Source organism: Haemorhous mexicanus, chromosome 23 (assembly GCF_027477595.1).
Source record: "Haemorhous mexicanus isolate bHaeMex1 chromosome 23, bHaeMex1.pri, whole genome shotgun sequence".
Classification (NCBI taxonomy): domain Eukaryota; kingdom Metazoa; phylum Chordata; class Aves; order Passeriformes; family Fringillidae; genus Haemorhous; species Haemorhous mexicanus.
The window spans coordinates 3,320,710-3,389,648 of record NC_082363.1 but is presented as its reverse complement, the minus strand read 5'-3'; the positions used below and the strand labels follow the sequence as shown (position 1 = coordinate 3,389,648).

At 45.8% G+C, this 68,939-nt stretch overlaps 6 protein-coding genes across 6 annotated transcripts in view; 5 read left to right on the top strand and 1 right to left on the bottom strand.

Annotated features, from left to right (window-relative positions):
* Positions 1 to 5,118, bottom strand: part of PLOD1 (procollagen-lysine,2-oxoglutarate 5-dioxygenase 1) — an 18,997-nt gene extending 13,879 nt beyond the window's left edge. The window contains exons 1-2 of the mRNA XM_059866634.1: positions 4,938 to 5,118; positions 1,107 to 1,198 (exon numbers count right to left, since the gene is read on the bottom strand). Of these exons, the coding sequence (XP_059722617.1) occupies positions 1,107 to 1,198; positions 4,938 to 5,019 (174 nt within the window). The 5' untranslated portion in view covers positions 5,020 to 5,118. The remainder of the gene's footprint in view (positions 1 to 1,106; positions 1,199 to 4,937) is intronic.
* Positions 5,119 to 9,464: 4,346 nt separating this feature from the next.
* Positions 9,465 to 14,621, top strand: KIAA2013 (KIAA2013 ortholog). The gene is made up of 3 exons (XM_059866954.1): positions 9,465 to 10,548; positions 11,248 to 12,101; positions 13,619 to 14,621. Exons 1-3 carry the CDS (start codon positions 9,576 to 9,578, stop codon positions 13,643 to 13,645), a joined length of 1,854 nt encoding a protein of 617 aa, XP_059722937.1. The 5' UTR covers positions 9,465 to 9,575; the 3' UTR covers positions 13,646 to 14,621.
* Positions 14,622 to 17,289: 2,668 nt separating this feature from the next.
* LOC132337852 (chymotrypsin-like elastase family member 2A) lies at positions 17,290 to 23,081 on the top strand. The gene is made up of 8 exons (XM_059866801.1): positions 17,290 to 17,419; positions 17,639 to 17,727; positions 18,461 to 18,558; positions 19,463 to 19,591; positions 20,731 to 20,867; positions 21,551 to 21,696; positions 22,246 to 22,398; positions 22,901 to 23,081. The coding sequence occupies exons 1-8, from the start codon at positions 17,341 to 17,343 to the stop codon at positions 22,916 to 22,918; spliced, it is 849 nt and encodes a 282-aa protein (XP_059722784.1). The 5' UTR covers positions 17,290 to 17,340; the 3' UTR covers positions 22,919 to 23,081.
* Positions 23,082 to 27,990: 4,909 nt separating this feature from the next.
* LOC132337655 (atrial natriuretic peptide receptor 2-like) lies at positions 27,991 to 34,779 on the top strand. Its single transcript, XM_059866415.1, has 6 exons — positions 27,991 to 28,210; positions 29,972 to 30,106; positions 31,125 to 31,299; positions 32,211 to 32,309; positions 33,987 to 34,078; positions 34,600 to 34,779. Exons 1-6 carry the CDS (start codon positions 28,031 to 28,033, stop codon positions 34,747 to 34,749), a joined length of 831 nt encoding a protein of 276 aa, XP_059722398.1. The 5' UTR covers positions 27,991 to 28,030; the 3' UTR covers positions 34,750 to 34,779.
* Positions 34,780 to 53,022: 18,243 nt separating this feature from the next.
* LOC132337817 (C-type natriuretic peptide prohormone-like) lies at positions 53,023 to 54,544 on the top strand. Its single transcript, XM_059866723.1, has 2 exons — positions 53,023 to 53,230; positions 54,115 to 54,544. Exons 1-2 carry the CDS (start codon positions 53,066 to 53,068, stop codon positions 54,427 to 54,429), a joined length of 480 nt encoding a protein of 159 aa, XP_059722706.1. The 5' UTR covers positions 53,023 to 53,065; the 3' UTR covers positions 54,430 to 54,544.
* Positions 54,545 to 64,154: 9,610 nt separating this feature from the next.
* Positions 64,155 to 66,654, top strand: LOC132337829 (natriuretic peptides A). Its single transcript, XM_059866763.1, has 3 exons — positions 64,155 to 64,540; positions 66,033 to 66,318; positions 66,548 to 66,654. The coding sequence occupies exons 1-3, from the start codon at positions 64,421 to 64,423 to the stop codon at positions 66,562 to 66,564; spliced, it is 423 nt and encodes a 140-aa protein (XP_059722746.1). The 5' UTR covers positions 64,155 to 64,420; the 3' UTR covers positions 66,565 to 66,654.
* The last annotated feature ends 2,285 nt before the right edge of the window (positions 66,655 to 68,939 follow it).

Sequence of the window (68,939 nt, the reverse complement as noted above, 5' to 3'; positions counted from 1 at the left end):
GCCCCTGACTGGCCAAAGAGTGAAAACAACTCCCAGCAGAATGCAATGGAACAATCACCTGTGGGTAAACAATCTCCAAACACATTCCAAAATAGCAAAACACAGGAGAAGCAAATGAGACAACAATTCTTTTCTTTTTCTCTGAGGCTTCTCAGCTTCCCAGGAGAAAAATCCTGGGAGAAGGGATTTTTCTAGAAAATGTGAATGCCACACAGGGTCACCTCAACAGGGCACTTTCCCAGCAAGGCTCACAGGAAAGAACCAGAACCCCCAAACTCAGTGGTCCTGATAACTCCCAGTGCAAATCACAGCAAAAATAACAGCCCCAGGACAAATGGAATAGGCAGTCTTTGATCCAGCCTCTGGGCTGGACAATCAGTGTCACAATGGGGACAAAGCACTCCTGGCCACAGGGACAGGAGCACACTCTGTACTGTGTGTCTTGGCAGTGCAATAGAAAAGTGCCATGAGGTTCCCTTGAGCAGGAGTTATGGATCCCATCCCAAGCCAACACTCAGGGTACTGCAGAAATGACCCAGCCACAGCACTTTTCAGCCACTTGAGCAGATGTGTCCTCTCTTGAGCTTTTATTTAATCACTGTGGGGCCAAGTCTGATCCATTCCACAATTTGAAATTCCCTTGGACCAACTGTCACCACATTTCTCTTCACAGAGAAAAGCAAGGCACAATTCTTCCCAAGAATATTTTTGGGTTTCACATTCTCTGAACCTCAGAGAAAGGAAAAACAATTCTTATGATTTGCTGTGCCTGTGTTGTGCCAAAGTATGAATGCAATGTGGAGATTGTTTACCCACAGTGATGGGGTTTGGTTTCCTTGGCTATCAGGGCCAGGTGTGTGTGTGTGTGTGTCAGGACAGTCACTGACAGTCATGAGATTCTGTGCAGTTGTGTGCAGAGTTAAGTGCTTGGCAGATTCAGTTTAGATGTAATGTAATAAAATGTAATATAATATAGAATAATATTGTCTAATAAAGTAATTAATTAGCCTTCTGATAAGATGGAGTCAGATGCATCATTCCTTCCTTCGTCAGGGATTTCCCTGAAAATTCAATAACCAACCCCCATGGAAGGTGCCAGACATCACCTGGACTTTGTAGTTGAAGAATTGGGCTGATCTTCTGAAGCGCTGGAATCCCTCAGTCTGCTTGGTGGCAACAGTCAGAACCAGAAGTTTTTCTGCACAAAGGGGAAAGCACAAGAGATACTCAGCTTGTGTGGTTTCCACAACCTGCTGTTCCACACCTAACTTGATTGTGGGTGTAAAATGAGAGATTATGTAAAGATACAGTTTCATTTCCTGAATTCCGAGCTAAAAAAAAAGAAAATAAAATGTATTTTGTGGGTTTTTTGCCCTGCTAGTGAAACCTACAATTCTCTTCTCTCACACAGAGTACAGAAGAAATTAAACTCGAAGATAAAAAATAGAACTACTACACAATGCCCATTTGAAAGTCATTAATTTAATGCAGCTTTGACTTTGTGTTCCCCACAGAGCTGCTGTTTTGTCACTCAGCATTGACTGAATGTAGGGAAAAACAAAATTAGACTAAATGTTATTTTTCCCTCTCCATGGCTGCTTCAATTTTCTACTCCATTCCTGAGGCATTTTCCAGTTTTTCATACATATTCAATGAATTTAATTGTGCTATAATTTTAATTTACATTCTCCTCCCAAACTTGCTTTTCATTTCCAGTCCCTTAAAAAGGATAAAACTTAATCCTGAAGTTCTCTTTCAGAAGTTTCTCTGTGGTACCCTAGAATATGATTTTTATGTGGAAGTTCTGCTTTCCTCATTGCAATGATGAAATGTTATACTTCACCTTAACAGTTTTGCTGAAGTAGGAATTTGTATAGGCTCTGGCAACAGTGCTTAAATGAAAATCATGGCCACCCGTTTTAAACATCAGAAAATACCAGGAAAAACTGAAAGCACATTTTCTTGGCCTCAGCAGGCTTTTTTTGGAACAATGATTTTTTTCAATGGATGTACCAGATATATCTCTCATGTGTACCCAAACTGATATGCTGTCTAGTCTTAGAGAGGAAGGATCTAGAAGCTGGAGTTTTAGATGGACCTCACAAAGGCAGCAAAAGTGAAAAATAACTGTGAGACTCCAAGTCAGGAAGAAAGAAGATATTACCAAAGAAATTCCTCAAATCCTTTACCTGCATCAGAATAAAAAAGAGAAGAGAGATTGAGACCAATCAATAGGTCAGGTCTAATTGTATTTATTAGACATATGCACAAGGTGATAAATAAAAGAATATGAATCCCATCTAGGTGCAGTTTTTAAGGGCAGATTTTTAGACATATGAAGTGCATTCCTAATCTAGCACCTCCAGCACACTCCAGTGCCTTGTGTCCAGCCCAGCCAGAGGGAACAAATGAGTAAAACACATATACCCTCAGGGAATATGTTAAAGCCATTGAAGTTTCTAGCCATATGATGGCACACAGAAAGCCATGGCAGCTTTTTGAGAGATCTCTGAGCTCATGGGTCCTGAGAAGGTGAGGATCATACTGCCAAGGAAGAGGGGGACAAGCATGGGTTTGTCAGAGAGGAATGCAGACAGCCCTCAATTTTAGTACATGAGGGGAGAAAGCATATGATAATGAAAAGAGAAGGAAAGAAAGAAAGGATCCTGACTGCTATGTAATTATTGCAGCCCAAAATCTCAGGCATCTCACATCAAATAAATCACTAATTCATTTTCATGCTGCCATCCCAAAGAAGCCACACACTGTTTATGACTTGACTGCCAAAAGTTTGCTGGAAAGGATGAGTGCTAAAGGCTCACACAGAACAGGAAGTGGTGTCCTATTTCTATGACAGAAAAGTTCTCCCCATGCAGTTTGTGAACTCAGAGGAGCATGAAAAACCAGCACAAAGACCACTCTCATCCCCAGCAGAATTCCAAGCTACAGCTTCCCTCTGGGGCAGGACACTGAGAGACATTAAGCTCCATTTCTGTTCTAAGAACTCTGCAGTAGCCATAGCTTTCCATCCCAAGAGACATTCCTTCTGCCCAGCACTGGAAGTTTGTGCTGAGCTATGTTGCCTCCAACTCCTTCTGCTTTAACTCTTTCCTCTCTTTCCCAAAGATTTTGCTGAGCACTCATGCAGCTGATAGCTACCTTCAAGGACAAAGCAGTAAACCCTCTTACTTTCAATATCACATGCAAACTTTTCATAACACCCCAAAGAGATTGATGCATCCCTGTTTCCCATATCACAGTCAATTTCCACATGTAGAAATGCAGCTTGTTCTGCTGAGCCAGGCCTCCTGGGCCCAGAGGCTCCCTGGGCCACACTAACAACTAGGAATTGTAGAAATACATTTAATAATGGCATGGCTGCAAAGAACAAAGCAAGCACTGGGCTCAGAACCAGGGGAGCTGGACTGTATTGCTGGTTCTGCTATGCAACAAGGAGCTAATCCTGCTATCCCTGTTTTTCCATCTGTAGAATGACAGAAGAGGACATTTACCTCTTTTGTGAAGGTTTTAGAGCTCTGTAGATGAAAAGGATTCTGTAAGAACAAAGCACTGGATCAGGAATCTTGATACCAAGATCACGATGAAATGATTCATTAAACATCTGAGTTTTTATAAAGAATCAGAGTCCAGATGAGTTCAGAAACAAAAAAAATGAAAGATATTTACTTCTGCCCTAAGTCTACAGGGAAAGCACAGCTGCAGCTGCATTTTAGGACAAGGAATGAATTTATCCTTAGGCTGTGATTTGGGAAATCTTACTGTGTCACTTCCTGTTAAGATAGTGTCTAAGAAAATACCATTAATATGGGGATCAAATAGAAAAAAAAACCAAAAAACAGTGCACATTTTAACAGTGGATAATATACAGAAGAATTTTTTAAAATTCTATCAACTACAAATAACTATGTTGAGAGCTTTTGCACAGATATAAAAGAACATCCAAGAGAGAAGACAGGTATCATTACTCTCACACATTACTCTGGGGAAGCTGAGGCACAGGAAAGATGAGGCATTTTCTCTTTGAGCCATGCCAAAAGCGATAGTTCAGAGAACAGCTAATTCCAAATTCCTCTTCCTAACCAATTTACCTCATGCTCTTTCCCAGCCCTCAGTTTTATATCTCTAGTGCATTCTAAAACCTTCTAAAGCCATGGAAGATTTGGGATATGCAAGGAAGGCAGGATAGCACAGAGATTCCTTGTTTTAATTATGCCACTATAGCCAAGGAACTCCCAACACCCCCAAAGATGGACATTAACTCTATTAAATAATGTACATAAAGATAGTTATACCAGAATCACACTGTGAAGGGAAATATCACATGCAATAAGATGAAATCTCCTCCTAATTGCCACTTCTCTAATGAAGACAGAGATAATTATCCCAACTTCTTGGCAGAGTGACAGAGTATGAACCACTTTGTCAGTGCAGCTGACATTCTGAAGCCCTCCTAATCCTCTGCTGTTCTACCAGCCACTCTAGAGCTTCTACCGACTGTTTACGGGGGGGAGACTGATGCTATTTTAGGAGCATCCCTGATCTTGAGTCACAGCGTGCCCAGTCTGGAATCAAACGCTCTCCATCTGAACCGCCTAAGTTCAAAACCAGGGAGGGGCTGACCCAGGTGGGATGCAACCCACGGGACCAAGAGTCCACCACCGGCCTGAAATGATGCTGTCGCACCAAACTGCGAGCTGCCCGAGCCTCCAGGTGCCGCCCAGGGGCTCCCACTGCCGCAGGCTCGGCTCGGGCAGCGCTGGGCGCCCAGAGCAGGAGCCGGAGGCCAGCAGCGGCACCCGGGGCGGCTGTGCCCGTCCATCAGCCGCACCGTGCTGCCCGTGCTGCCGGTGCCCATCGTGCTGCCAATCCCTCCCCAGTGCTCCCAATCCCCCCGTGCTCCGAGCAGCCCCCCTCACCTTCCTGCTGCGAGGCACGGCCGGCCCCGGCCCCGAGCAGCGCCAGCACCGCCCAGGGCAGCAGCAGCGCCGGAGGCACCATGGAGGCGGCTTCCCCTCCGGACACCGAGCGGGAGCGGTGCCTGCGGGACGGAGCGGGGCTGCCGGAGCTGTGCCACGCACCAGACCCGCCCTGGAGGAAGCGGGGAGGCGGTGTGGCTCCTCCTCCCGGGCAGCCCCCGCAGGAGGCGGGAGGGCAGCCGGGGCAGGGCCGGGAGCCGCGCTGGGAGCCGCGGGATGAGCTCGTGGGATTGAGCTCGGAGCTGCAGCGGGTTTGCCCGGGGTGGGGGTCCGGAGCAGAGGGGCACACAGGCATTGAGCTGTGGAAACCCAGGGCACAGGAATATTTCTGTGTCTGCTCTGGGGTGCCCTGACCCCCAGGGCAGCGCTGACTCTGACCCTCATCCATGGAGAAAGTTTTCCAAACTTCAAGAGAGACTGGAACCCACAAAAGTGTGAAATAGATTATAGAGAGCAGTGCAGATGGATCACTTGCTGAGAAATTGAGGGTTTGGGATTTTTAGGATGTTGTGGATGGCAGCAAGGTGGAGGCCACAGGGTGCTGTCCTGGGTTTCTTCTTCATGCTTCTTCTTCCTCCTTCTCCATGGGTTTGGATGGCATTTTGTAATTGGGCAGAAAAGTCTGCACTGCAGCTCTGTGGGATCAGTTCTTGGGTTAAAAGGGAAAATAATCCAGGTGTCAGCTCTTAATTGGACAGTTTAGCTTAAAAGCCCTTGTACCAAGAGATTGTTGGGCATTTTGTGCCTTGTAATGAAAAGCTGCTGAACTCCCAGCAGTGAGACTGTTTGACTGATAAGAAATAATAAACACCTGAGTCTGAACATGAGCTACTGTCACAGTGCCTTCAGTCCAGACGCAGAGACACCAACAGCTGGGAGCACCACGATGAGCACAAGCTGGTATAGAAGGAGAGGAGTCGCCCTCTGGCCAGCTTCAGCTACTGCTGGCCTGCAGCTGGCTGACACTTATGGGATATTTATGTATAAAAAGCAAACCAGAAATGGATTAAATTGTTATGCACAGCTCTAGAAACTGGAAGCCTTATTAAATACCTTCTTCATACCTTCTTCCTACCTGTCACCTCCCATATTTCCTAGGTGAACACAAAATCTGCAGTGGTTTTGTTCCCTGGAGTAGCTGGTTTTCTCTGGCCTTGTACACACCTTTAAGTCTTACATTAATCTCTGTGGCCTTGAGCTGGGTTTTCTTGCTGTAGCCCTGGTCACTTAGCAATGCATCTTTTTCTATTTCATTCTGCCCCTTGAGAATAAGCAAAATAATCCTGTCTTAGAAAGTTAAACATCTTAAAATTAACATTTGCTTTATGGTCACTTCTACACTGCAGTGAACGTAAGGTTTAGATGTAGGGAAACCCTTTTGAGCCTGCAGGACACCAGATGAGTTACCACTGACACAGCTCCTCTGTGAGGCCTGTCAGTAAATCATCTCTTCAAATTATCAGAAATCACAGATATAACAGGGTTCAGGTTAAAAACAAACAAACACAAAACAAGAAGGCATGATGAGAAAAAAAAAATCAAGCAGATTAGAAGGGTTACACTGTAGCTAACAGATATTCTCCATGATCCATAACAACATCATCCCAAAGAACTCCCATTACTGTTTGTTTGTTCACTGAGAATATTCTTGAGTGTGTTCAAAGCACTGTTCCTTCCATTCCTTCTCCCCAGTGCAGGAATTCCCTCATAATTGCCAGGCAAACAGAACAGTTGTCATGCTGAAGCCATGAGCATTCCAGGCAACAACCCTAGTTCTCTCTAAAATGATGATTTCAGAAAGCTTCCTTTTGCAAAGCTGTCAGTTCCCCTAAATCAAAAAAAAAAAAAAAAAGAAAAAGAAAAGAAAAAAAGAAAAAGAACATACTTTCACTTTAGATTTCTTCAGTACTTTGCAGGCTCAGACAAAGCCCATGATAAATCTATAGCAGCTTCAACAGTTTAAGGCAGGAGCCACAGCATAGATGTTCCCTCCGTCAGACCTCAGACTGAGATCTGCAACTCAATATGGATTTTTAAATTTGCGAGTTTCTCATTTTAATGAAGTTAAATCTCTCCAGTCTAAAACGAAAGCGGTTTTGCACACTCCAGATCATGAATGCCTCATTGTTTATGCTGCTGTACCCAGGCTGTCTCTGTTTGACAGCTTTGTATTCTGCAGCTATGCCAACCCAGCAAGCACATTTCCCCCCTCTTTGTGTGTTTGTGCTGCTGTGTGAAAAATGCCAATCACTTGTTTCTTAAAATTTTAAAAGTTTGATAGTAATAAAATAGTTATAAAAGTAATAGTTATAAAAGTAATAAATTAGAGTAATAATAATTTGGACAATTGGGATTAGGACAATATGAGACAATAAAAACAAAGAGTTAGGGACAGTCTGGGTACCTCTTTCTGGGCAGAATAAGCCCAAAAAAGGACCCACCTTAACAGAAGATTAACCCTTCAAAGCAACAGCCTGTTGCATATTCACACACCTCATCCATGGTGCATCAATTCCATTCACACACAGGATTCTGTCTGGGCAGTGTCAGCTTCTGCCTCTGAATCCTGACGGCGTCTGCAGGGCTGAGTGAGGCAGGAAGAAGTTCGTTTCTTCTGATAAGGGAGCAATAAATTCTCTTTCTCTGAAAGATTTCAGTGTCCTGTGGCTGCTAGCTCAGTGCAAGTCCTCTCTTTAGAAAAAAAAGTATCCTACATAGTTTCTATTTTAACATTATGTTATAACCTAAACTATATTTAGCACACTATTTAAGAAAATTAACACAGCATAACTTTATAACATAACACATATAATATTCCTTTTAATATTTGCAAAAAGCCAATCGCAAAATCCGCATTTTTCACATCTGTGTGCTGGCTGCAGCCAGCTGCCTGTCTTTTTAAGCAGAGCCAGCTGCCAATGCAGATGTTCCAGTGAGTACGTGCAACACGTGCTCCAGGCATAGCAGCAGCTTCCTGAAAACTGGAAGAGCCAGAGCTCTGCTCTTACAGCAGCCTCAAAGCTGACACCAGCAGCCTGTTGTTTGGTTTTTTTAAGGTCTTTTAAGCCTTCTGATCTTTATATTTTATATATTTGTGGCTTTATATTTTTATATATTTATAATTTTATATATTATATATTTATATATTTCTGTAAATGCTTATGGTTTTTCATTCTTTTCTGGAGGAAGAGATGTGATGAACAGTTGGTTTGTCCAGTGTCATTGGAGAGGTGGCACTGTCACCCTCCAATCCACTGTCACTTTTGAAAATCTATAAATGTTAGTCGGAAATTAAGCACGCTTCTTTTTACCTCGGAGATTCCAGTGTCCACGCTGTTTTATTTCGAGTCCTATAGCGACCCCAGCCCATTGAAGCCCGCAGTGAATGGGGTCTCACAATGGGGTCTCACCCACCGTTCTGGGATCCCAGTACTGTCCCCACCCCACCCCAGTCAAACAGCTCATTTGCACGGAGAAATTAAGAACGTGTCTCCTCTGTTTCCCTTTTTTGAGCCGGTTCATTGCCTCAACCTGGTCAAGAATTTCACATTTCACCTTAACTCAGTGTTTCTGCCTGACTTGCTAGAAACCGTGTTTCTCGTTTTGTCTTTCGAGCGCTGCTCTGGATACAAAGCTTTCCTGTGCTCATCTAAGACTCGTGAGAAAGTTTCTTCCTCTATTTACGACACAGCGGAACACAGTTTGATAGAAAAAAACTTCCTTTCCCGCACAGTCTGTGGTGGTAAGGCAATAAACTGCCACGGGAATTAGGGAAAACCCATCCAGGCCTTTTCGATCGGTGCAGTGACCCGGGGAGGAGACGCAGAAGCTCAGCCCTGGGGCACCCGCGGGTACCGCAGAGGGAGCAGCGCAGGGTGCGGCGGGCCCGGAGCCGGCGGGCTGGAACCCGGGGGTCCCGGAGCCGTCGGAAGCCGGGGATCCCGGTGCCGGGGGGTCCGGAGCTGAGCGGGCTCGGAGCCGAGAGGGGCCCGGTAACGGGAGGGGCCAGGAGCCGGCGGGGCCCCGAGCAAGGGGGGACCTGGAGCCGGCGGTTTGCAAGCCGGGACTTTGGCAGCCGGGGCTCCCGGCGGTTCCGGAGGTTTGAAAGCCGGGGCGGTTGGAAGCCGGGGCTCCCGGCGGTTCCGGGGCTGTGACAGCCGGGGTTCCCGGCGGTTCTGTGGCGGTTGGAAGCCGGGGGGCGTTGGAAGCCGGGGCTTTGGCAGCCGGGGTTCCCGGCGGTTCCGAGGCTGTGACAGCCGCGGTTCCCGGCGGTTCCGGGGCTGTGACAGCCGCGGTTCCCGGCGGTTCCGGGGCCGTTCGCAGCCGCGGTTCCCGGCGGTTCCGGGGCCGTTCGCAGCCGCCGTTCCCGGCGGTTCCGGGGCGGTCCGAGCGGGCCGGGCGGTGTCCCCGGCCAAGCCCTCCCTGAGGGCCGGAGAGCGCGGCTGTCGCAAAGCGCCGCAAAGCGCCGCCAGTCGCGGCGGAGCTGCCTGGGGCGCGGCGGCGATGGCGGCCTAGGGCTGGCGCGGCGGGGCCGGGGCCGGGAAGGGCTGGGCCGGGGCTCCTCCGCCGCCGCCGCCCATGTGGCTGCAGCAGCGGCTGAAGGGGCTGCCGGGGCTGCTGTCCAGCAGCTGGGCGCGGCGCCTGCTGCTGCTGCTGGTGCTGTTGCTCGTCGCCTACTGGTACCTGGGCGCGGCGCGGGCGCGGGGTGCGGGGCGCGGGGCCGAGCCCTGGGGACCCGCCGCCCTCTGTGTGCAGGCGGCTTCGGGCGCCTGGCGGGAGCAGACCCAGCGCGGCGATGCGCTGCCGCTGCCTGAGGAGGCGGCCGGGGCCAGCGGGCCCCCGGGGCTGGCGGTGGCGGGCAACGGGTTCCTGCTGCTGGACGTGTCGGCCGGGCGGCTCTGGGTGCGGCCCGCGGGGCCCGCAGCGGGCCCGGCGCTCGCCACCGAGTACCCGGCGCTGGTGCGGCTGAGGGCGCTGGGCGGGCGCGGCGAGGCGCGGGCGGCGCTGGCGGCGCTGCGGGACGGGGCCGTGCGGAGGTTGCGGTGCGTCCAGACGGGGCCCGGGGCCGGCGCCGGGGACTGCGTGACGGTGCGGGAGGAGGTGGTGGCCCACCGGAGCCGGCCGCATCTCTACCTGCAGCGCATCCGCATCTCCAACCCCACCGTGCGGGTGGCCGCCTTCGAGGCCTCGGCTCCCGCTGCCGCGTCCGCGCTGGGCGGGCGCTTCACCACCAGCCTGGAGAAGGTGGAGGAGCGGCAGTTCCTGCTCTCCTCCGGCCGCCTGCTGCTGGCCGGCAGCCCCAAGGTGGTGCTGGTGGTGGTAGCTGCCAAGAAACTCGTGAGCCGGGTGCAGGTCGCGCCCGAGTCGCACTTTGACGAGACCGTGCTGTCCGTGGTGTACACCTCGGAGCCCATCGAGGTGTCCAAGCTGGAGGAGACATTCAGCAAGCTGAGGGAGGCAGCCAAGAAAGAGATGCTGGAGGTGATGCAGATGGGGGTGGAAGATCTTTTCCAGGAGCACCAGCAGACCTGGTCTGACTTGTTTATTTCAGGTAAGGAAAGTGATGCTCAGCTTCCATGGAGTTGCTTCAGAGGATGTCTGAAAGCTCAGTGTCCTGGTTGCTGTAAGGTTTCCAGAGGCTCTGGTTTTCCTGATGGGTTGTGGGATAGTAAAACAGTGTTTCTGGTTTGGAACCCAGCTTATCTTACCAAGTGGAGTACACCTGACTATGTATAGAAAGTGATAAAGGAACATTTATAATCATTATTCTGTGTGTGCTGCTTTTCGTGGCTTCAGGAACTTCACTGATTTGCCCTGCATGCCAGTTGGAAATGAAGCTGACCTTTAGTGATGGCATAAAAGACAGACTCTGCCTGGAGATTAAGGGCTGTTCTACAAAGATGCTTTTTCTTAAGATTTTAATGTCTTACATAAAAGAGTAGCTGACCAAATAATGTAGAAATTGTTACTTTATAAAAAGATTATTTTGACAGATCATTCTTGCAGAGTCATGACGACAGGCCTGTAAGACATCTGTGTATTAAATTAGCTTTGTCTATAATGGGAGCTTGGCTTTCAAACTCCTAAGTACCAGAGAGTATCTTCTTAGACAAACACAAGGAAACATTTCACTTTGGTGTTTTATGGACACAGATTTCTTAAATGTTGTAAAGAACACCATATTGAACATCAGTGTGCGTGTTTTCCTCCTAGTTAATTTCTGACTATTGGTTGTTTTCTTTTGCTACAGGGATTGAAATGAGAAAGATCACAGATGCACATACCCCTTCCAGTGAGACTGTCAACATGACCCTCTACTACGTGCTGTCAACTGTGCCAGCACCCCTGCTAGACCCTCTCCTTGCTGGTGAGGACAGGGAGAAGATTGAAGCCAGCCTGAACTATGCTGACCACTGCTTCAGCGGCCACGCCACCATGCACGCCGAGAACCTGTGGCCCCCCAGGCTGACCAGTGTCACCCAGATCCTGCAGCTCTCAGACCTGTGGAAGCTGACTCTCCAAAAACGGGGGTGCAAGGGCCTTGTGACTGCTGGAGTCCACGGACTGATGCAGGGAATGGTGCTTAGTTTTGGGGGTCTGCAGTTCACAGAAAACCATCTTCAGTTTCAGGCTGACCCTGACGTACTCCATAACAGCTACTCCTTACGTGGGATCCATTACAATAAGGACTTGATCAATTTAGCTGTTCTCCTGGATGCTGAAGGAAAGCCCTTCTTGCATGTGTCTGTGAAGTTCCAGGACAAGCCTGTCAGACTGTATGCCTGTGAGGCAGGCTGTATGAACGAGCCTGTGGAGCTCACCTCAGAGGCACGAGGTCACACCTTCCCTGTCATGGTGACTCAACCCATCACACCACTGCTTTATATATCAACAGATTTGGTCCACTTGCAGGACCTAAGACACACACTCCACCTAAAAGCTATTCTGGCTCACGAGGAACACATGGCCAAGCAATACCCAGGCTTACCCTTCCTGTTCTGGTTCAGTGTGGCCTCCTTAATTACTTTGTTTCATTTGTTTCTGTTCAAACTCATCTACAACGAGTATTGTGGGCCGGGAGCCAAGCCCCTCTTCAGGAGTAAGGTATAAAACTGCTGCTTCTGGCTGCTGTCCACTGAGTGTTGTCAGCCTGATGTTGTGTCAGCTGTGCCTGGGCAGGCTCTCTCTTGGACTGTGAGGATTTTCAGTCTCTCTTGAAACAAGCAATCTGTGACCTCTTCTTGCAAGGAGGATTAGGGCAGGGATTGGAGCAGTAGGGCTCACAATTGTTAGAAAAGATAAACTCATCATCTTTCCTTAGACATTTGTGAGGCTGCAGGTGGAGGCAGACACAGCTCTCTGTCCTTTTCCCACACACCAGTGTAGGACATTGCTTGTTTCTAGTCCAGCAGTTGCAGTTGTCATGAGATGATGCTTCTTGTTATTCAGTACCAGGAAGCATGTGAGAGAGCTGCTGTACTTGTCTGCACTGCTGTGTGGAGACCTGCACACCTGCCTGCCTGCTCTGAACGTGTGAGGTGTCACACAGCAGCACCCAAAGGCAGGCTGGTGTTGGAGGTGGAGCTGCTGACTTGCTGGGACTTGTGGTGGGTGTTCATATTATAGACACTGTGCAGCCCTCCATCAAACCACACTTGCCACCATCATTTTGGGAGGATGCTGAACTGGTGTTTCTCCCAGTCAGACAAAATACAAAGCTGTGTTAAGAAAAGTACTGAGTGCTTTTTACTGTGAGTTGAAGGTTCTGGCTTCAAGCTCTGGAGCCAGAGTTCCAAGCTCCTCTTACCTGGGTGTAAAGAATTTCAAGTTGTTCTGAGTTGCCTTGGAAAACTTATTTGCTGTAAAAACCTAGCACAGAATAGACAGTAGATGGTGAGTTTTGCTCTTAGTACTGGGACTTTCTGATTGTGTGTTGATATGAGGTGGAAATGCAAGACCAGACTGGATTTGCTGTGTGAGCTAGTTGTGCTGTTCAGAGGCTGTGTGAGCTAGTTGTGCTGTTCAGAGGCTTCCCTCCTGAGGGCTGAAGTGAGTTAAATGTAGGTTTCATTTAGGAAAAAAGGAGATGATCAGTAAACAGCTGTCAGAGGAAAAGTTCTAGCTATAGATTGTACTGTTATTCCAAATTATAAAATCAAATTCGATTTTGGATAGCTAAGGCTGAACAGAAGGTATTGAACTAAACTTGACAGCTGGTATGTAAGGGGTCTCTAAAGTGAGCTGGAAGTTTCCCTGTCAGCTCACTGGTTTTGTCATTTTGAGCACTGCAGATCAGGCCTGATCCCAAGCAGGTCTGAATACCTGTGATCCAATAGAAGATTGAGTGGGAGATGCTTGTAGCCAGACAAACTGACCTAGGAAGAGGGAGGATAGAAATGTGTGTCAGACAACTGCAGTTCCGAGCCTCTGATCATGAGCAGAACCTCAGTGCAAAGGGAGGAAGGGCTTAGGAGGTGATGTCAGTTATTGTGTAACACACCTGAAATGTGTCCTTGGAATGATGTAGTTGTGTCCTTTCACTGTTGTCTAGCCAGTTGCCTTTGTCATCTCCAAGACTTGCCTTCTGCCTTTACCAAGTGACTTGTTAACCCTTGCTGCAGGTGGCTGTCCCCGACTCTGCCCGCTGAAGTGCCCGGAGGCTGCACAGCCACAGCAAGGGCTGACCTGGCACCTCATCCTCCTGGGCACTGCAGAGCACACAGCTCTGCTGCCTCTTCTCAGCTGGACCTACTTCAAATGAAGGTGATGCAGAACTTGATTCCAGAAACAGGGAGGAAGTGGAAGGCAGCTGAAGCTCAGAATCTGTAGCAGTAAGCAAGATAGATGGTCTTGAAATACCACCCTGTTCCATTCTTTGAATGGGAACATCCCCTTGTCCAAGTGAACCTAGTCCTGCTTTCAGCCTCCATTTGCACAAGACACCTGGCAATATTGCAGCTGAGAACAAGGACCATTTGAAAGCAACAATCCTTTTGTGCCTTGCTATTACAGGAATCTGAGACTTGGAAGGTGTGCTGATTCAGTTGTTTATCCCAGGAGCTTGTGTAACAGATGTGTCCTTTCCCTGTAAGCTGTTCAGTTCCCTAGGAGTAATCTATTTGGTGAAAATACTTGAAGATATACTAAGACCTTTGATATTTTGATCTGTTTTGTTTTTTTTTTTTTTAATTCTACAGAAAAATAAAAGGATAATGATTCCCTTCTGAGAGTTAACTAGAAAACTTTAGTGTAACTTCCTTTCTGGTATACAGTTTGTAATTTATTGCTTGGGGGGAGGGGGAGTATGTTAATTTTTCCTCCACTTCAGTAACAGTCAATTGAACTGTCAATATCTAACAGTCTTAACTGTCAGTAAGTCCTTGTAACAGGTTTTTCAGCCTTTATGACTGTAGAGTGCAAAATCAATTTAATGAAATTGTTTTCTGGATATGCACTTGGAAATGCTGATCTACACGTTTCCTGTTCTAAGCCTATTGGGACTTTGTGCATTGATCTGTTTTGGCTATGGGGGAAGACACCCTACTTTCTAGTGACTTACAGGTTGTTTGGTTTTAAAATACCAAAGCTGTTGTTTCTAAATAAATATCTTTCAGTCTAATCTGATTGCTGAAGTGTGGTTGGGGTTTTTGTTGGGTTGTGTCTGTTCTCTCCTGCTGTTGCTCCCCACCCAGCTGAGATAAGCAGGGCCTTCTGTTACATCTGTGGCCAGCATTGACTGCAAATACAGTGTAGAAAATAATATATAAATGGATATAAGCTAGATATAAGACAATTTGGAAGGCACAACAAGTGACAAAAACACACAGGGTAAAGCTCATCTCCATTTCCTTGCTCAGTATAACCTTGTTCTATCCTGAGGAATGAAGGCCAAGCTTTACTCTGAAGATCACAGAAACAGTCCCAGGGAACCATCAAGCAGCAGATTTAACATCAAGTAATAAATTTGGCACAGTTGGTGGTCCCAAGGAAAAACTGGGTCAGGATTTAACTTCACATTTTCAGAGGGGTTACTGTCTGGTTGCAGATGAAAAACATCCCTCAGGAAAGCAGATTTCAGTGTCTAACTTTTCTGCAGACAATTCCATTTACTCATTAGTCTAGCAGAGTGACTGCCCTTCAAGGGAATAAAGACAGGGGAGCAACAGAGTCCACTTGAGGTTGTACACAGGCACATTGTGTGTTGAAGGAGATATTTACTATTTGCTTTAACAGAACATACCAGAAGCTCCTTCTCTTTCTCACCAAAGTTCCATGAGCTGCTTAGTTTCTGTGAAACATCTGCCATGAGGATGATAAGAGCTTCCAGGGGGCTCTTTCCAAGCCAACGAGGTAGCAGCTGGAGGCTGAGCCATTTGATGTTCCCTGGCAGAATTGCCAGCAGCATGACACCCATGGAGTCCAAGGAAGACTGTTCAGGCCTGGAAAAGATGGATAAGCTACCATCACATAAAGCATGAATAGAAGAAAAAACAAAACAGCTTTGAGAGTGTTTTACATTAAATATATTAGGATTCCTATGAGAATTTCCTCCATAACAACAGAACTGTTTCAGAATTCCTCCATGAGGAAGGGGAAAAAGAAACAGCATTTCTCTATTTACAGAATGCAAGAGAGCAGAAGGTTATATTTGTGAAATGCAGAATTGCTTAAAGAACTAAACAAAATTCCAAGCACACAACAAACCAAGTTAAAATAGTAACTGACCATCTGAAATTTATACTTTTAGTTGGAATTCAGTGAAAATGATAGCGACATGGAAGTTAAACTGAGCAGCATAATGTTGTTTAGCTTGTAAATTCAGACACTAAGAAAAGAGCCAACAAATTAATGGAAAAAATTTAGAATCTCAATTCTGCACTGTTAATCCTGGTTTCTGCTTTTGTCAGATAATAAATACAGCATGCCAGAACAGGGTTTGGTTGATCCAATTTGCAATTCAAAATGCAGCTTCCTCAAGTGCTATTGTCTGGGTAGGAAAATACATTATTGAGAAGCAGATAAAGCAGCAAAGCATTCTATATTTCTGCCTTCCACATGTGTGCTCCAGGCGTCTTTCATCCACCTACTGCTGAATGGCAGCTCTGGAAATCAGGGATTTTGCTGCTTGTTAATCCTGACATTAAACATTAGATTTATTTCAGCATTTTTGAGCCCCTTGTTTGGTGTCTGTGTTCAACACAACTCTGGTTGTAAAACTGACATGATATTTGTTTCCATTCTAGTAAGTTTGTTCCCTATGAGTGTCCTGGTTTATGGGATGGAGTTTTGTTTGTTCTTCTATAACCAGCAACAGTTTCTCAAAGGTTGGTGGATGGAAAGGTGTCAGAGGATGGAAAATTCCTGTAGTAGAAAACAGAAAGAATAAAAGAGACAAGGGTAAGCATTGATATCTAGTCACTGGTCTCAAATGTCAGTAATGAATTAGGACACTCCTTTTTGTGGCAGTGTCTCTGGAGGGGTGGAAATGCCTGCCCTTGCCTGCTTTGTCCTGTCGGTGGAAGTGCTTTGCTCTTCTCACTCACGAGCTCAGTGTGCTGTAGCACAGGGCAGCTCTGCTCTGGGGTGTACCAGGCTCATTTGCAATGCTGCAGGGAGCCCTGTTCTCTTCAGGGCTACTGATCTAACAAAGGGAAACAGGAAAGGAGTGGAGTCTGACTCACCACAACATACCAGGATTTCTGCTTCATCATGGACAGCTGTTTCTTTGTATGGCTTGAAGTACATTCCACTTCAAAGTGCTTAGAGTCTGGTTTGCTGAAGAAGTCTGGCATGCTGAAGCACATGCAGCTTGATCTGGGAAAGAAAATACAGGTTTTCAGTCAGTACAAGGTGGCAGATACCAATCAGTTACACACAAAACAAAACAAAACCAAACAAAACAAAAGCAGACCCCAGACCAAAATTAAATCCCAAGGAGTTGTATGATTGTACAATAACTAAGGTAGGAGGGGAGCCTCTAGAGATCAACTAATGCAACCCCACCAACACATCTGAATCTATCACTGTCCCAGTAGATCAGAACTTACTGCTGACCTACCACCAAATGTTAGAATAATTAATTTATCATGGTCCTTCTGTGAACACCTTGTGATGAAATCTCAAGGCAATGGAAATGCACACAGCTGCTACAGATAATAAGCAACTAATTTAGAATTATTTTTAACCAAGTTGTTTATATAGCCTGGCCCCAAGGTTCACCTAAATGAGGATTTTATGTACATAAAGAATTATCCCACAGTGATACAGGTTTTCCATTAGTTTTGGAATAGCTCTGCATTTAGAATCATGTGTTCCAGAGATAAAGGACACCATATAAGAGGGCATGGAGCTGAGCCTGCAGCACCCAGGAACTGGCACCATGCTTGGAGTCCTCTTTGCTGTGTTAACTCTGGCCTCTGCAGGTACGTGTCCAACTTCTGCTTTGATTTTAAAAGATCAAGTGAATTAAAATCTAAAAACAACTTTCCTTGTTTAGACAAATTGAACATTCTGCATCAAAGAAAAAAAGACAGCAGAGGATGTTCATTACAAGGGTCTCTTAGAAGAATAACTGGGTGCTGTGCTATTTGATACCTCACAGACATTTTTTTAAGCACACATCCCATCTGCATGTTTTCCAGCCTTTGGCTGCGGGGTTCCTGCCTACCCACCTCTTGTGTCCAGAGTTGTTGGAGGGGACGATGCAAGACCCTACAGCTGGCCCTGGCAGGTTGGTGATTCTGTGCTTTCCCTGGAGCAGCTGGGGCTGTGCTGTCTCTGCACAGCACAACTAAACTGAACAAAACCACCTCGAAGATTTCATTTGATGCATCTTGTCTGAGGCATCAAATGGAAACGTTCCAGTCTCCTTTAAAAGCTCTGAATGTGCTGCATTTTGCTGGGAATGTGTAGGTGCACAGTTTGTGGTCCTTGGGAGTGGGGCTGCTGCAGAGCCTCATCCCCGTGGGCACAGCTGTGAGAAGCAGGGGAGCAGCATTGAAGGCAGTGAGCCACGGAGTGCCCAGGCACTGGGAAATCACCCCAGGGAACAGAGGGGTGCAGTGCACCAACACGAGGGGCGTAAAAGGCTGGGCTAAAGAACAAGAAGGGCAGAAGCTTGAAGCTCTCTGATGTGGAATGGTGTTACTGCATATGGGAGAAAGCTTAAAGCTTCTGAAATTGCAGGGTGATGCTCTGTTTTGTGGCCCTACTGACTGCAGCATGTGACAGTCATGCAGGCTCTCATCCAAGTCAAGTAGACTTGGGCTATTTAAGCAAGAGATGTTTTAAAAATCATCTTTGTACGATAGGGAAGGAGAAAAAGCCTTTCTGTGGCCAGCAGCTGGGAACTCCAAAGCCTTCCACCATCAGCAGGTTGTGTGCTGGGTGCAGGAACAAAGCACAGTGCTGATAAATAAGTAAATAAGTAAAAGCCTGAGCCTCACCTGGGTCCTTGGTCCTAGGCCTCCCTTCAATACCGCTCCAATGGCAAGTGGTACCACACCTGTGGGGGAGCCCTCATTGCCACCAACTGGGTGCTGACTGCTGCCCACTGCATCAGGTAAGTAATAAAGGTAAACCTGACCCAGGAAGCAGCTTATGAGCAGAGAGAGATGAATGAAAACCATATCAATGCCAGTTCTCCCTTTCCCAGTTGAAAGCTCTGAGTTTTGCATCATATCTTTTGATTAAAAGTCAGGAGAATGACATCTCTTTATTTTCTGAATGTAAAAGGGGGAAAAAACCCCAGTTACCTCAATTATATGTTCTTCATTTCCACAAACAAACTACAAACATCTTTCTGTTTTCAAGCTGCTATTAAAATTCAGCTGTGTTGCCTGTTTCTGTAATATATGTCAGGGAGATCCACAAGTGAACCAATCAATCCACTCCCTGAAGAAATAATCACAAATATTTTGAATATACCAACCATTTTCAGGAAACTCTTCATATTGTGTGGCAGTGTAACAAATCAATTTCAGGTACAGCAATGTCATTGCATCATCAAAGCTGCTTCCACAAATACAACCCCATTTTGCTCTGGTAGCATCTGGTTATTGTAACATTAATTTGTAGCAAATATCATCATATGAAACATGAAGAATTGGCTTCATGTTATTATTATAAATCCTGCATGTTCTATCACACAGCTGGTTATTATTGAGGCTATTTATGGCTGTCAAAAAAAGTCCAAATTGTTACTGCATTGAAGAATATGAGCTGAATCCTGCAAAGATTGGAGGCACCTTGAGTTTGCTAAAGAAGCCTTGAGCAGGAGTTGAGAGGACAGCTTGGAGATGAAATGATTATGAGGTCTAGAACACAATCTTTGCCCTTAGCAAACCACTGGCTCAGCTCCAGACAGACCTTGTGAAGAGAAATTACAGTCAAGAGTGTTCTTGTTGAATCTCTCAGGAGCCAAAGATGCAGCTGCATAACTGAGTGTTCATCCTTTTCTTGCCCAGTTCTTCTTTGACCTATCGAGTGTTTCTTGGAAAATACAACCTAGCAGCTGAGGAAAAAGGATCAGTTGCAGTTTCTCCAAAAAAGATCATTGTTCACAAGGACTGGAACCCACAGGATGTTGCAAATGGGTAAGTTGGTGGCAAGTATTATTTTGGTTTTTAGGTGGAGGGTAAAAATCAAACTGCCTGAATCCCACCCATCTGGAGTTTTGGTAATTAAATTCAGGTTTAGAGCCTCCTGTTACAGTGTCCAGTTTCTAGCTTCCCCCTCAAGAGAATACAAAGCAATTAACAATATTGATTTGTTACTAATTAATGTTTCCAGAAGCCATTTTGCATGTTCATGCTTGGGTTGGAAGCTGTTACATGCAATGGTATCTCTTGCACAATGAAAGGGAATGAAGCATTTTATACAGCACCCTTTGAAACCCCCCTGCCAGCAGAGAGACAGAATTATGGATCACTAATATCCAAATTAAGGGCTGAAGGACCCCTGTGTCCTGCTGCAGGCTGAGGGCAGTAACAAAGAAATCCCCTCAGTTCCAGTCCTTGGAGTGAGTCCTAACATTTGCTTGGTTTTGGTGTAAAAAAACTATAAAAGACAACTTTCTTCCATCAGGAAAACAGGCACTTCTGCAGGGAAGAGCCCTCCAGTCCCTGAATTTCCCATGAATTGCTTGGGGGTGCAGGACTCTCTGCTGCTTGTGCACTGGCCTTTGCTCCTCTTTGGAATAGGCCTGTGGTGTTTGTGAGGTCCCCAGGACGAGGGGAGAGATGAGAATTGACTCCAATCTGACTCCATGTTCTCAGAAGGCTGATTTATTATTTTATGATATTATATTAAAGAATGCTGTATTAAAACTATACTAAAAAATAGAGAAGGATACAGACAGAAGGCTTAACAAGAATGATCATGAAAAACCTGTGACTGACTCCTCAGAGTCTAACACAGGTGAGGGTGATTGGTCATTGAGTAAAAACAATTCACCTGAAACCAATCAAACATGCACCTGTTGGTAAACAATGTCCAGACCACAAAGCAGCAAACACAGGAGAAGCCATCAGATAATTATTATTTACATTTTTCTCTGAGGCTTCTCAGCTTCCCAGGAGAAGAAATCCTGGCCGAGGGATTTTCCAGAAAATACCACGATGGCCCAGGCCAAGTGCTGTGTAACTGCTGAGTACTCAGGCTATTGTGTCTTAATCCTTTTTGCAAACCTTTTCACCTTCCCTTCCTCTCCCCCAACGTGTGCCTGTGACCACAGGTATGACATTGCTCTGATCAAACTCTCTGAGCACGTCACCCTAAGTGACCACATCCAGCTGGCCTGCCTGCCCCCTGCCCAGAGCATCCTGTCCTCCAACACTGCCTGCTATGTCACTGGCTGGGGAAGACTGCAGAGTGAGTACTTGGGTGTTTGCAAAACCTTGAAATTAAAAAAACACCTTTCAGAAGTTCCTTCTCATCTGAGATTGATGGCAAAGACTCTTTTAATGGTGCTCAAGATCCCCTCAAAACTCAGTCTAGTGAGGTAATTTATTATATTAGCCCCCACTTCACTCACACATTGTGATTTTTCCCTTTGAAATTTATTTTCCTTGTAAAAGAGCTGGTAATGCACCTGAGGGGCCTTTCTTGAGCTTTTAGGAGCTATTGTAATGCAAATGTTAGTGGTGTGCAGACAGGTGCATTTGCTAATCCCAACACACCTGCTGAACACCTGAAGGCACATAAGGGAATAGATGTGCAGTGGAGAAAATCTCAGGGTTGAGCAGAGGTGTCAGCTTGGCTCAGGAGGCAATTCCTTGAGGGATAAGTAAATTGCAAACTCCTGAAATTAGAGTAACCCTTTGTTTCTCTAACAATGAGATGTTTTTTAATGGAATGCAAATTTTTAGTAAGTGAGGGTGTATATGAAAGAATGGAGCTAAGGGACATTCATACCTGTAACAGCTTCTCCTTTAATGTAGCCCCTGTGGAGTGCTTTGTCTGGAGTGATGGTAGCCAGGTACACTTAGCAGAGCAGTTTTATTCTTCCTTCAGTGCCTCTGGTACCATGGCTCTGTGTTTCTGCTCTCTCTCAGCTAATGGACCCCTTGCTGATGACCTGCAGCAAGGCCTTCTGCTGGTGGTGGATTATGCAACCTGCTCCAGACCTTCCTGGTGGGGAAGGACAGTGAAACCCAGCATGGTTTGTGCTGGTGGGGATGGAAAAATCTCCAGCTGTAATGTGAGTCCACTCTCAGGGCTTGGGTTTAGATTATTGAATCTGCAGCTAATCCTGATGAGGGGAGAGAATGATGCATCTGACTCCATCTTATCAGAAGGCTAATTAATTACTTAATGATACCATATTATTCTATATTATATTACACCATATTACATTACATCTAAACTGAATCTGCCAAGCACTCACCTCTGCACACACAGCTCTGAATCTCGTGACTGTCAGTGAGTGTCCTCACACACACACACACACACACACACACACACACCTGGCCCTGATAGCCAAGGAAACCAAACCCCATCACTGTGGGTACACAATCTCCACATTGCATTCTACTTTGGCACAAACACAGGCACAGCAAATGATAAGAATTGTGTTTTTCTTTCTCTGAGGTTCAGAGAATGTGAAACCCAGAGATATTCTTGGGAAGAATTGTGCCTTGCTTTTCTCTGTGAAATGTGCTGACACTAGGCTAACAGGCCTGATGGGAAGGAAAGGTGAAAATCCCACCGAGGAGCTGCTCACACTCTGATTCTGTTCCCCTTCCTGCAGGGGGACTCTGGGGGCCCACTGAACTGCCAGAGGGCTGATGGCAGGTGGGAAGTGCATGGCATCGTCAGCTTTGGCTCTGCTCTCAGCTGCAACTACTACCACAAACCCTCTGTGTTCACCAGGGTCTCTGCCTACAACAGCTGGATCGAGCAGGTGAGCAGCTGCTGCAGAAAAACTTAAAAGCCAGGGTGGCATCCAGACACCTGGCAGTGCTGGGGCTCTCTCACTGGGATTTCTGCCCCCTGCTAAGGGAGCTGTACCACTCCTTGTTCAATCATTATCCATTGAAAGTATCCTCCTCTGAAACAGATATCAAATTTTTTTTTCATGTATTCAAATAAGTTTTGATAGTAGGAATGCATTGTCCCTTTATCCTGGAGTTTTATTGTAGATATAAAGATTTACCATATATTTCAGAAGTGATTACTCCAATTTGCATTCATCAATACATTGACAATTGCAATTGCATCCTAAAAGGTAGCACGTGCAGCTCAAGTTTGGAATGTCAAACATCTTTTCATTTAATATAAACTTTGACTGAGAAGCAAGAATCTTATTTCACTTATTTAAATCCTGTGACTTGGACACAGCACATACTGTTCACCAATTCCTGCATCTCATGATCTGATTTTTCATTTGTTTTATATTTTTGTAGGTTATGGCAACCAACTAATCCACTGGGAACTGGAGAGATACCAAAGGGAAAGCAGTTTGAATAAAGTCATAACCATGACACCTTTGATCATAAAGAACTGGGAAATCATGCTTGTAACAACCCAAGTGTTAAACCAAACACTAGTGAAATAAACTGTATTTTTTGCAAGATGAAAACAAAAGGTGTCTCTGTCACTTTTTCCTGGCTGTTGGCAAGCCCAGGGCTGTGTGTGGGGCTAACACTGGATATTTTCCCTGTCCCCTGCCTCGGGCTGGAGCTTGCCAGCCTCACCAGGGGGAAGGTGTGAGCCCCTCTCTTGGGTTTCTGTGGTTGAAATGGCTCCCAAGGTGTTTAAAAAGTCTCTTTTTTCCCAGCCCCACGACTGAAGAAGAAGTAGAGATTCATTGGCTCTGTTTTTCAAGGTTGTTTATTTTCTTTTATCTATTTCATTCTCTCTCTGCCCTGCTGAGATCTGTCCAGCAGGTCAGGCTGTGGCACAGCCCCTGCCCTTGGGGTGGTGTTGGCTTTTTATACTAAGAACTACCTGTGCTTTATTTACAATGATTTCCCAATCCCTATCACCTGTGTTAGACAGTCTGTCTCTGCTCTAAACCAATCCAGAAGTGCCACCATCACAGCAGAAGGTGCAGGACAAGAAGAAGGAGGACAGAACATGCCCAGATTCCTCCATCTTGCCTCTTGAACCCCCCTTCTAAATCCCCAAAATTCTAATTTTTCACCCTGTGACAAATTCCCTGTCATTCTGCTCAAACCCTTGTGGCCTGTAACTCCTCACACAAAGTTGGGAATTGTTTCCATGGCTAAAATCAAAGGTACAGGGGTCTTGGGCTCTGTGCCAAGGTCTCTGAGCCCCCTGGCAGGGTCTGGAGTCCTCCAGGGCAGCCAGAGGGATGTGCTGGGCTCCGACACCCCTCTGCAGAGGGTGGGCAGTGGGAAGAGTCAGAGCATCACCAAACACCTCGGCAGGAGGGTGCAGAGAGGCACCGAGGGCGGGAGGCAGTGAGCAGGAGCCTGAGGCTGCGGGTGGGACTGCTCGGAGCGGGGGATGCCCGGAGGGAAGGCGGCAGGGGAGCCCGCAGGTCCTTGCAGGTGAGTGCGGGAGCGCCGCGTGATGCTGTCACACAGAGCTTCTCCCACCTGGCGTCTCGGAGCCAGCAAGGGCAAGAGCGAGAGCGAGAGCCAGCTCTGGCTGCTCCATGGCCCTGCTGCTCCTTTTCTACTCATCCAGGTGAAGAACTCAGCTCCTTTTTAGTCATCCTGGTCAAGAGCTCAGCTCCTTTTTTACTCGTTCAGGTGAAGAGCTCAGCTCCTTTTTTACTCATCCAGGTGAAGAGCTCAGCTCCTTTTCACTCATCCAGGTGAAGAGCTCAGCTCTTTTTTTACTCATCCAGGTGAAGAGCTCAGCTCTTTTTTTACTCATCCAGGTGAAGAACTCAGCTCCTTTTTTACTCATCCAGGTGAAGAGCTCAGCTCCTTTTTAGTCATCCAGGTGAAGAGCTCAGCTCCTTTTCACTCATCCAGGTGAAGAACTCAGCTCCTTTTTTACTCATTCAGGTGAAGAACTCAGTTCCTTTTTCAGTCATCCAGGTGAAGAGCTCAGCTCCTTTTTTACTCGTTCAGGTGAAGAGCTCAGCTCCTTTTTTAGTCATCCAGGTGAAGAACTCAGCTCCTTTTTTACTCATCCAGGTGAAAAGCTCAGCTCCTTTTTTACTCATCCAGGTGAAGAACTCAGTTCCTTTTTCACTCATCCAGGTGAAGAGCTCAGCTCCTTTTTTACTCATCCAGGTGAAGAGCTCAGCTCCTTTTCAGTCATTCAGCTCAGAGTGGGCACTCTCAGCTGCCACGCTGGCACAACCTGGGGTTTTGGCACAGCAGGATCACCACTTTTAGCTCGGCGCTCAATTAAAGACCCTCTTAATATTTCTTTTGTTGTAGAAGACAGGCAGTCTAAAATCAAGGTGGGTTTTTGTTGTGGTTTTCTTCCCCTGGTGTATGGAGCACTGTGCCATGCTTTTAGACAGAGCTTCTCCCACCTGTCACCTTGGAGCCAGCAAGGGCAATGGCAGCACCCAGCTCTGAGGGCTGATCTGTCTCACCCATGGCCCTGATGCTCCTTTTTTACTCATCCAGGTGAAGAGCTCAGCTCCTTTTTTACTCATCCAGGTGAAGAACTCAGCTCCTTTTTTACTCATCCAGGTGAAGAACTCAGCTCCTTTTTTACTCATCCAGGTGAAGAGCTCAGTTCCTTTTTCAGTCATCCAGGTGAAGAGCTCAGCTCCTTTTTTAGTCATCCAGGTGAAGAGCTCTGCTCCTTTTTTAGTCATCCTGATGAAGAACTCAGCTCCTTTTTTACTCATCCAGGTGAAGAGCTCTGCTCCTTTTTTAGTCATCCTGATGAAGAACTCAGCTCCTTTTTTACTCATCCAGGTGAAGAGCTCTGCTCCTTTTTTAGTCATCCAGGTGAAGAGCTCTGCTCCTTTTTTAGTCATCCAGGTGAAGAGCTCTGCTCCTTTTTTAGTCATCCTGATGAAGAACTCAGCTCCTTTTCTACTCATCCAGGTGAAGAGCTCAGCTCCTTTTTAGTCATCCAGGTGAAGAGCTGAGCTCCTTTTTTAGTCATCCTGGTGAAGAGCTCAGCTCCTTTTCACTCATCCAGGTGAAGAACTCAGCTCCTTTTTTACTCATCCAGGTGAAGAGCTCAGCTCCTTTTCAGTCATTCAGCTCAGAGTGGGCACTCTCAGCTGCCACGCTGGCACAACCTGGGGTTTTGGCACAGCAGGATCACCACTTTTAGCTCGGCACTCAATTAAAGAACCTCTTAATAGTTCTTTTGTTGTAGAAGACAGGCAGTCTAAAATCAAGGTGGGTTTTTGTTGTGGTTTTTTTCTCCCCCTGGCATGTACTAGGTGTTTCCAAAAGTAAAAGGAATGATTATAAATGGAGGGCAAGTGACCCAGAGGGAAGCAGGAGTTAGAGTAAAGAAAAGGTTGAAAGTTTGATGTGAGAACTGAAATCTTCAGAGATACCTTTTCTAGGCTTGCAGTTCCTTTTAGTTTGATATTTTGCAGAGGTTAATCTTTAGACTGAAAGTAAATATCTTATTAAACAGAAATTGTATGAAGTTAGAAAGAGAAAGCATGGCTGTTTATCATCTTTGGGGACAGTATTGTCATCACTTCTCTTCTACTTTAGAACCACTGATCACCATTCTGCCCAGCAAGAATTTGTTTTGCTTAATATCAGCCTCTGCTGAGAAAGAATAGATTTTATTGGATTTTATTTGCTTGATTAAAAGTGTGATTTCCTATATCTGATAGAGCAGGGGATCTGAGGAGGGCTTTTTTCAATCAGTTTTTCTTTTATCAGTGGAAATAAGGATTATTTATTGAGTTATTCAGGAGTAATCAGCTCCAGCAGAACATCCTGAGGTTTTTTTCCATGAGTATCATTAGAGTAAGATTATAAATGATGGAATAATAGTTTTAAAAATTAAAATCATTAGAGGTCACTTTGCTGTATGGAGCATGGGTGTCCATTATGTGCAGTATGAAAGACACACAGAAAGGTAATCATGAAGCTCAAACAATGAAAATTGGATGTGCAAATGCTTCAGTAAAAACTGAAAACAGAAATGTGATTCATTTCCCATCTGAAATATGTAGGCAATGTTGTAAAAAATGTCTGAGCTCATTTGAACATATCAACAGAAATTAATCACCTTATGGAAATTCCTTATTAAGAACAAATTCTCAAAGTCTGATTTTAAAAAAATCAACAGTTCCAGTTTGTGATCCCTGGAATCACTGGGGGAATAAGTAACCTATCTTTTCTTACCTTCCTTAAGATTTGGAGAGTATGACAGAGAATAAAACCTACAGAAAATGGTTTTATTAGCTTTTTTTCTCACAGAAAAACTGTATCATTCCTCTGGTTTTTCAGATCAGAGTGTGTCAAGGAAGCAGTCTCTTAAACACAGCTTTTCTTTTAAAATAGATATCAGGTGGAAAAAACCATAATAAAATATATCTTTAAAAAACATCCAGATAATGAATGCTCCTATTGCTTTGTTTCAGAATGCATGGAAATTGTTAAATAGCACTGCTGGATCCAGTTGTGGTTTCAGGAGCTGGAAGAAACACTCTCAGGATCAGACAATGTCAGTGGTTTTTTAATTTTTTTTTAAATTCTTTTTTTTTTAGGTGTTTTCCCTCTTCTAATTCTGGTGGTAGAAAAACAGTTCAAAGGATTTTGACAGCATGCCTGATCTCCCTCTGCAGCCTCCTTGGGGCCATTTCTTTTGATCTGAGCAACAGCTTGGAAAGGTGGAAAAGCACAGGCAAAGCCCTTCAGGAGCTTGCCTCCTGTGAGAGCCTTTGGGCTGCTCACCTGCTCTCCCTGCTGCAGGAGGAGAGGCACAGCTGGCTGCTCCCAGCAGCAGACACAAGGAACAGATCACTCCATCCTCAGCTCCTGGGGACTTTAAACTCCCTCTGCATGGCAAGTGAAGCAGAGCTGTACTGTGAGAATTGCCAGTGCAAGGAGGAGAAAATCTCCATTTGTAGATTCTACACAACTGACCTGAGACACAAATTGAATATCTCAGGGGTTGCTGAAGCCAGGCAGGTGCTGTCCAGAGTGATCTCTGAACTGCTTGAGCGTTTCAGGAGCCCCCATCAGGACCTCCAAGCCATGAGACACAACCCTGACTGGGCAGACAGCGTGGCTTTCAAACTCTTCCTCCAAATCAGGGAAGCTGTGCTCACAGCTCAGCCAGTGCCAGCACCTGAGAGCCTTCCAACCACCCTGCATCAGCATTTGGCCACTCTGAGCTATGCTCTCTTCTCCTCAGAGACTGCACAGAAGTGCTGGACAGATAATGTCAATCTGTCCCTTCATCTCACCCCTCATGAAGGAATCACCTTCTTTACCCAGGTCCTGGGTGACTTTGTGTCCCTGGAAGCCACGGGGAGGGGACTGCACCGTGCCCAGAGCTGTCTGCTGCAGGAGGGACAGGAGAAGCTGCACAGGAAATCCAGGGAAATCCTGTCCACAATAAGCCTTAAGATCAGTCTGTTGGTGGTTGCCTGTCTCATTTACCCCATTGTGCTGATGTCCTTCAAGCAAATGACAGATTGGATCCACAGTTATGCCAGGAACCTCAAGGAGAAGACAGAGGACTTGAAAAGGGAGAGGCGCCTGGCTGAGGACCTCTTGCACCAGATGCTGCCAAAGTCTGTGGCCAAGCAGCTGAGGAGATGCCAAAAAGTTGAGGCAGAAAACTATGACCAGGTGGGCAAATGGAAAAGATTTTGCCACTGTTAGGAAAATTCACCCACAAACACCAGAGGTTTCTGTCCAAAAAGGAGACAGAGGAGTCCTTTGGCTTCTTTCCAACCAAGGCAGAGGCCATGGGGCATTCCCCTGGGGTCTCTCACATGTTTGGAGGACACAGCCTCCTTTTTATCCCAATTTCCCAGCCACATTTCCCTTCTCTCTTTCCCCATTTCTGAGGGACTTGAGAGGTTCCGACTCCCCAGAACACCTGATCCCAGAGATTCCCCTCTAATTTACAACCCTCCCATTTTTAATTCTTATGGAATTTAGGGTTTTTTTTCTTCCCCATTGTTTCTTTCATCTTTCAATGTCTCATTTCATTTATCAGCAAACTTAAGTTTATTTGTAAAAGCAAATCTCTTTTTCCATTCATCAATCAGTGGAATCCTTCCCATTGTTTCTTTTATGTCCCAGTGCTGGTTTTATCCACCAGCAGACCCACAGCTGGTTTGGAAAACAAATCCACTGTTCCTCTCAATCCCAAGGGTAGAAAATATTCCCCTAAAACAGCACCTACCTTGTCACAGTTCTGAGGCTCCTGGGTTTGCAGCTGGAGTCGAGCGTGGGTGGAAATCCAAATATTCCCAATGGCTTTTGGAAAGAGCTGTGCAGTTTGCCATGGAGCACCCAGGCTGATGGGGAAGGAAGAAGAGCTGAGATTGCCAAATTTATGGCTTTGGACATCAAACATCCTATTCTGGCAAATTGTCCTGGTGTTTAGGAGCCTACCCACAACAGGCAGCCAGCACCACTGGATCATGAGCTCAAAGGAGCAAGAAATGAATCTCCTCCTTGTAAAATATGAAGAATAAAAGAATTGCTGCTGTCAGTGCTGAGTTTAGCAGCTGTGCTGCAGAGCCCTCAGCCCAAATCCTCATGCTACCATAACTGCAATTCTATTCTCTCTTTTTCCCTGGGCACCCCCTTACTTTCAGCTGTGAAACACAGTGCTAAATGTTTGCATTTAATCTGTAGGCATCATTACCAAAACAACAACCTGTAATTGCACAATTAATTAAAATCCACAATAGTCATGACATCAAAAGTGCTGAACCAAGGCAGAGTGAAGAGGTGGCCCTTCCAGCTGATTGGTATTAGCAAGGGTGGTTTGAGTTTAAACACTGACACAATTCAGACAGCACAGAGAAGAAAATTCTTTGCCAACAGCTGCAGCACACATTGCTCTTCCTCAATTCTATTCTTTTATGTTTGATTTTTTTAAAGTGATTTTTTTCTGGAAATTACTTGATCATGACAAGCATCATTTGAAAATGAAACAAAACCCAGTTAATATTTTCTAATTCAACAAGAGCAGAGCCAGCAACTGAGACTTTATTTCACAGGGTTTTTTGGTACCTATTTTATCCCTATCACAGTCTAAATCACTTTTAAAGGAAGATGAGGCCCTACTTCTATAAGAATTCTCTTGATCTTTGCTCACAAGATTCAAAGGATTTGAATTTCAGTCTCCCATTAGTATGAGGTATTCCCAGAAGTGCAGGTGCTAAACTTTGGAGATAAGAATAATTTTACCTTTCAAAGTATTAGAAAACAATTCAGAGCCAGAACTTGTTAATTTAGGGTTGTTTCTATTGAGCTGTGCAGGGCTGGTGCAGGCTGTGGCTTAGGCTCAGGATTTCACAAATGCCCAAACTCCCCACGGGCTTCACCAGTGTTGCCTGGAGATCCTGCCTCACGCTCTCCTCCCTGTGACAGGTGACCATCTTTTTCTCTGACATCGTGGGCTTCACAAGCATTGCTGCCTCCTGCACTCCCCTGCAAGTGGTTGAGATGCTCAACAATCTCTACGTCTGCTTTGACACCAGGATTGAGTCCTATGATGTGTACAAGGTGAGTACAAATCCCCAGGAAAGGCATCTGCAAGCTGCTGAAATCTTTTTTACTCTGTTTTCTGCTGAATATCAAACACCCCAGGCCAGGAGTTTCAAGGAGTTCAATCCATGAAATACATACAAGAGCTGCCATCCTACAGGGACTCCATACCCCATTTTGGCGAGTGTTGCTTTGAGTTTTTAAGTTTTGCTTAGTTTTTTATATTTATATTTTTGTAACGAATTTTCTCACACACTTTCTGTAAATAACTTATAGTTTTGCATTCTTTTATGGAGGAGAAGAAATTTGATGGGCTGTTGGTTTGTCCAGTGTCATTGGAGAGGTGGCACTGTCACCCTCCAATCCACTGTCACTTTTGGAAATCTATAAATGTTGGAGTCAGAAATTAAAAGTGCCTTTTTTACCTCAAGAAGAGCAGTGTGTCCATGTTGTATTATTTTGTGTCTTATAGTGGCAGGCGAGTGCTGGACAGCTAAAATGGATTTTACTCTGATTTTCTTTCCAAAGGCAAGCTTGTTAGCATTCAGGAACACATCATCTGGAATGATTATATGCAGGTGCTTTTATTGAAGAGCTCTGGCTGTCAGGGGTACAGACCCAAATCTGACCCACCATGAGTTCAGGATGAACATGTTTTTATACCCTTATATAAAACTTTATATAACTACTACTTTATATAACATTATATAATACATATTAATTATTAAACTTACATTGTCCTATTGTATACATTGATTTCATCCAAGCATGGATTTTTGTAATTTCCATCAAATCCCCCAACATCATTTCTCATGATTTTGTTACAATCAAACAATAATTATATCCAATTACCAAACAATCATTTATCATAGTCATTAAATGATTATACAGGTGCAGCCTAACATTTTCACAGGGTCCACCAAGCCTATCCTTCCTTTCCAACTCCCCTGAATATTCCATGATTTTAGAAACATTTTATCCCTATGCTGTCAAGCTCAGTGCCTGCCCCTTGGTGACACGTGCCCCTTCCCACCAGGTGGAAACCATTGGGGATGCCTACATGGTGGTGAGTGGCCTGCCAGAGAGGAATGGCACCAGACACGCCGATGAGATTGCCAAGATGTCCCTGGACCTGGTGGCAGCCGTGGGGCAGGTGGTGATCCCTCACATGCCAAGGGGCAGGCTGGAGCTGCGGGCTGGGATTCACACAGGTACACACAGGGCTGAGCTGAAGGCAGCAGAACACAGCAGGGCACAGTCAGTTATGGGAGAATGTCCTGGACTGACAAGCAAATTGCATTCTATTTGCCATCTGCATGGCAGTTGTCTTCTGCTCAGTGGGCAGTTTTATCTCTTCCACACCCAGGGAGACACCTGCTGATAACAGGCCATTGACTGTCCCTGCATGGCTGATAAGAACTGCAGCATCCCACTGGGAGATGTGGAAGGGAAGAAAATAAAAATAAAATAAACAATGCAGTAAACCAAAACAACCCTGCCAGAGCCAGAGCACAGCCTGACACCCTGTGGGTCAGGGTGCTGGCAGCAGTGCCATTGGAATTGTGGCTCAGCCCTCCTGCAGTGCCAGGGGTGGTTCTGCTGGAGCAGGGATCCTGGAGAAGGGTGCAGTCTGCCTCTGAAGGTCCAGGGGAAGAGGCAGCTGCTGCTCCTCTGGGAAATCCAGTGGAGAAGCTGTGCTGGTGTTCCAGAACCTCAGATTCTATCCAGGTAGGAATGCCTGGCTGCTCCCTCTGGGCTCACATCTCCCAGTGGGATGCTGCAGTTCTTATCAGCCATGCAGGGACATTCCATGGCCTGTTATCAGCAGGTGTCTCCCTGGGTGTGGAAGAGAGAAGGAAAACTGCCCACTGAACAGAAGACAACTGCCATGCAGATGGCAAATAGAATACAATCTGCTTGGCAGTCCAGGACACGAATCAAATTGTGACTTCTCTCACCAAGTGAATGCTGTGCAGCCAGGCCCCAGGTGCACAGAGCTCTCCCAATCACCACATCTCTCTGAGGATACAGAGTGACTGGCAAAGGCCCTGGCATTTGCCATTGCCCTGCACTTACTTCTCACTGCTTCTTTTTGGGGTTTCTGTGCCTTGTGTTTTCTCAGGAGCCTGTGTAGCTGGAGTGGTGGGGTACAAAATGCCTCGTTACTGCCTCTTTGGGGACACTGTGAACACAGCCTCCCGCATGGAATCCACCAGCCTGCGTAAGTGCCTGGGCAGGGTCTGCCTCCAGCCAGAGCCACTCCTGCACTCTGCACCTCAAGGCACTGCAGGGCAAGGAAATCCCCAAACACCCTCACATCAAGCACAGCCACGTGTGAAATAAGTCTCTGGAGGAGAAGGAGTGTCACTGAGTGCTGAGAATGGCCAGGAACAGGCAGGAGGCAGGACTGTAGAAAGAACAAAGAAGGTTTTATTCAAGAGAACCAGACAGTTTTTATAGTGACACAGGAACAGGTGAGAGGCAGGATTGTAGAAAGAGTAAAGAAGGTTTTATTCAAGAGAACCACACAGTTTTTATGATGACACAGGAACAGGTGAGAGGCAGGACTGTAGAAAGAGCAAAGAAGATTTTATTCAAGAGAACCACACAGTTTTTATGATGACACAGGAACAGGTGAGGGGCAGGATTGTAGAAAGAGCAAAGAAGGTTTTATTCAAGAGAACCACACAGTTTTTATAGTGACACAGGAACAGGTGAGGGGCAGGATTGCAGAAAGAGTAAAGAAGGTTTTATTCAAGAGAACCACGCAGTTTTTATAGAGTGATACCACAGATTCTGTTTGATTGGCTCGTTAACAAAAACACTTTCCTCACACCCTGTCCTTGAGAAGAACAGAAAGATGAAGCAGGAAATCACCACCTGCAGATTGTTTATACTTAACAAGTTATCACAGCCTTACAACTCCCTGAAAATTCTCACAAGCTGCTGTGAGAAATGTGGTCATTTCCCTCTCTGTCCCGTGGCATCCACCCAGGAGCACTCTCTGGGACCAGCCCAGGTCACACCATTATCATCCATCTAAGGAAGGAGCTCTTCCTTGTCCTGCCATCCCCACTGCTCCTGCACATGCACCAGCTACCAAATGGACAAGAGAAACTCTTGTGGATTGGCACTGGCATGTGGAGTCCCATCCCTTAATGCCAAAAGAGGATGTGAAAAGTGCATGTTCTATGGCTCTGTGCAGATATTTACTATATGTATTATGTTGCATTGGTTAGTAGTGCTGTATTGACATTTAACTAGTTTGGTAAATGTAGTTTTGTAGTTAAAGGGTAACTTTTGTAGTTAAAATAGGAACCATGTAGGTGGGATATATTTTTAAAGAAAGGAATGAGGTACTCCCACCGAGCTAGCAGCCACAGGACACCCAAATCTTTCAGAGAAAGAGAATTTATTGCTCCATTATCAGGAGAAATGAACTTCTTCCTGCCTCACTCAGCCCTGCAGACGCCGTCAGGGTTCAGAGGCAGAAGCTGACCCTGCCCAGACAGAATCCTGTGTGTGAATGGAATTGATGCACCATGGATGAGGTGTGTGAATATGCAACAGGCTGTTGCTTTGAAGGGTTAATCCTCTGTTAACGTGGGGCCTTTTTTGGGCTTATTTTGCCCAGAAAGAGGTACCTGGACTGTCCCTAACTCTTTGTTTCTATTGTCTCATATTGTCCTAATCCAAACTGTCCAAATTATTATTACTCTAATTATATTGCTATTTTTATAACCATTTTATTATCATTAAACTTTTAAAATTTTAAAGAACAAGTGACTGGGGGTTTTCACAAGGAGGTGGAAACACTGGGCTGATGAATGCAGGAGGGCTGGTGTGTTTTCTCTGGGATTCAGGGAATCATTAATTCCTGCTCTGCTCTGAATCCTAGCACAGAAGATCCACATCAGTTCTGCCACATACCAAGCTCTTCTCACAGATGATGCCTATGAAATTGAACTGAGGGGAGAAATTGAAGTCAAGGTAACAGTTTTTCTGTAACTTCAGAACAATAAAGGCATTCAGTGGGATAGGGAGAAGATGATAGGTTTGGCCATTGCTCTTCTGTGAGGAGCACATCAACTTTTAGCTGTGTCCCCAAGGTTCTTTTGCTAATTCAATTGGAAGTGGCTACACCGTGCTCCTCAAAGCTGAAGAAAAAGTGTTCTGTGTGCTTTGAAACATGGCTGCTATGTCTGCACCTGCATGGAACCACAGGAGTGTGGCCCAAAGTGTAAGGATCCAGTCAGACACGTGGGTTTAAGGCTTATTTTAAACCCTTAGCAACACTGCCAGTGACCAGCAAGGCAGTGACCTCTGGACAGAAGAGATTATTAGCACTCAAACTGCACATCAGTTGTAATTCTTTCCCTGATCAGCAGCCATTTATGAGAGAAGGAGAGATAACAAATGCAGGACAGGGAGTAGCTCTGGCCATAGAGATCCCTGCTGGGTTTCATATCTCATGAAAACAGCTTTTTCTTCTCTCTCCTTTTCTTGTCCAGGGCAAAGGGAAAATGAAAACCTACTGGCTTCTTGGAAACAAGAACTACAGTGTTCAAAATGACAGCCTGGTGTGCCACTGGAATCCAGCAATCTCCAAGAAAAAAAAGATGGAAAGTAGCCAGGGATCTGTCCAACAAGTAAGGAGGTGAACATCTGGCTGGGGGAGCCTTCCTAGGCTACAAGGCATTCACTACAGACTGGGGCACGTGGAAATTGCATCTTTGCCCTGGAGCAGGGGGCTCTGCTGTGTAAAACAGCTGTAATGTCTGTAAAACTGCTCTGCTGTGTGTAAAACTGCTCTGCTGTGTGTAAAACTGCTCTGCTGTGTGTAAAACTGCTCTAATGTGTGTAAAACTGCTCTGGTGTGTGTAAAACTGCTCCAATGTGTGTAAAACTGCTCTAATGTGTGTAAAACTGCTCTGCTGTGTGTAAAACTGCTCTAATGTGTGTAAAACTGCTCCAATGTGTGTAAAACTGCTCTGCTGTGTGTAAAACTGCTCTGCTGTGTGTAAAACTGCTCTGGTGTGTGTAAAACTGCTCTGCTGTGTGTAAAACAGCTCTGCTGTGTGTAAAACTGCTCTGGTGTGTGTAAAACTGCTCTGGTGTGTGTAAAACTGCTCTGGTGTGTGTAAAACAGCTCTGCTGTGTGTAAAACTGCTCCAATGTGTGTAAAACTGCTCTAATGTGTGTAAAACTGCTCCAATGTGTGTAAAACTGCTCCAATGTGTGTAAAACTGCTCTAATGTCAGTAAAACAGCTCTGCTGTGTGTAAAACTGCTCTGCTGTGTGTAAAACTGCTCTGCTGTGTGTAAAACATCTCCAATGTGTGTAAAACTGCTCCAATGTGTGTAAAACAGCTCTGCTGTGTGTAAAACTGCTCTGCTGTGTGTAAAACTGCCTAATGTGTGTAAAACAGCTCCAATGTGTGTAACACTGCTCTGCTGTGTGTAAAACTGCTCTGGTGTGTGTAAAACAGCTCTGCTGTTTGTAAAACTGCTCTAATGTGTGTAAAACATCTCCAATGTGTGTAAAACTGCTCTGCTGTGTTTCTGTCTGCCAGCAGGCTGGTGTGGGAGCAGCTCCAGCTGCACAGAGCCCTGCCTTGTCCTGGGATGAGCTGAGCCCAGACACTCCTGCTCAAAGGAGTTCCAGAGCAGACTGGAGCCCTGGGAGTGTCACCCATGGAGTGAGCCAAGAGCAGAGGAATGGCTTTCACCAGAGCTCCCCACACAGCCTCCAGGAGAGCCTCCTTCCTCTGGGCTCCCCTGCTTTGGAGGAAGGTGACAAAGGTGCCAATTTAGAACACAGGTCACATGGTGCTACAACTTCATGGAAAAATGAGCTTCTTCCAGGTTTTGTAGGTGAGATGTGACAGTAGAAGAACAACTGGGCTGTCCCAGGCACACACAGCTCCTTTAAATACCATTCTCTTTTTGCTCCTAGCCACAACTGGTATTTTTAGCTAGTATGTTAATGTGGGAACCTAAAACTAGCAGAAATTTAGGAAGGTGTCTCAAAACAAGGAGAAACTACAAAAGTGCAGGTGGGGCTCTACCAGGAGCATGACTGGGAGGTAAAAGATGTGCTTTTAGGCAGAGTGACTCTTTCACTTCCCTAAAGCCATCCCAGATTGATGCCTGTAGGTGCCACAGCATGCAGCCACCAAAGCCCAGGGCTCTGAGACCCTGACACACTCCAGCAAGCTGCTCATTTCAACATGGCCCTTACCACTCCAGGGAGCCACAGCTTGGAAAATGTGTCACTTCAGATAGTAGGAGAGGGAGTAGCAAAATCCTGATGGAGGAGGTAATAACTGGTTTTGATTATTGTTTCAATGAAGTGAGGACAACACTGAATTTCTTCTAGTAAGTCTCTGTAGCCCTTTGTCTTCCCAGTTTCTCCCCCCTTCAGTGGAATCTCCTCTCCATCCATGTATATTTTCCATTATCAGTCTCCTGGGGGCTTGGTGGTGAGGCAAAGATCAGTCCAGCTCTGTGGGAGATTTGAGAGAGACTTCTCCCACTGAACTGAAATTTGCCATTCTTTCCTTGTTGGAGGGAGAGTCTCTGCAGTGAAGAGCAGTAAATTCCTCCTCTCTGTGTGACTCAGAGAAAGCAAAGCAAACTGAATTACTTCCCCATGTTGGCAATTAGTGACTCTGTGCAGAGTTCAATTCATTTGCAAGAGAGCTGCACATCTAATTAACCCCATCCTGCCCGCTGCCTTCTTTCAGCAATTCCAGGAAGAGGGAAGAGGAGCCCAAGTGTTGGGAGAGGGTTTGGCCTGGCTCTTCTCCCAGCTGACAGGTTCATGTAGAGCAAAAGAGATTGAGCAGATTGAAGTTCTTCCTAAAGGAGGCAAGGCAGTGCTCAATGGTTGCTAAAGGCAACACAAATGAAGGTGTGAATTTAGGAGGAAGTCAAGCTTGGAAAGCTGCAATTCGTCTTGGTTTTAATAATTTCTAGGTCTTTGTTTTTAATAATTTCATTTTTCCTAAACTAAAGTAGCTTTATGAGTTTCAAAGGAAGTTGGTTGGAGTACAGCTCACATAAGTTGAGTCCTTGCAGAGTCAAAGCCAAGAGCTGTTTCTTTAAGTCAGGGCAGAGAAAGTCCCTGCAGGAGAGGGTGTGTGGCTCCAAGCTCAGCCTGAAGTAGGTAAAATCTCTGAAGGTTAGCTGGAGAACTGTTTGCTTTTCTACAAAAGTAAATAAAATTGGAGGCTGAAGTCCTCATGATAAATGTAACATACATATTTCCACATGAGAAAGAATGAAACAGAACTAACTCCAGCACTGGTGTTTTATCAGTCAAGGTCAGTGTTGTTCTAGAAATATATTCACCAGTTCAAGGAAAAAAATATTTCAGGCAAATTCAATGCTTCAATTCATGCAGGACTTTGCATCAATGGCCACAATGGTCACTCCAGGCTGACAGCTTAATAAAACAACCTAATAAAATACTTCACTAATCTCGAGCACATCTTTCCCTCCCACCTCCCCAATTCTCAGAACCTGTCTACATGGAATATTTACATCTGTACAAATACAATTTCATTTCTGTTAAAAGGTATCTGCAAGCATGTGGTTCAGATTTTTCCACTAAGGTAGCTTGGAAGTTGATCCAATACTTTCACATCAAAAAAAACCAAAGGTAAATCACATTATAGCATGCTGCATCCTGGAAATCCACTTCCAAAACAAACAAAAAAAGCAAACAAAACTCCCCAAAATCCCTCTTTTTAAAGCCAGCCTCTTGAATCCAGGGAGATGGAAGTTGATCCAATACTTTCACACCAAAAAAAACCAAAGGTAAATCACATTACAGCATGCTGCATCCTGGAAATCCACTTCCAAAACAAACAAAAAAAGCAAACAAAACTCCCCAAAATCCCTCTTTTTAAAGCCAGCCTCTTGAATCCAGGGAGATGGCAGTCTGGTGTGTTTTTAAGATGCCTGATGAAGATATTACTGGAGATGTATGGAACCTGCAGAGGTGTGCTCATATAGATTTAGACACACAATCCCATGTACTCAAACATATGTAAATCCAGGTTGATGTCCAACATTGACTGAAAGGCTGGAATATTTCATCTGGTTCCTGTCACCACTCATGAAGTGAGATCAAATGTGGAAAAAAATCCCCAAAAAACAGGAAAAGGAGAGACAGAAAGAAATGTGTTTGAAGAGACATGACTTTCAGCTCAGTGCAGGAAAATGCCTCAGGTGCAGATATCCCTTCAGAGGCAGGCATGAAAGGAAGCCCATGGGGAGAGGGACAGCTGGGAACTGTGGCTCAGAGACACAGCAGCCCCATGCTGTCTCCAATTGTTATGAAAATCCTGGGTCAAGATCAGAAGCAAATTATTTGCATGGAAAATTGAGCCTGTTCTGATCTTCATCTCTTCAGAGGCTTCAGTGTGGATTTTTAAATTAGAAAAAATGTGTGTGCTGGATAGACAGCAATTAGTGTTTATTAACAAAACCCACTTTGGTTCAACTCTGAGCAGTCCCTTTCCCTGTCTCTGGCAAGAGGGAGTGATGTGCTCCTTGCTGTGCATGTGGCTGATGCTCTGATATGGTGGCTTGCCCCCAGATTTTTTGTTGTTTATGTCTAACATATAGCAAGGCTTGGACTGGATGAAGGTTAAGGCTGTACCAGGTTGCCTGGCTTAACTCTGAGACTGACTTAGATGCCATGAAATGTATTCTGGACTGAAAAACCTGCTCTGGATTGGGCTAACTCACAGTCTTCAGCTTATTATGGGGAGATTTCAGCCTAGCCAAAGGCACAGATATATCCCTTCAATGAGAGAAATCCTGCAGGAATAAAGTCTGACAAACAGAGTCTGACAAACCAAGCCAGTTCTCAAAAGCTTCATTTCCATACAGACCAGACGGGATATTTTATCCATCCTGCATCAGTCATACTGCTGAGGCACACGGGATGCAGAGCCTGGGGAATGCAGTGCCCGGCTCCTCTCGCCAGATGTGGAAACGCCACAGCTGGATCCGCAAACAACAAACTGCACTTCCCAGAGCGGCCGCCAGGTGTCGCTGCGGGCCCAAACACGGCGGGGAAAGGGCATAAAGGGAATAAAGGGAATAAAGGGAAAGGGAATAAAGGGAAAGGGAATAAAGGGAAAGGGAATAAAGGGAAAGGGAACACAAAAGGGAAAGGGAATAAAGGGAAAGGGAATAAAGGGAAATAAGGGAACAGGAAAGGGAAAGGGGAAAGGGAAATAAGGGAAAGGGAAAGGGGAAAGGGAAAAGGGAAAGGGAATAAAAGGAAAGGGAAAGGGAAAGGGAAAGGGAAAGGGAAAGGGAAAGGGAAAGGGAAAGGGAAAGGGAAAGGGAAAGGGAAAGGGAAAGGGAAAGGGAAAGGGAAAAGGGAAAGGGAAATAAGAGAATGGGAAAGGGAAAGGGAAATAAGGGAATGGGAATGGGAAAGGGAAAGGGAAAGGGAAAGGGAAAGGGAAAAAAGGGAAAGGGAAAGGGAATAAAAGGGAAAGGGAAAGGGAATAAAAGGAAAGCGAAAGGGAAAGAGAAAAGGGAAAGGGAAATAAGGGAATGGGAAAGGGAAAGGGAAAGGGAAATAAGGGAATGGGAAAGGGAAAGGGAAAGGGAAAGGGAAAGGGAAAGGGAAAGGGAAAAAAGGGAAAGGGAAAGGGAAAAAAGGGAAAGGGAAAGGGAATAAAAGGGAAAGGGAAAGGGAATAAAAGGAAAGCGAAAGGGAAAGAGAAAAGGGAAAGGGAAATAAGGGAATGGGAAAGGGAAAGGGAGAGGGAAAGGGAAATGGAACGGGAATGGGAATGGAAAAGGGAAAGGAAGGTGAAAGGGATGGGGAAACTGAATGGGAGTGGGAAAGAGAAAGGGAAAGGCCCCAGGAGAGCTGGAACTGCCAGCATACAAAGCCACAGCCAGGGAAAGGCAAAGGGAACTCTTCTGGGCCATCACAGCATTTTCCTCTCGAGATGAAGGACAGAGAAGCTAAAAGGCCAAAACAAGTCTTTGTTGACAAGACAAATGGGAATGGGCACTTGAAACCAGAGAGCAGGGGAAAAGAGGAAAATTGAAAAGATGAAATAGAAAACAGCACATACATGTTCTGGAGTATTTGTCAGCTTCTAGCTGGTCCTTATTCCCAAACCCATTAGCAAGCTACCCAACCTGCAAGCTCTGCACTGCTTCTCAGGGCCTTAAGGAGCTGGCTAATAAAAATGTCAAAATGAGAGGAGGATGGAAATCCGGAAACAAAACCAGCTCATTGAAATCAATCAGTTTGAGAAAATTCTTGCCAGTGACATTTCAAAGATCCTGCATAATCCTGCTAGAGTAGAGAGCAAATGCTCTGCCAGCCTGTGTGAGAGTTGGGGTAATCCAGGTGCTCACCCAGAGTGGATAAATCCTATCCCCAGGTCCCTTCTGTCCTTTCACCACCGTGCTGCTGTGCTCCCAGCTCCTGCTGGGATGCTCAGCACATGAAGCTCGACTGCCACACTTGTTCTCATCTGTTGAAGCCCAGCTGGGGCCAGGGTTTTGACCCTCAGAGTACCCAGGAACACCAACCACTTTTCATTCACCTTGTGTGAGCCAGCACTGCCTTAGTCCCCAGCTGCATGGGGCCAAGCTGGGCAGCTGCTGTGGCTGACAGCCCCCCACCCTGCAGGGGCTGGGCCACCTCACAGGGATCCTGGCAAACCCTGGCTTCAGCCTCAGGAGATGCTGCTCTGCTGCTCTTGGCTTGACTTTCTGCTCAGAAAAGGCCCCATGGATCTGGTGAGATCCCCAAGGACTTTTTGCCTTTTTCTCTTTATCCTTTAGGACTTAGTGCACTGGAGACCACAGGGGGTCCATCATCTGATCAATTGACCTGCAGGTACAAGGAGTTGCTTAATTACCAGGTCTAAAGGAGCAGAAGTCTGTGTGTCACTCCCAAGAAGCCAACATAAAGACAGCAGCTGCCTGAAAACACATTTCCCTTTCCTTTTCCCTTTCCCTTTCCCTTTCCCTTTCCCTTTCCCTTTCCCTTTCCCTTTCCCTTTCCCTTTCCCTTTCCCTTTCCCTCTCCCTCTCCCTCTCCCTTTCCCTTTCCCTCTCCCTTTCCCTTTCCCTTTCCCTTTCCCTTTCCCTTTCCCTTTCCCTCTCCCTTTCCCTTTCCCTTTCCCTTTCCCTTTCCCTTTCCCTTTCCCTTTCCCTTTCCCTTTCCCTTTCCCTTTCCCTTTCCCTTTCCCTTTCCCTCCCTCCTTTAAAGATGTGGCTTTTTACACTCTGCTAATTAAAAACAGCAGCTCAGGCTTGCATTGATCATTCAGTACAAGAGCTCACACACATATTCACCTCCATGGAAACTGTAAAAGGCAAGAGCATGTCCCCTGTGATTTTGTGGTTTGTACTCCTTGTCCTCATCTCAATAATTCCTATTTCTCCTGTGTTTTCACTTGTTCTCAAGCAGGTCACTGCTGCACATGCCCTTCAAGGACAGCCCAGGCAGAGAGGAACTGACCTCACTGTAGGATCAGAACCAGTTTATTGATTCCTAGTTAGACCCCAAAAAATGAAAGGATTGTGATTGGAGCAATTGTTCCAGGCACACCACAGAGGACACTAAGCCCATTTATTGCACTTTTCAATGTCATATCTGGCTCCAGCCAGTCCAGAAAACAACAAGCTCCTCCTGTCGCAACATCCTTGAAATACAGAATGCCCCATTCAGATTGGAACAGGTCCATGCAACTTTGTGATGTGCATCACCTGAGTGTGTGTCTGTAGAACATTCCTGTCCTCACAGCTCAGGATGGCTCTGACAGTGGCAGCATTTTTTGGCACGGGCTCCTGTTCCTCCTACAGCTCACAGGCCTTAGCTCTGCACCCTACGGGTGAGGGATTTTGTTTTTAAACCCTCAAGTGCATGCACAAGGCAGGAGAGAGTAAGAACTTATTTCAGGAAGGTGTTTGTGGCAGGCAGGTTAAAATTAGACCATTTGTTCCTAAAAAGTCTGTGTCGAAGGACAAGGACTTGGCAAGAGCTCTCCAGTGGGGAATGTGACACAGGAAGCGCCTCCACAGTGATGTCACCCGGCTGCCCGAGGGTGCTGCATGGAAAGCTCCTGGGAAGCTCAGGGATGGAGCACTGGAGCTTGTTCAAGCCCAGGGATGGAGCACTGGAACTTGTTCAAGGCACTCTGTATCTGGGGGCAGCGAGAGGAGCAGGGTGTGAGGCAGACGTGCGGACAGGACCCACCGCCCGCGCTCCCAGATAAGGGAATCTGGAGCCAGGACACAGAACTGGGATTCTTGCACTATTTGTGAGGGCCTCTTCAGCAAAGTATCAGCCTCCTCTTCCTGTCATGCCCCCCTCCTCTCACTGCTCCAGGAATTCCTGCCTTCTGAGCTTTCTGCCTTCCACACACGGCTCAGCAACTCTTGTGTTTGCTGGGAGTGTCTCGAGGAAGGCAGGAACGATGAGTTTGACTCCATGTTCTCTGAAGGCTGATTTATTACTTTATGGTACTCTGTTATATTAAAGAATACTATACTATAATAAAGAATACAGAAAGGATACTTACAGAATGCTAAAAAGATAATAATGAAAGCTCGTGATTCTTTCCAGAGCCCTGACACAGCCTGGCCCTGCTTGGCCAGAGAGTGAAAACAACTCCCAGCAGAATGCAATGGAACAATCACCTGTGGGTGAACAATCTCCAAACACATTCCACATGTGAGCACAGCACAGGAGAAGCAAATGAGATCAGAATTGTTTTCCTTTTCTCTGAGGCTTCTCATCTTCCCAGGAGAAAACCCTGGCTGAAGGGATTTTTTCAGAGAATGGGAATCCACAAGCAACAGTTGTGCTTCACAGCCTCAGGCTGCTGGGATCATTAGGGAACAAAGAAAAGCCTAGAAAAGCTCAGCCTGAAGGGCTGGGATGTTTCCTTTCCTCAGTGAAGATGCTTGCTCTGAAGCTAAGCTAAGGAGGGACAGATCTCTCAGACCTGCCCCAGCAGAGATCTCTTCTGAGGTTTAAAGTCCAGTGATTGGGGATGTGTGAAAAACAGCTCTGGAAAGCCACACACGGTTACAGTGGGGAAGAATGAAAGTTGGAAATGCAGACTCTCTCTTCCAGTAGAAACTTTCTGGTCATGAGGCAGTTACTGAGTACCTGCAAAAGCTCTTTTTCATTCTGTGACCCTAGAGATGCAGAGAGAACAACCTTGCTTTGTGCAGGGTTGCATCACACACATTTTGTAGGGGAGAAATACAAACAGCTGCTTAGACTGCAGGCCAGGTCATCAAAGTGTTCTCTATTTCCACTCCTCAAAGCAATAAAAATCCTTGGTCAATCCTTGGCACACAAATGTAATTGTATGCCCCCCATACAATACAGGATAAAAGGCCTAAAGCAGTTAAGTCTTGGTTGAAGTGATCCTGCTCTTGGTCCAAGGTGAAGGATGAACAGAGTGATGTGTGCTCTAGCAATTCAGAGAGCAGAGTTCCTACCAAACAGCAGCAAGAGAACATGAGACTTATCTGGAAGTCAGCTCTGTTTGAGCTTTAATGAAGGTTTCCTGTGCTGTGGGAAAAATGAGTCCAAATGAGGCAGCCCATTAAACCAGAGGTTCATCTTGGCTCTCACTTCAGTGATCAACTCCTGGAACTTTAGACCAGAAAAAGCCCTCAGCCCCAGTCAGTAAGACCTCACAGATAGTTTAGCTTATAAACCTCCCTGACTCCCTTCTAAAAAATTATTTTGAAACTATTCAGATTATGAACCAATATTTATAATTATTTATTTTTGCAAAACACCATTAAATTTTCTAGAAAATATAGCTTGCTGGTTTTCTCCTATTGTCAGGAGACAAGCTTCCTTCCCTTCTACCCCCCAAAATAGCCATTAATATATGTTCTTTTATACCTATTATTAATATTAATATATATGTTAATATATATTATATTAATATTCAATTATTTATAATACAATTTTCTCACTGGTGGTTTTGATATATCTGGAGGGGAATTACTGTTCTAGCTGTGTTTGGAAGTTGGGACTCAGAATTCATTTTAAGCCTCCTGAAGTTAAATAAAGGTCAGATTTGGAGCTATTCAGACCCATATTCCCTTTACTCCTCACTTTGAGAGCAGCTCTGCTTTATTAGCATGTCATCTAGAGGATTTGCACCCTGATTCACCTCTGCCTCTCACAAACCATCTCTCAGCACTAAAATATCCTCATGTGCTACAGTGTGAAAGATCTCCCTGTCCTCTTAGACTTGTCAGGTGCATCTGACCTATCTAGGCTAAAGAATGTTCATTCTTCCCATGGCCAATATTTTTGGCCTTCTTGGTCATTTCCTGTTCTGCTCTGGCCTGAGATATGATGTCATGGCTGACAATGGTCCTCACACTTCAACACCATGCAAAAAATGTGCTGTTATCCTCAGGGAGGTGACAGGGTAAAACAACTCCTCTTGGTCAAACATCACAGGAGTTATGTGAAGAATCTCCAGTGGGAAAGGAATACTGAAAACATTTTCTGCCTCTAAGGTTCTGCGGCCTCTCTCTGTGCAGCCCACACTGTTGTGTTGGTTTTAACTGAGCAGTTAAGGCATTTAAATTGCAGGCAACTGCTCATAAAGCAGTTTTTTTCTAAGATGGGTTTTGAGTGCTCAAATGAAGGCCCTTTGGAGGGTTCTCCCATGTTTCAGCAAGCACTGAAGCACTATTTTCTATGAAAAGCAGATTGTGTGGCTGTATTCCCACCCCACCTTCCCATTGCTGCTTATTCTTGCATGGCTTTCCCATCTCTTGGAACCCTGGACACTGAGAATTTGAAACTTTCTGTGCTTAAAGGCACAGATCCACAAGAGAACACTGCACTTGATCAGAGGCTGTGAAGGCTTCCAGAATTGATTGCTAGTACTGGGATTACAGGTGTGTAGTTGGTTAGAAGTGTGTAACATCACATGGTGGAAAACTTAGAGTTTGGGATTTTAGAATATAGGAATAAACATGAAGCAAGATGGTGGTTTTAGGGTGGAGGCAGGTTGTTCTTCTTTACCTTCTTCTTCCTCCTTCTCCATGGGTTTGGGTGGCATTTTGTAATTGGGCAGAAAAGTCTGCACTGCAGCTCTGTGGGATCAGTTTAATTGGGTTAAAAGGGAAAATAATCCAGGTGTCAGCTCTTAATTGGACAGTTTAGTCTCACAAGCCCTTGGACCAAGAGATTGTTGGGTATTTTGTGCCTTGTAATGAAAAGCTGCTGAACTCCCAGCAGTGAGACTGTTTGACTGATAAGAAATAATAAACACCTGAGTGTGAGCATGAACTGCTGTCTCAGTGCCTTCAGTCCAGACCCAGAGGAACTGATACCCATCCAACTTTAAAAGCAGAGCAAACAGAGCCCAGCCTTGGTGGATAGGGTGAATGGATACACAGAATAAGTTGCTCCCATAATCAGAAGTTCAGAGAGACACAGATCAAACTTAGGCTTGGACATTCTCCTCTCTGCAGAGGGGTGCAGTCAATGTTACCTGGGGGGCTCAAGTTCTGGCTTAAAGGTGGCATCTGGGCCCCCTTTTAACAGGCCAGGGAGGAAGGTGAGTCCAGCATTTCCTACAGCCTGTCAGCACACACAGACCCTGCACAATCCTTCCATGTGCACCTGCTGCTCAAGCCTGACTGCTCCCTGAGTACAAACACTGTAAAAATGCTAAATGCTGACTGGCACCCATGAAGCTGACTGAGCTCACCAGGAGCTGTAAGCCAATGGTGCAGTGAGCCAAAGCCTTCCCTGCATCAACAGAGCTCTAACATTTAAAACAGGAGAGATTTTAGTCCTTGTAGGTTGAAAATCTTTCAAGGTTTGCACTGAAACACCTCAGGAGAGGGAGAGAGAACTGCAGCTGTACCTGTGCAGCTGATCAACAGCAACCAGATTCTTGGCTTCCCAATCCAGCTCACAGTCATATTAACTTGAGTAGCAACCTCACTTCTCCAATGGCTTGGTGAACAGAGAACCTGGGTGAAAAAATCTGCTCATTTTCCCCATCCATACAAGTCCATTTGAAGTGTGGGAATGACACCCCTTGCCATTACCAAGGAGAACTTTTGTGAGCTGAAGCTGACACCACAGTGCAGGTGGAAGCCTTTGAACCTGCCCTCATCCTGAAGGACTGCTTTAACCTCTGGGTTTTGCAGTGATTAAACTGTTTTGATTACAGGAATGATTCTTTTGCCCATTGGCACAGCCACAATGGTTTCAGTTTTCTAGTGGCATTCAATTGCTTGACCCAAGTGCCTTTTGTCCCTGTAAACTAATGGAATGAATTTCTGTAATTCCAGAAAACTCTGCCAGCCCATAGACACTAAACAATTGACTCCAAATTCACTTTTACTGAGTGAGACTGTAAATAACTTGGGAGAAATCATTGCTTTCTTCAGCATCCACAGGAAGATTTACCTGCCTGCCCACGACTTCTGTTGTTTCAGAGAAAGCATTTGGTGTTTGCACCAGCATGGGAAGCAGCCATGGCACTGTACATCCCACAGCTCACCCCTGGCATACACCACTCCACCTGTTGGGGGGATGAAAGTTTGACCAGGAAGTCTCACAGCTATGTGTGCTTGGCAGAAAGATTTTTGAATGTAGAGTCTGAAGAAGGAATAGAAATGAAAGCAAGTTTTGATATAGAGGGAAAGAATTGCTGAGCCAGTCTGACTGGCTAACCAAAGGGGCAAAGGGTGTGTTAGTTAGAAGGGGTTTTATGGCTCAGAGCAAAGGATAAACCCACCCCACACAAGAAGATGTTTTTACCAAGCACAAAGAGAGCACAGGCAAACAAGGCAGCAAATGTGGCAAGCAGAAAAAAGTCTCAGAATTTTCCACTGCAAGAAAACTGAAAAATAACTTCTGGCTTAAACTGTAATGTACTGACTTTAGTGATTGGAGAATGGTAACATGAATATGGCAATGACAGTAGTTATGATGGGCTATAGGTAAAAGTTCAGGTATAGATTGGTTCTACTGTATTAAGATGCACAGCAAAGAAAAGTAGATAATGCTTTGTAACCAAAAGAAAAGTAGATAATGCTTTGTAACCAAAAGAAAAGTAGATAATGCTTTGTAACCAAAACCAAAGGATCTCCAGGCCTGCCTGCAGCTGGAGCTGACAGCTGTGGGCACAGCTCTGTCACCCACGATCCTGGGCTGCTGTAACATCTTGGATACAATAAACTGCATTTTGAAGAGCCCCTGGAGTCCCACATCCCTCATTCTTACTCCACGCACTCCTCCTCTATCCAGACAGTGCATCCCAAGGGGAAGGGTTGAGTCCAAAGTTGTGGGTGACAATCCCTAGTGACAGATCCCTTCCACCCCACAGCATTCCCTGTAAGCAGCTCAATGTCACCCCAAGGGCACAGGGAGCTGCAGCCCCCGTGGACACAGCACAGGGCCTGATCCCCCAGGGCTGAGGCTTTGCAAGTGCCTGGTGGGAATGGCAGGGCCAGGGGCTGCCTGGTGTGACAGGGGAGGTGTGAATGTGGTGCTGACAGGGGACTTTATCTCAAGCATGAGCACAGCCTCCAGCCCTGTAGCCTGAGCACCTTATCACAGCTTTAGGAGTGTTAGGTTTTGAAGGCTGCTTGCCAGTCACGCTGTGCTGAGAAGCAACAGCTAAAATATCCTGTCCCTCTGGCCCACAGCCATGCCACCCACCTCCACAAAAGGCTTCAGCTATTTCCAGAAGCTTGGCAATCACGGTGAGTATTTTCTGGGAAAACAAAGCAAGGTTGTCACATCAAGAACAGAGGGTGATAAGAGCAGCCACAGCCACCCTGAGTTCCTGAGACAGAGCAGCTTTTCCAAGCTCTGGGTGAAGCTGCATCCTTCCCACTGCAGCTCCCCCACCCAAGGCAAGAAGGGGCCTCTGCTCCCATGCAGCCTGATGTGCATCCACTGAAGGATTCCAGGATGGCCATCCTGGCAAAGCCAACTGCTTGCAGTTCTCACCACGGAGGATTTGCCTTCTAATCACAATAAGCAAGTGGGCACATGTCACAACAGGACACAAAATGAACGACACACACAAGCTGAGATGTCCAAGGTAAAAAGAGGGCAGTTTATTTCCAAGCTCCAATATTTACAGAATTCCAAAAGTGACCATGGATTGGAGGATGAAATTGCCACCTCTCCAGCCACACTGGTCAAACCAACAGTCCATCAATTCTCTCCTCCTCCAGAAAGGAATGCACAACAATCATTATTTACATGAAAAGTGTGTGAGAAGCTCCATCACAAAAATGTAAACATCAGAAGGCTTAGAAGAACTTTAGAAGAGCAGGACAACAGGTACATGCAGTGTGCAGTTGTACCTGAACTGATGAGAAGCATTGATGAAAAGGACCATAAATGTTAGCAGGAAGAAGAAGAACACATGCAGGGATCCCAGACTAAAATCTGGGTAGTTTACCTCCCTATTCTCAAAACACAGGGACTGACCTACACCACTCTCTAGTTAAGCACAGTCCACAAATCTGAGATATTTCAAATCTAATGGACAATTGAGATCCTGCTCTGGGAATACAAAATTTAGGTTATGTACAGTGCCACTCTCAGAGGCTAAAGAAAATCTGCTGAGGGCTTTGTGGAGGACAGGCTTTATGTAATGATTACATTTTTAGTTAGTTAGGTTATTTTTAGGTTCATCACCAGTCTGTTAGGGGAGGGAGAAGGGAAGTAAACAACCACTGCAACTTCTAGGAGAGGTGCCATTTCATTCCTGTAGCTGTTTAGCCATTTCTAGAAATGGCTTCACCTTCTGCAAGCTCCACACTGACAAATGGCATGCAGCAATAAATAGCACAATGGGATAGGGTGACCTCTTGCCCCTTGATTTGGCTGCTTGGCGAGCAAACCTTGGTCAATGGGCACTGGTGGCACTGTTCCCAGCCATGCCAGGATGAGCTGAGCTGCAAAGAAATACCTGGCAAGTGCTATCCCAGACAAAATGCTTAAGAAATATCCTCCCTACACACCCATCTCTTCCTACACAAACTTACATTCTGCAAGATCCATTATGAGAGTCCAGATCAACAGATCCAGTGTTGACCTCAACCACCCGTGTGACACTGGAACTTTTCATAAATTTAATGATTAAATAAACAACAATACACCACAGACATACCAAGAGCCTTCCCAAGACATGGCCACTCACACACACTTCCATGACTAAACCCTGAAAAAGAGACACTCAGAACCTTGTTGCAGTGCATGCACCATGCTTTTGATTATGAAGAAATAATTTTATTGAAGGCTGTGTCTGCTCTATTATTTTCTCTGTTTTTAGCAGAAGTTGCTCTCGGTCTTGAGGCACGTTCTCCACTCACCAGGAGAGGTCACCACACACCTCAGTAACCAAACGAAGAGCCCAGATGGGATCTCACAGGAGGGACCTGGCTAAATGTCCCAGCTCAGAGCGGCCGGGGATGTGTCACGTCCATGCTGACCACAAAGGGTTCTCTTTCTCTCTCCTGTGAGAAGTTAGGAAGTGCAGACAATGCCACAACTTTCCTGCCTGCAGCTGCTCCCACTGCAAGTTCAGCCTTGCTCCAGTGAGGCAATAACATGGACAAATTAGACCTCAGTCCAAGCACCAAAGATGCCTCATAAAACACAGAGAATGAAAAACTTGGATTCTGAGCAGTTTGGTGCAAGATCAACCTATGAATTTCTGAGATCCAACTTAAAGATCATGGGGAAGCAAGAATGTCCAGATCAACATATTTAGTGTTGAACTCAACCATACATGTGACACGGAAACTTTTAGTAAATTTATGTTTAAATAAACAGCCATTCAAAGTGCTGATGCTGTGCACTGAGCCTGCCAGCCCAGCTCCAGCCCACTCAGGGAGGGGAGGCAGGGGGACACCAGGAAAATGCTTGGAGATTGCAGCTAAATGTTAATGTCTCAGTGGGGGCCCCTGGTGCCAGCTTCCCTCACAGACTCAGTGATCCCACTGTGATGAAAGTGCTGCAGAAACATCACTGCCCTTTCAGCCAGCCAGGGAATGTTGGCCTGAGCAGCTGGGAAGGAGAGGGAGGCCAAAGGGGTCAGTGTGCTTGGAAGGAGGAAGATGAGTTACTGCAGCAGTGCCCTAATGATGCCTTACCAAGCCTAGTAGGTGTGCTACCAACTTCAGTGCTCAGCTTCCTCATGGGATGAGGCAGGTATATCCCCAGAGTGTGGAAACTCAGGGCACAGGAATATTTCTGTGTCTGCTCTGGGGTGCCCTGACCCCCAGGGCAGCTCTGACTCTGACCCTCATCCATGGAGAAAGTTTCCCAGACTTCAAGAGAGACTGGAACCCACAAAAGTGTGAAATAGATGATAGAGAGCAGTGCAGGTGTGACACTGGGTGAGAAATTGAGGGTTTGGGATTTTTAGGATGTTGTGGATGGCAGCAAGGTGGAGGGCACAGGGTGCTGTCCTGGGTTTCTTCTTCATGCTTCTTCTTCCTCCTTCTCCATGGGTTTGGGTGGCATTTTGTAATTGGGCAGAAAAGTCTGCACTGCAGCTCTGTGGGATCAGTTCTTGGGTTAAAAGGGAAAATAATCCAGGTGTCAGCTCTTAATTGGACAGTTTAGTCTCACAAGCCCTTGGAACAAGAGATTGTTGGGCATTTTGTGCCTTGTAATGAAAAGCTGCTGAACTCCCAGCAGTGAGACTGTTTGACTGATAAGAAATAATAAACACCTGAGTCTGAGCATGAGCTACTGTCTCAGTGCCTTCAATCTAGACCCAGAGACACCCACAACTGAAACCACCACACCAGAGGAATAGTTTGCCTTAATCTTGCTCTTTATCAGATTTCTGATGATACAGGAGAAATACCTCAGGAATCTGGTAAACAACTTCTTGTTGGAGATGAGCAACACACATCAACCTGCTTCCTTCCACCCTACATGAAAGACTTGTCATACAAAGGAACACTTCAAAAAGGGACACAAAGCCATTTCCTAACTCCAGAATATTTCCTGCTGTCCTCAGGGGTTCCTCCTGAAGTCTCCATCCTAGCTGCACCACCTCAATGATAAATCTCTGTGAACATTCAGACCCTGAGTTTGATGCTCATCTGAGCCCTGAGACATTTGCTGGATGGCTTTCTGTTTCCAGCTACTTGCCACTGCACCACATCTGATCTGAACCCTGCTGTGGGTTACCTGGGCTGAAGCTGCCCTTGCTGTGTGGGTTATGGAGCTCTCTCTGAAACACAATCCCATGGAAGGTCATTGTTTGGGGAGATGGAACATCCTTCAGTTGTGCTCATGGACAGCATCCAGCTGCAAGGCATTAGGATGAGAGGCAATGACACAAATGGCAGTGGGAAAAATTCCAAGTAGATTTTAGTACATCATTGTTTCTTGAAGGTTTTCAAATTCACCTTGACAAGGCATTGAGAAATCTCATCCAAGTTGGCTCTGCTTTAGCACAAGATTGCACCAGAGACTCCTAGAAGTCCTGTCCAGCCTAAATTATTCTTTTACCAACATAGTCATAGATGAGGACTGCACTAGTGCATGAATGTCCAACAGTAACCAGAGAGACAATTCAGCAGAACCCCAAATGACTTCAGAGATCTCAAGGTCCAGAAGATTTATTATCCACTTTATGCAGACCTGTGAGAATCCAATCAAAGCAACAAAACAATCCTGGAGAAAAGATGAACCTGACACTGCCCTGACCTTTTCTTACTGTGTTGTTACATTGAGTACACACCTCAAACCTCTGGGATGATGATTTCATTTGCTAATAAGATTCATATCAAATGTGGTTTTCACCAACATCAACAACAAAAAAACCCCAACAATACAGTAACATGAGACTTCTTTTTCTGTCACAGGGGATGTTTCTGAGCTGTCTCCTTTCAACACCCATTTCTAGAGACACTTAAAATGATACCTCAAACTGACCTGCACATGAAAAACATTGAAGACATTAAACCTGCTGCCACATCACAGAATTATTTTTTCTAAGCTTCCAGGACCAACAAGTTGATACTGAAATCTGGTTTGCAAGCTTTCAGTAACTCAAATATCAGATGAAAAATACCAGATGGTCTTTAATTTCCATTTCCCCTGTGTAGATGCAGCTTGATGGCCTTTAACTCTGTGCATCACATGTGTGCAAAAATGCCATGAAAGGGCAAGAAGTATTATTGCATTTCAATTTTCCAGTGAAGCCAAATTTCAAGCCTGCTCTTCCTTTCAGACTGATTGCAGATTTAATAGAAATTGTGTACAATAGACTGAGAAAGATCACATAAAGGAACTATTTTAAGCTGGATCCAGGGAAAGAGGAAATTCTTCCTCAGCTCAAGCCTTGTAGAAGTTGTCTGTGCATGTCAGCTTGGTTTTGGCCACACTCACTGTCATTCAGGCCAATAACCACTGCAACTTGTATTTGTAATACTTGATTTTCCCCTTCTCCTCCAGATCACACTCTTTCATCTCTTAAGTCAATAGCATCACATTAATAAGTTATATCATCACGTTATGATAGCACTATTGTGTGATCACAGCTCTTACACAGCATGTTTTCTCAGCCCATCCCTCTAGTATGGAGTTCACAGTGACAAAGGAGCCAGGTGAATGTGTTGGGGACACCATTCACTTCCTTTCTCACTTCATAGTTCTCTCACAGTTATTTTTCCTTGGATGAAAAAGAAAGGGCCAGCAGTCAGCCCAAGGAACCCTGAGCTGTGCTCACTCATGTACATCAGTGGCACCAAGACAGGAGAATGATGCTGCACTGCCTAAGTGGAAAATGCTCCTTTAATTCACCACCAGAAGAGAGAACTATTTCTTCCCTCCTCCTCCTGGGTGGATGAAACCAGATCAAAACCTCAAACCAATCCTTGCACTAGCAGGAACTCAAAAGGTAGATTTGGGAGGGGTTGGAGGAAGATATAAATGCTGATAGCTGGAGACACAGAGCAACATAGAACTGGAGAGACTCAAGGAAAGAGGAATCAGACACCAAACATGAATCTGAAACTTCTTTTTTGCCCTGGATTCCTTCTGCTGCTTATTGTCAGTCAAAACCAGGCAGGGGCCAGATCCATTTCCAGCTTCCAGGTAAGTGACTGCTCAATAGAGCTGAAAGAAGCTGATGCTTCTTTAGGAAATGGACACATCAGATGAGCTCTGTTTCTTCCAACTCCATCTTAAAGAGATAACATGATGGCAGGAAGCTGAGACAGGCAGATACAAAGTGATTAAACAGAGGAAATTAAAGGCATTGATCACTGGATTTAAATTTCTAATCACAGGAGGTGATTGAAAGGAAAATGTTTGGGTTTTTTTTTCCTGTGGATTCAGTTAGGGGATTGTACATTTAGGGTCATCCTGTGACTGAGTGTAGCAATAAGATTTTGGAGTAAAGAAATTATTCTGGGAGGACTGTGATCGAAACCTGCATGCACCCCCCTGAATCCCCTGGTTCTAGCTGAAAAAGGAATGAAGGGGTTATGCCTGCAGGATCTCCTCCTCAGCTCAGCTGTGACTACCAGGTGTAGAATATAAGGAAAAGAGAAATTGTGCTTGTGTACCTATGTGTACTTGTTTGTGCAGGAACCCCAAGTCATTAAGAAAAACATTTCAGTTACTGCACTAGGGAGCTGGTACTGCCATGTATGAAGTAACCTCTCACTGTGCAAAGAAATGTGTAAGATAATCCTTCAGAACCAATTTCAGCATGTCTCCTGCCATTGCATTAATTCTCTTAGATATCAACTGGTTTTTTTTCTTTTTCCTTATTCACACTTTATCAGGCCTTTTTCAAATTTTTCATAATTTATCCATATGGCCAGTCCCAGGAAATACTCAACTGGCAGTCTGGCAGCTCAGAAATATGTCCTCAAACTAAGCACAGAGTGTAGCTAATATGGAAATCATGAGAGTTTCCAAAACCCCTCCTTCTCATCTCTTCCTTTCCACCTTCTACCCTTCCCTTTTTCCAGAGTCTGTCCAAATTGTTAGATGAGGACCTGGAGCATCCCCTGGTCTCAGAAGAGTGGGACCATGAGCAAGATGACCTGATGCCAGGAGGTGTCTTTGATCAGCCAGACACTGAACTCCAGTGGATGCAAAGCAGCAGGGAGCAGCCCAAGAGCATTTCCACAGCTGATGCTGCCATCCAGAGATTCCTCAGCCACCTCCTGAGCTCACCCCGTAGATACCAAGGCAGAAGAAAAAAGGGCCTCTCCAAACCAAACAGGGGCTGTTTTGGTGTCAGACTAGACAGAATTGGATCACTGAGTGGATTAGGATGCTGACTCTGCTGTGGTAAGAGAAAGCCAGAGGCTGCTGGTGTGTGTATTCATGTATAACTTGCAGAAATATGCAAAAGAGCAGAGTTAATTCAGCTTCAAGGAAATGGTGCCTTAAAGTAAGTTTCCCCTTCCTATCACAAACACAGTTTATTATTTTACCTTCCTCAGAATTCACTGTCATCAGATGTAGACTTAAAACCTGAGAATGCCATACCTCTGTTTTACTTGCTTTCCCTCCTTCCTCTGAGTCAGCTGTAAGCATTTCATCTGGTCTTAGAGGAGCACAGAGGTTTTCCACCAGCTCCCCAGGGATAATTGTTGTAATGCAAACAAACTCTAAGCAGAACAGTGGAGCTAAACCTGCCACTAGAACAGGAAGAAAACAGTTAATTCCCATGTGTGAAACCCTGAACACTTCTCTTTCTATTTCTTGTTCATCTTCTTTATTGACAGGACTGACTTTGGGGTTTCAGAGCACCCCTTGCCTGCTACAGAACTGCTCTGTACTGAGCAAACACTCCCACCTCTCCCCTGATATACTTGGCCAACAGAATGCACCTTTGCTGTACTGCCTGTTTGTATCAGAGTATTTATTTGTCAACATCTATCTGAAAATTAATTACAGAAAACTACATTTGTACTCTTTGTTTACTGGATGTATAAACAAACAAGTCTCATTATGTCACAGGTAATAAACTGTTTTCCATAATGTAATGAGTTTGCTTCGGGGTTTGCTGTGTGATTTGTTCATATTTCATTCCTGAAACAGAGCCCTAGTTTGCAGTTAGACACTGGAATTCAGGAGCATTTCAGAGGGCTGCTGTCTGGCAAACAGAAACCAGGACACAAAGCCCCAAGTCTCAGACCCACAATTTGAACAGGGCAGCTCTCTTAGCAGACATCACTAGAAAGCAGTGACTCTGCATTTAGATCTGCCACTGATGGAGGAAAACAAATTTTTCTTAGTAGTATACCTCATTTTATTAACAAAAAAGAAAAAAAAGAAATTAACCCCCCCAAAAAAACCCCAACAAAAACAAAAACAAAAAAAAAAAAACAACAACCCAACCCAAAACAATCCTACCCTTCTCTGAAGGAAATTCAAAGACACCCCACTCTTCCATAGGCAGATCCAGGTATTTCAAACCACTGAGAAGAAAATTGAAAAACACATCCTGAAGGCTTCTTTGTTTAACATTTTTGGTTAGGTCTTATGTTGTTTGCTAGTTAATCTGTTTAAGTTAACTTTATTAACAAAGCAACAGCAACTGTGAAAATGCACTGAGCAGGCATTTGTTGCCATATGCACACACAGTCCTGAGTACAAGCTCTCCAATGATGGGTTAGTTCATAATGAATTTATTACACTCTGAATTGCCATTCCTAAGGAAAAAAAAAATCACAAGAAAATTATGATTTCTACCAATCAAAAAAAAAAAAAAAAGAATTAAAGTCCAGAATGAAAACTGTGTTATTCTTTCATCCTCCAGCATAATTCCATACCAATAGCTAGTCTATACATGGCTTAAATCAACTATTTAGGCTAAGAAGAAGCAGATCTGCTTACTTGGGAGAGCTTAACAGAAAGCATCCAGCTTTCTAAGAGTGCCTGTTCAGGTGTGCTAGCCCAGGGCTGGCCCAGGTGCAGCCCATGTGGTGGAAAGGTTAATCCACACAGCCCATGGACATCAGGGAGCCAAACAATGTAGATCAGTATCTTATGACACCTGGAGCTAATGGGAAGTTTGCAGCCTCCTTTCTAATAATCCTGAGTCTAAAGCTTGTTCCTAGCTCCCAGTAACTCCAGAGCAGGGATGTTGTCACAGACATAAAGGCTTCTTAATGTTGAAATTTCACTGAAACCCAGTGGAGAACAAGCACTACTGAAGTTTATTTGCAGAAAAATAACAGAGGTCAGAGTAGGTTGAAGTCTGAGCTGTAAACACTTGTGAACAGAATCCTACAGAAGATGAACAAGGAACAGATAAGAGTTGCAATTACAGAGATCAGGCTGGTAATGTGCCATCCCATCACCTGGCATTTTGTGGGAACATTTTAAAAAGGCACTTTCCTCAAAGCAAGAACGATTTATTTCACATGAAAGGCTCTATAATTAGATCCCCAAGACTGAAGCCAGGTGTGTTTGTACTTTAGGTGATTTGCTGAGTTCTATTAGCATTTAAATAATCAAAGCTAAGCTTTGAAGTGAGGACGCCAGTCAGATGAAGGAAGCTCCTCTCTAGCTGTGCCATTTCCATCTTTGCTCAGATGAATTTACAGACCAGGGTAACAGAAGTTGCTGAGGACAAAAGCCTCCAATAGAAGTACTCCTACATGGAAAGAAACATACAGATATCTCTCTCAAATATGTGTGCTTTTGGTGTACCTGATTTGAAGTGATGTGAGGCAGTAATTGAGATTGGGTCTCATCTAAGATTCACTTCTGGCTAGCTTATTAATAGAATAATAGAGCCAGTTGTATTTATTCTCCTTGATCATCACACAGATCCTGCTCAGTCTCACTGCTTTATCCCTTTCCACTCCTCTCTTCAGTACACACAAAACTGAGGATGATGCACATCCTCACCCAGATCTGCTTTCATTCTCTACCAGCAATAACCCTCCCACCTGACATGATTTTCCTTCATTCACTGCACTTTCAAAGCACACATCTCCTTTCTCAGCCAGGTTCTTTGCTGTGTTGCTTTAAACAAACCCACTTGCCAGCTGTTAAAACAGCTGGATACAAAAATCACTGTCCCAAACCAGTTGATATTGCTGGTTTGCTTCCATTCTAAGCAAATGAAGAGGACAGAAGGCAGAGACTCAGTGAAATTGCTTTAGGATTACCCAGACAGTGAATGAAAGGGACCCTGGCTGCTGTTCTGCCTCTTACAGAGGGAAGGATTACAAAGGTAAGGAAGGGTTTGGTGGCAATGCCAGAGAACCCTCATCAGAGGAACTTTCAAAGAAAAACCTCCTACACCCAAGTCTCAGGACATGGTCTACTCACATAGCACAGAAATTTGTATACGGAGAAAAAAAAAGTTGTTATCCCAAGAACTGCTGCAGACAGATGAACATTTTCAATTCCTCCCACTTGTCTCCCCCAGAGAGAAGTGATGATAGGGAGAGGGAAAGAGAAAGGGCTGGATATAAAGGTAGGGATAGGAATAGGGCTAGGGGTTAGGGATAGGGATAGGTGTCAGAACCCAGGAAATTCCTCTGGCTGCTCTGGAGGGCTCGAGCCCCTGCCCGGGGGTCTCAGAGACCTTGGTACAGAGCCCAAGACCCCTGTGCCTTTGATCTTGACCCATGAAAAAACAATTACCAACCTTTATATGAAGAATTACAAGTCAAAAGAGTTTAAGTAGAATAATAGTTTGTCATGGGGTGAAAAATAGATTTTTGAGGTTTTTAGAATGGGGGCTTGGGGTCCCTAGATGGAGGAATTTGGCTGTGCCTTGTCCTTTTTCCTTTTTCTTCCTTAGCCTCCATCTTCTGGGTGATGTTGGCATTTTTAGATTGGTTTAGAGTAGAAGCTCACTGTCTAACACAGGTGATAGGTATTGGGAAGTTATGGTAAGTAATGTACACATAGTTTTTAGCATAAAAAGATAACACTGCCTCTGAGATGGTCAGTGTGCCTCTGTCTGACCTGCTGAACTGACCTCGGCAGGCCAGAGAAAGAATTTTATAGATAAGAAACAATAAACAACCTCGAGAAGGAGAACTGAAGAGTTCTGACTCCTTCTCTGACTGCTGGGCTGGGAAAAGAGACTTTGTGACACATCTCGGGGTCACTGTGAGCAGCAGAGATTCCAAGAGATGGATAGGGATAGGGATAGGGATAGGGATAGGGGTAGGGATAGGGATAGGGGTAGGGATAGGGATAGGGGTAGGGATAGGGATAGGGATAGGGGTAGGGATAGGGATAGGGATAGGGATAGGGGTAGGGATAGGGATAGGGATAGGGATAGGGATAGGGATAGGGATAGGGGTAGGGATAGGGATAGGGATAGGGGTAGGGATAGGGGTAGGGATAGGGATAGGGATAGGGGTAGGGATAGGGATAGGGGTAGGGATAGGGATAGGGATAGGGATAGGGATAGGGATAGGGATAGGGATAGGGATAGGGATAGGGGTAGGGGTAGGGATAGGGATAGGGGTAGGGATAGGGATAGGGATAGGGATAGGGATAGGGATAGGGGTAGGGATAGGGGTAGGGATAGGGATAGGGGTAGGGATAGGGATAGGGATAGGGATAGGGATAGGGATAGGGATAGGGATAGGGATAGGGATAGGGATAGGGATAGGGATAGGGGTAGGAGTAGGGATAGGGGTAGGGATAGGGATAGGGGTAGGGGTAGGGGTAGGGGTAGGGGTAGGGGTAGGGGTAGGGGTAGGGATAGGGATAGGGGTAGGGATAGGGGTAGGGGTAGGGATAGGGATAGGGATAGGGATAGGGATAGGGGTAGGGGTAGGGGTAGGGGTAGGGGTAGGGGTAGGGATAGGGATAGGGACAGGGACAGGGATAGGGATAGGGATAGGGGTAGGGGTAGGGGTAGGGATAGGGGTAGGGATAGGGATAGGGGTAGGGGTAGGGGTAGGGGTAGGGATAGGGATAGGGATAGGGATAGGGATAGGGATAGGGGTAGGGGTAGGGGTAGGGGTAGGGGTAGGGGTAGGGATAGGGATAGGGATAGGGACAGGGACAGGGATAGGGATAGGGATAGGGGTAGGGATAGGGGTAGGGGTAGGGATAGGGATAGGGATAGGGATAGGGACAGGGACAGGGATAGGGATAGGGATAGGGGTAGGGATAGGGGTAGGGATAGGGGTAGGGATAGGGATAGGGATCGGATGCAGTTCCCCGCTCTCTGCTGCGGGCCCTCCCTGCTGCTGCTCGTTATGGCCCGGGCAGAGGCGCAGTGCGGGGCTGCGCTCCCTGCAGGAACCGCGGCCGGGGCTCCCAGGGCGGCCACCCGCACCCATCCCGCCGGGGCCAAGTGGTAGAAGCGGCGCTCTCAATCCCCCCCCTCCTTTCTTCTCCAGGACCTCCTGCAGTCGCTGCGGCAGCTCCGGGAAGAGGAAGGGGAAGCGAGCCTGGGAGCCGAGCCGGCGGCCGGGGCTGAGGACGGCTGCTCCGAGGGCGAGCTCCCGGCGGAGGAGAGCGGCCGGGCGGGGGCTCCGGGCCTGCCCTCAGACCTCCCCGGGCAGCGGAGGGACAGAGCCAGTGGAGGAGCCTCCTGTCCTCCCTCAGACAGAGACACTTCTGCAGCTTTGGGACGAGGATGGAGAGGAGCGGAGCGCACACGGGGCTGGGGTGCGATCAGCACCGAGCCCGCAGGTGCCGGGGCGGAGCGGGGCAGCCCCGGGAGCTGCCGCCGGCTGAGAGCCTCGGAGCGGCTTCCCCGCAGCTCTCTGAGCTCATTTCACAGATTTCTGGAGCAGATGGAGAGGCTGAAGCCGGGACCGGCTCCCAGGCGTTTCTTGAGTCTCCGGGCCGGCGTTCAGCAGCCGTACCGCCAGGCTGCCCTCATGCCCGCCACGGCAGTGGGCTGCGGGGCAATAAACGTTGTGCCAAGCCTACACTGCCTTCTTTGAGAGGGGTTTTTATCGGTCACGGTTTAGCAGATGGTCAGAGGATACAGAAACCCCCTCCAGAGCGCTCCTCTCCCTCTGCTCTAAGGGCTCTGCCCCGACCCTGGCCAGAACATCCCACCCGTTCTGGAAAGCCTTTGGCTGGAGGGTGGCAGCAGCAGGAGGGATGGTGGCAGCACAGGAGGGATGGTGGCAGCACAGGAGGGATGGTGGCAGCACAGGAGGGATGGTGGCAGCAGCAGGAGGGATGGTGGCAGCACAGGAGGGATGGTGGCAGCAGCAGGAGGATGGTGGCAGCACAGGAGGGATGGTGGCAGCAGCAGGAGGGATGGTGGCAGCACAGGAGGGATGGTGGCAGCACAGGAGGGATGGTGGCAGCAGCAGGAGGATGGTGGCAGCAGCAAGAGGGATGGTGGCAGCAGCAGGAGGGATGGTGGCAGCACAGGAGGGATGGTGGCAGCAGCAGGAGGATGGTGGCAGCAGCAGGAGGGATGGTGGCAGCACAGGAGGGATGGTGGCAGCACAGGAGGGATGGTGGCTGCACAGGAGGGATGGTGGCAGCACAGGAGGGATGGTTGCTGCATTCTTCCAGGACTGTGTCAGACCCTCCACGCTGTACTGAGGGGGCACTGCCAGGCACGGCTGCCAGATCTGGGAGCGTGGCAGTGAGCCAGCATGGCTTCCCGATGGCTTCAGTGCTGCCACCAGGGGATCCTGCCCGGAGGTGGGCACGGGGCTGGGGGTTAATTCCAGGCAGTGTCCTGGACACGCCGCTGTGCCGTGGGCTAAGCCGCTGGTATCAGTGCCAGGCTTGGCACGGCAGACCAGCATAGGAGGACTTCTTAGGACAAAGGGCTTTAAAAATCGCTTTAAACATCGCTTTAAAAATACACCGGGGAGCGGCTGCAGCTGTAGGCGAAGGGCCGCGAGGGCTTCAGCACCTGGGACAGACGCCAATCGCCCCGCAGAGCTGCCCTCGCCTGCCCGGGGCTCCCTGCAGCCGGCACTGAGCCTCGAGGGTCCAGCACAGAGATAACGGATCACGATCACCGGGAGAAACAATCCGTGTTTAGGATGAAAGTTAATTTCCCTCCTTGGAAAAAGTGAGGCATCACTGAATTGCAGGATGGCCACTCCAGACATTTTTACATTTCTGTTTTGATTCTTGTCTGATGGCCTCATCGATTATTTTCCCTCTCAATCTAACTATCATGCAGGGAAAGAGAGCCTGGGTGGGGTGTGCCATAGTTCTGTCAAACTAGGAGGAGATGAAAGGAATCCAAATCCAGCCTCTTCCTCAGAACAGGAGGTTCTGTACAAGCAGCTCACACTCCCCAGCCCAGAATGGCAGTAGGAGAATGAACACAGGGGAAGGATGTGCAGCAGGTCAGGGCAGCACTTAAGGCAGGTCTGTCCATCAGCAGATGGAACCCCCCTGGTGCCAACCCCCAGGGTTATGGTCCTTAGCCTAACAGGGCTGAAAAACAAGGACACAGAATCACCTTGGTGGGGAAGGGGCAATGTCACCTCAGCTGAGCTGTGTCCATCCTCCTCATCACAGGATCCACACACAGGCTGCCAGCATCATCTCTCTGATCTGAACAACCAACAGAGCCTCCTGTCACCACACCTCCCATCCCACACCCTGGGAAGCAGGGGAAATGTGCCAGATTCCCTCAAACCAGGCACAGTAAGCTTTTCAGAAGAACCTGCTGCCCTGTTAAGGCAGACATTTTACTGGGGAAATGCCCAGCTGAGCATGGGCAATGCCTAGATCTTGACTCTCTACTGCTGGGCTATAAAGCCTAAAGTCCATATTAATTTACCAGGGTGATAAGACTGAGATAAACAAGTGACTTTTATAGCTTAACAATGATGAGCTGAGTTCTGACATTTCACACTCCATTTGCTTTGGCAGAACTGCAAGATGGATAATTGAGGGCAGAATTTGGCTGTGAAAATACAGCTGCTGCTGTGACAGGCAGCCATTTCATCCCATCTCTACACTTCACTACATTGTACGTGGAATAGAGCAAAAAATCTTCCTGTCTTAGAAAAATATTGTCAAGGCTGAAGCCATGCTGCTGCATCTCATTTATCAGCCATGGAACACAGAAGATGAAAAAGAATGAACCAGTAAAGAAGGGACTATCTTGGGGTCTGACTTAATGACTAAAATCCTGGACAATTACATTGTTTCACAGGGACAGGTCACTCAAAGCAAAATATTTCACATCTGAGATTAATATTGTGTCCCTCAATTTCTTGCTGCTGGGTGTGTGACCCAGGGGCTGCTGTACAGAAAAAAAAAAAAAAAAAAAAAAAAACCCAAACTAAAAAAAACAAAAAAACAAAACAAAACAAAAAAACCCCAGACACAAACAAAATCTCAGAGCAAGCTACAAAATGTTTTTGTACAGAGAGCACTAGAGAATACTTAGTGTGTGTGTGTGGGGGGGGGGGTGTGAAAGGAAAGAAACAAGAAATACAACAATAACTGATTCTAATTATCTTAATGAATAATTCTGGTTTATCTTCTCCCACATTTGCAGTTTACAAAACAAAGTAACACCTTGACACAAACAAACATACACAAACCAAGAGCAGCAGGAAGAGAACACTTGTAACTAATTAATGAATTATACAGACACTGCAGTATAGAATGTTAATTATAAAAAATAAGTTATCAGGATTTTTAAAAACACAAAATAAGAAAGTGTTGGATTACACAATAATACAAACAATAGTATTGCCTTTATGTTCTAAAAAAATAAAGCATTGAGGAACAACAGAGAACTCATATAAAGGGCTTCATCAGAATATACACAGAGTTGGGCTGACTTCAGGCTATATTAGGAAGAAATAGCATTTGAGCATGACTTCACAACCTTGAGAATGTCCTTTCTAGTATAATTTTGGTAGCTGATCATGTGAACAGTATGTGCACATGTTTGTACATAAACACCATGTTAAGACATTTAAGACATGGGCAATACTTTATCATTCTATTATTATTTTGAAAGCGTACTCAGGAGATTCTTTCAAGATCTATGTTCATATGAAAACTCAACAAATTATTACTAGACTGATATTCAACTTACTCCTACATTTGTTGTTTCAATTTAAATAACAAGAAACTTTAGGAAAATGCAAAATAAAAAGCCATTGCTTCATGATTTAGAAGTCTCTTGCATTTCTGTAAAAAGATTAATTTTTAGTTATATGTACAAAGACAAAAACGGAAATTTGAAGCATTTCTGTACTTTTGCAATTTCTCATCTAAGCATAGGCAGTTTCTAGCTAATTTTAAGACATTCAGCACTTAAACAAATAATTACTTTTAGTTTTTAATACATTAAATTTAAGATTTTGTTTTAACTCCTCACAAAACTCACATATATACAAACTCATCCATTCTTTCTTTGGGACAGATTCTGAATAATACCAACTATCTATATAAGCTCTCATTGAACAAGTTTCTTTCTTGTATGACAGTAAAATAAGATTATTGCTGAAACTGGCTGCCTGTTTATTGATGCAGGGTCAAGCCTTACCAGGAATGCTTAAAGAAATCCCATTATTTAAGCTTTTGGCAGTTAATAAACTCTAGTGTCTCTCAGCGGTGCCGAAGCCGGGTGTCGCGGAGGGCTGGAGGTGCTCGCTCTCCCCACTGTCAGCTCTGCACTGAGGTGCAGATCGAGGTGCTGCTCTTGTTGGTAACACACAAACACAAAGTTTCAGTGCTGAGATCACCTCAGCAGCAATGGGAAAAATGGCCCAAATCTGGGATTTTCAGCACACTTTCTGGTAGGCGGTGGCCGTGCAAATTCCATATAAGAAGGAAAGTGTGCACAATGCTTTAGGTGTCCTGAAAGACAATTTATCTTCATTCTTGACTCTTCACCAAATACTGATCTGAAAGCCTGTTCTTTCCCCTGTAAAAGGCATTTTCCTTATGGTAATCTTCTAACTGAGCAAAGTTTAGAGCAGTTTTGGGATTGTTTCCCATCTCTGTAAATCTGACCATAGGGGTCTCTTGAAAGAGAATTGCTAAGAATTTCCAACTGGACTATGTAATCACAGCGCCTGGTATCAAGAGGAGGGGGAGTGACATGAAATCACTGACTTGTGACATACATTCCTCAGCAACAGCAGCTGCTGCCTAATGACAGCTAATAAAGGGAATCTTCCCTTGACAGAGCTGCATGCCTGCAGTGGGACTGGAATGTGCCCAAGATAAACCCACTGATAACCTAGGAAGCAGGGATCACCCAAAGAGTATAAAAGACAAGCTTCAGAAGAGAGACAACAGGACAAGGAAGAAAGAGACTTGAAGGGACATCTCAGAAGAAACAGCTTGAACTCCCCTACTCCCAACGAAGCCAGCGCCATGGACACTAAAGGCTCATTTTTCTATGGCTTCCTTTTGCTGCTGCTCATCCAGCTCCAGCCCAGCAGAGCCAACCCTATCTACAGCCTCAGCCCTGCCAAAGAACTGGCCAGCATGGAGGTGAGGACTCTCATTTTGCAAACTTTTGGGGTGCTTAGTAGAGTGTGAGGTGGTGCTTTGCCTTCCTTTTGCATGATTGGATTGCAATAACCACATCAGCCATCACATGCTGGGGAACAGAGCCTCAGCTTTTCATAGGGGTTCAGAGAAGCTCTGTAGGGCAATATCCTCCTGTGCTGGGTTCACCCGAGCTCCTGGGCAGTAGTGGGAACCAAGATTGTGATGTTGTAGGATATCTGCTTTGGTGTTTCGCTTCTTTTTCTTTTAAAGATACATCTTCCTGGGAACAAAGTTCCAGGGAAGGAAAAAGTCATCAGAGTAGCTCTGTAAGAACAAATAGAAAACTCTGAGGTGGGGTCCTGTCTATGTGCTTACCCCTGCTCCACAGGGCAGCTATATGGCTCTAGCTTTGTGAATTTCAGAGATCTGGTTGTGAATGGATGAGAGATGAAGAGGTAAAGTGGAGCACCCAAAGAGAAACTTTTAGAAGTATTACTAGAGGAATTAACACAATAATTTAGTGTGGCTCATACAGAAAAGCTTCCAGAGCTATAAAATTACCGTTAACCATTTTACCAAATAATAGAGAAAATCCATTGTTACAGCACAGTGCAAGCTTGAGACTCTGATGGGATCTGAAAGCTCAAACCTTTCCTTGGGCTGGTTGGAACCAGTAGCCAGATTCTCAAAGCTGTTCTCAGGCCCCAAGAACAAACTCCCTGAGCTGATAAGGAAACTGAAGCTAAAGCTGCCTCTGGAGTGTTTCCAGCAGCCAGGAAGAGTGGCTTCCAAATGCACTCACTGTCAGGCAAGCCATAAGGCTCATTCCTCTATATTCATATTCTAGAGTTGGGCAATTAGATTCCTCTAATTGGTTGAGCTGCCCTTGAGGAGGTTATCCGACCCCAGTTACACAAAGCTCTACAAATTACAAAGAAAGGTACCCAGGAAGCAATCACACAGCAGGCATGAATTCACCACAGAGGTATTTTCAGTTACTTTCAGGAGTAGCAATCCTGTAATCCCCGGGGCAGAGATTAGTGAAAACACCTAGAGCTTCTCCAAGTGATGTCCATTGAAATAGCCAGGGGTGACAAAGCAGCAATGTGAGAACGTGGGAGTGGGCTATGTGGCTAGAGGTTCTCTCAGACTGTGTACCACTGGTGGGTGAGTAGACCCTGAGCAACCCACATCTTGCATTTTCTTCTCTGCCAATGTATGTTCTAAACTTGCCAGTAAGATACATGTGATGGCAAGCAGCTTCATCCAGTTCACAGGGTGAAGCTATGCCTTCTCAAAGATAGAATTAATGTGAGCAGGGATATAATGCAGAGGACAGAACCCAGCAACCACCAGTAAGGCTGGGATCCAACCTGTCAGTCTCCCTAGGGTGGGCTATGGGACCATTGATGAATACAGAACAGAAGGACTGGAAGAGTTAGCAAATGACCACAAAACAAGGAATTACATTAATTTAATCCTTCTTTTATAGGCTCTGCTGGAAAGATTGGAGGATAAGTTTGCAATGATGGAAGCCCTGGAGTCCAATCCCGACCTGCAAGAACCCAAAACCCAGGAGGAGATCCTGCCAGAACTCGCTGATGACGGTGACAACCCGAAGGCTGAACCCAGGCTCGCACCCAACACCCCCCTGTCCTACAGGGACCCCTTCCTCAGGAGACTGAGGGGGCTGCAGATGCCCAGGATGATGAGAGATTCGGGCTGTTTTGGGAGGAGGATTGATCGGATCGGCTCCCTCAGTGGGATGGGCTGCAATGGTGAGTCCTGGCTGAGCCATTTCACTGAACAGCACAGACTGTGTCCGTGCCATGCCACAGGGGAGGAGCAGCTTCTCATTTAAGTCTTTAAGACACAGTTTCAGAATGGAATTAATTTGAGCCTAGTATTTAAGCTAGTATTGGTTTTTCAAAAGCATTGCTGATAATGGTGACACGTACCAAGACAAAACCAGATTCTAGTAACATTTATTTCATGTTTGGTTTGCAGGTTCCCGGAGAAATTAGGATCAACCTCCCTAGAGCCTGCTCTGAAGAATGCTTTACAGTACCCCTTCCTCCCAAGATGAAAGCCAGATGCTTTCCAAGCTCCTCAACAGAAAGTTATTCCTATTTTTATTTATTTATTTATTTATTTATTTGATGTTTTTTAAAGAACATTTCTTACGTTAGCACTGACAGACCATCTTTAAATAAAACTAACACATTAGACATCTGTGCTGGACCTCTCTCCTGTCTGTTGCATTAAATTTTCTTGTATTTGCCTAAAGTCAAAATCTTAAGTTTTATTGATATTCTGGTACCCACAAGCCTGGATCTTACTTACATGAGACAGAGAAAATTTAGTAAAAATGAAAATGAGTTTTTGACTAGAGGCTTTTCCTCTGCAGTAAGAAATGCTAATAGGTTAGCAGGAAAAAAAAAACTTGCTTAACATTGAAAGATCATCATGAGTCCCCATATAGACAGGGTTTCAGTGATAAGAGAGTCCTTTTGCTGGTTTAAATTATTCAGTCATGGGAACTGCCACAAATGCCTCAAGTAAGCAAAAGTTATATGAAAAGAAATAAATAAAATCATAACACTTCACAAGTTTCAAGATAACCAGAGGGAGGAAAGGGAATTCATTGTATATGCTTTCTAGCAGTGACCCAATAAAGGTTACGAGCATCAACAGAAAGATCCATCATTAACTGTGTCTTGTCTCACTCTGCACGTGGCTGAGATGCTGATTCCCAGAAATTCTTGAAGGATCCTCAAAGGTTTGAATATTATCATGATATTCCTCATGAGAGGGTAGGTGGGATCACTGAACTACACAGCAGCTTGGATGGAGCATTTATCCCTTTTTGGGAGTGGCCCCTTGCAAAGTTGTTCTAACATGGCTAATGGGAATACTGGAAGTCTGATTAAGGTTTATTTAACCTTGCTAGATTTCACACCTAGGAGCTGAATTTGACCCAAAACATATTCTAGCACCCAACCAAAGAAGGAAATATTGCCAAAACCACATTCAGTCAGCATCCCAAAAAGAGCTTGGATCCCCATGTGAGCCCCAGCAATGGCACCCAGCCCAGCCCAACACAACTGTCCTGTGGTTGACTGCATGTACTGCTAGGAACTGTGTTATTTTGAGCAGCTCATGAGTCTCATGCCCAGAATCTCAGTGCATTCCCATGGACCTGAGGACCCTGAGAAGCTTGTTAAGGGCTTAAGAAGGCAGCACCAGGACAGACTCAGCTGGAACAGTCCAATTCTGACTTTGCTTGTGCAAATGCACATGGTGACAGAAACAGTCCCTGGTGAGGATAAGGAATTGGAAGGCAGGTGTTCCAGAGCTGCTGACAACAGCTCTCAGGAGCCACAGCTCCAGGGAAAGGGTAAATTCAAGCACACACCTCTCCTTGCACAAGGCCAGTCACAGCTAAGGGTGCTGCAACACTTTGATAGGGCTCATGTCACACATCACATTTGTGACAAGCCCCCTCCCAGTCACTCCCTGCAGTGCTGACATGGCCTCCACGTGGGATCTGTGTGCTCCTCTCCACACTGGGCCTTGTGATTCTTTCCTAGGGAAGAAGGGCAGAAGTCCAATCTGAGGGACTAATTTTGGTACACTCCAACAGGAAACCACAGTGTGATACAAATCCTCTCCTTCCAGCAGCACCAGCTACAGATAAAATATTTTTTGGAATAGTGTCCACACAGGTTTCCCTGACAGAAGAATAAATTCTCAGACTAAGATTCCCAGCACCATCCATGGGACATCTCTGCAGTGAAAGGTACAGTGACTTGGCATTGACTCAATTTCACAGATCATGGGGGTGTGCAGTCACCCCTTGGGGGGACAATGGGGCTTTGTCTCCTTCAGAGGCTTTCCAAACACACCCACTGCAGCACCATGCAGGAGGATCCCTCCACACCAGCAATGGGCAACAGTCTGACTTCCCCTGTGCTGCTGAAAGTAAAAACAATTCATGTACTCTAGCAATAGCTCTTGCTGGAGCTGAATTTTACCCAGTCAAGCACTACTTGCACAGACACTGTAAATTGTCCCTCCCTGTCAGTCCCTCAAGGCACAAACCACTGATTAGTTCAGTGGAATGTGCTAAAAATGGCAAGAAGAGGCAATGCTTCCTGACCTAAAGCCAGGTGGGTCCAGTATTAGCAGCAAGCCAGTTCCTGGTGGAACAAGTCTGTGTTAGCTTGCAGACAGTAAGTTAATAGACCCTGCAGTCTGGGAGAACCTAATTGAGGGTAAGCAATCGAGGAAAAAAGCATCTCTGACTGGATTTTTACTGCTACTCCCATACACACACTGAGCTGTAAAGCACCCTCAGGGAAATCTTGCAGCCAGGTCAGAATAGTGCTGCACTCAGGAG

What these genes read in the sequence shown, in the direction of transcription:
- KIAA2013 (XM_059866954.1), top strand. Translation starts at nt 9,576, where the DNA reads ATGTGGCTGCAGCAGCGGCTGAAGGGGCTGCCGGGGCTGCTGTCCAGC. An exon ending in GTCTGACTTGTTTATTTCAG is followed by an intron (nt 10,549 to 11,247) that starts GTAAGGAAAGTG and finishes CTTTTGCTACAG; the next exon opens with GGATTGAAATGAGAAAGATC. An exon ending in AGCCCCTCTTCAGGAGTAAG is followed by an intron (nt 12,102 to 13,618) that starts GTATAAAACTGC and finishes CCCTTGCTGCAG; the next exon opens with GTGGCTGTCCCCGACTCTGC.
- LOC132337852 (XM_059866801.1), top strand. Translation starts at nt 17,341, where the DNA reads ATGGAGCTGAGCCTGCAGCACCCAGGAACTGGCACCATGCTTGGAGTC. An exon ending in CCTACAGCTGGCCCTGGCAG is followed by an intron (nt 17,728 to 18,460) that starts GTTGGTGATTCT and finishes CCTTGGTCCTAG; the next exon opens with GCCTCCCTTCAATACCGCTC. An exon ending in ACTGCTGCCCACTGCATCAG is followed by an intron (nt 18,559 to 19,462) that starts GTAAGTAATAAA and finishes TTTCTTGCCCAG; the next exon opens with TTCTTCTTTGACCTATCGAG.
- LOC132337655 (XM_059866415.1), top strand. Translation starts at nt 28,031, where the DNA reads ATGTCCTTCAAGCAAATGACAGATTGGATCCACAGTTATGCCAGGAAC. An exon ending in AGGCAGAAAACTATGACCAG is followed by an intron (nt 28,211 to 29,971) that starts GTGGGCAAATGG and finishes TCCCTGTGACAG; the next exon opens with GTGACCATCTTTTTCTCTGA. An exon ending in AGTCCTATGATGTGTACAAG is followed by an intron (nt 30,107 to 31,124) that starts GTGAGTACAAAT and finishes CCTTCCCACCAG; the next exon opens with GTGGAAACCATTGGGGATGC.
- LOC132337817 (XM_059866723.1), top strand. Translation starts at nt 53,066, where the DNA reads ATGCTGATAGCTGGAGACACAGAGCAACATAGAACTGGAGAGACTCAA. An exon ending in GATCCATTTCCAGCTTCCAG is followed by an intron (nt 53,231 to 54,114) that starts GTAAGTGACTGC and finishes CCCTTTTTCCAG; the next exon opens with AGTCTGTCCAAATTGTTAGA.
- LOC132337829 (XM_059866763.1), top strand. Translation starts at nt 64,421, where the DNA reads ATGGACACTAAAGGCTCATTTTTCTATGGCTTCCTTTTGCTGCTGCTC. An exon ending in AAGAACTGGCCAGCATGGAG is followed by an intron (nt 64,541 to 66,032) that starts GTGAGGACTCTC and finishes CTTCTTTTATAG; the next exon opens with GCTCTGCTGGAAAGATTGGA.